The 70,129-nt window shown below is 47.6% G+C and overlaps 2 protein-coding genes and 1 non-coding gene across 3 annotated transcripts; all 3 read left to right on the top strand.

The window, feature by feature from the left end:
• The first annotated feature begins 13,428 nt into the window (after positions 1-13,428).
• Positions 13,429-57,788, top strand: FAM117A (family with sequence similarity 117 member A). Its single transcript, XM_061176775.1, has 8 exons — positions 13,429-13,657; positions 39,813-39,982; positions 48,426-48,521; positions 49,790-49,900; positions 50,318-50,452; positions 51,630-51,831; positions 53,220-53,370; positions 56,552-57,788. The coding sequence occupies exons 1-8, from the start codon at positions 13,462-13,464 to the stop codon at positions 56,850-56,852; spliced, it is 1,362 nt and encodes a 453-aa protein (XP_061032758.1). The 5' UTR covers positions 13,429-13,461; the 3' UTR covers positions 56,853-57,788.
• On the top strand, positions 22,379-22,485 carry LOC133081030 (U6 spliceosomal RNA). The gene has a single exon (XR_009698702.1). It is a non-coding gene; the product is annotated as a U6 spliceosomal RNA (small nuclear RNA).
• Positions 57,789-60,162: 2,374 nt separating the features above from the next.
• On the top strand, positions 60,163-66,464 carry SLC35B1 (solute carrier family 35 member B1). Its single transcript, XM_061176225.1, has 9 exons — positions 60,163-60,406; positions 61,088-61,191; positions 61,776-61,906; positions 62,199-62,229; positions 62,813-62,970; positions 64,311-64,437; positions 65,182-65,288; positions 65,456-65,609; positions 66,301-66,464. The coding sequence occupies exons 1-9, from the start codon at positions 60,204-60,206 to the stop codon at positions 66,351-66,353; spliced, it is 1,068 nt and encodes a 355-aa protein (XP_061032208.1). The 5' UTR covers positions 60,163-60,203; the 3' UTR covers positions 66,354-66,464.
• The last annotated feature ends 3,665 nt before the right edge of the window (positions 66,465-70,129 follow it).

The following is a 70,129-nucleotide window of genomic DNA, read 5'->3' as shown; positions in this document are numbered from 1 at the left end:
CTCAGGTTTTCACCAAAGAAGGGAAAATCCCAGAAGGTGGTGCCCTTCAATCAGAAGTAAAAATGGCTGCATCTCTCAGGGCAACCAGAGCCTGGGGCTGGTATTCCTGAGCCCACAGCAGGGAGGCCAATAGCCCTGGTTCCAAGAATCCCTGCAACCAGCCTCCCTGGCATTTAGCCTTCCATCCCTGGCACTTACCCGCCCCCCCACCCGGCCCCTTAAGCAGGGACATTTCAAATAGTTTTTCTTAGAGCCATGGAGGGTTCAAAAGAATTCTCGTACATTAAAAAAATAAATCCTCCAAAAACAACTACTGAGCTGCTCATCCTCACTTATTTCTTCCCTCTCCCAGCAGTGTGTGGCTTAAAGTAAAGGTTGAGGATTTGGTTGTATGTTCATTTCCCAGCCAGCTCTGCTGGTCTCATCCTACCTGGTACCAAAGGGGTAAGGGCTGTATCGTCTCTCAAAGATGGGCCTGAAGGCACAGGCATCAGGAAAATACTTAGACTCTTGTCAATGGTGTGCTGATGCATCATGGAAACTAGTCCCAGGGGCTTCCCCTGTCTGACATCCCCCCCTCCCCTTCCAGCAGCCTATAAATCACTAAGGATTAAATACTGTCTGGAGGACCCTTCTCTCCCACCCCTATTCTGGGGCTCCCTGCCAGGCAGAAGGCTGCAAACTAAGCAGGGAGAAAAAAAGAGAATGGGCAGCAGGCAGGGGTGCCCATCATTTATCAACCAAATGCAGTGGTCAGTGGCTCTTTCCAGCAGCTCTCTGGCAGGCTGGGCAGGCAGTACAGCCAGTGTTTTGTGTCAAAATGAAGAGCACAGTCCGGCAAGAGTTCCCCTTATTTGGCTGTCCCACCCCGGACATAGGGAGTCAAGGGGTGAGCCCCTTTCTCTTTTTTGGTTTTGGTGGGTTCAGAATTAAACCACACTTTTGGTCCTGGATAGAGTCTGACTTCCTTCCCACCCTTTTCTGCCAAGTCTTCCCTAGGGCCTCCTCTTGTAGCTCCTCTTTTGACCCCAAGAAGAGCTTTCTCACTTTACTTGGCACATTACAGAAGTTTCTTAAGAGTCCAAGTTCCAGAGCTCTGGCAGTCTTTCTTAAAGGGCAGCACCACCCTCCTACCTCCTTTGATCGTCTCTGGTTTCTCCTAAATGGAAATCCCTCAGCTTCCCCATCTCTCTCCTTCCCCAAGGTAGGAAGCTTGGAGAAAGGAAGTGCATTTAGTCCATGCTTTTGTCAAGGAGAAGTTCCAAAAAATGTTCAACTCCCTCACCAAGAACAGCTGGAACCTGCCAGACTCACCTCCATAATTTCTGAGCACTGCTTCTCTGCACTGTAAACAGAGTTCTAGAGAGTTTAGGGCTAGGGGAGGTGACAGGGAGGCAGGGAAGTGGGTTATAGGGTCTGGTCTGTATTCCTAACTCTGACCTTCAACTTCTGGGTAAGGAGTGGACCTCTAGGTCTGCATCCCTCTGACCTAGTCCACTGAACCCCCCAGTAGTGGTTGTACACAGTCTTTGAAAGCAGATGAACCTGTCTTCTCTAGCTAGATAACCTACAATACATTTCCTAACCTTTCTGAGCCTCAGTTTTCTCACCTGTGAATTGGGGATAGTTACACCAACTGAATAGGATATAATAACTAAGACTGAGGGTTAAATAATATTATGTGTGCAAATTACTTAGCCTATAGGAAGCTCCCAGTAAGCAGAAGTATTCTTCTATGCTGTGTAGTTGGGGCACATGGTCTATAGCATCCTAATTATACTACCTTCTTTCTGGGGCCCTGATGTTAGTGTCTCCACAGGTGGCACAAGCTTCTTGGGCATTCTGAGGAATGCAGACCCACCACAGATTCAGAGATCCCAGGAAGAATTTTTGGGGAAGAATTCAAAATTGGGTGTATATGGCCAAAAAATTAACAGGGTTGAGATCTAGACCCTGACTTGACATTCTGGGCAAACACCCAGTAGGTCAGAGAATTGGATGGAGCTTCTGGGTGGGACTTCCAAGAAAGGTGCCAACTTGTATGATACTATCAGAGTGGCATGGAAGAAGTAAGACTAAGCTGCTTCCTACCCCAGCAGAATACACGCTACTTTGTAGATTACCAGGACTTTGCCCAAGTTGAATAGAAGCAGGGGTCACAGAGGCCACTGGTGGAATGTACTGGAACATTCCAGGCCCTTCTGCTGCATAACAACACAACTCCTCGAGGCTTTGAGCCATCAGGGTCTTCCAGGAAGAATTGGATACAAGGTCCTCACCCTCCACCATGCATAGCAAGAAATCACCTGCTCTGAAAGGAACATTATTCTAAGTGCCTCCAAGTTACTAAGTGGGAGGAGTGTTAATCCAGCCCTTTGGGACTTTTTCACTAAATAGAGAGACTTGGCTCCCAAGGCCATTTTGTTGAGCCAGAGCCTTCTTGTGGAATAGATGTGCTGGGTACAGGATATCCACAGGAAAAGCCAGGAATAGGCGCCTGATCAATCAGGGCTGAAGAGTTGGATGGGATGTAACCAGGCTTCATTTTTTTCACTCAGAAACAGATTTACAATGAAGCTAATGAAACTTAAGAGTCAGAGCCCCTCACTTGCACAGAACCCTTCCAAGTCCTTCTCCCTAATTCTATAATTATTTTACTATTTAACCTAAAGAGGAACCCCCAAATTATATAAGTATTAGACCTCACAGAACCTGGAGCCTTCCCTACTTTTAGTCTGCAGGGCTTTTATTATTTTTTTTATAGTGTTGCTTTATTTATTATTTATTTATGTATTTGGCTGCGCTGGGTCTTAGTTGTGGCACACGGGATCTTTGAGTTGTGGCATGCGGGATCTAGTTCCCTGACCAGGGATCGAACCCCGGCCCCGTGCATTGGGAGCATGGAGTCTTAACCACTGGACCACCAGGGAAGTTCCTGCAGGGCTTTTAGCCTCAGCCTTCAGGAGTGATCAGAAACATTAGTTGGAAAAACAACCAACATTGCCTCAACATGGCCGGACGCAGTGGCTTGCACTAGTAGCTGACAAATAACAGAGCAAATGGGTCCCTTTGCTCAGAATTGGGGAGAAAGGACAAACATATATAAAATGACTGAAGAGGAATTATGAAGCTACCCATAAGGTAGCACAAAATAATGGGCTAAAAACCGAACACTTAAGTCCTGGGGGCATCATTAGTGCCTCACAGGGTCAGTTGAGGAATGCTAGAAGGAACTGAGGTCTGATTAGAAGTTGAAGCTGGTGATGAAGATGGTGGAATTGCAGGGAGGGAGGGGGAATAGCATATCCAAGCTCAGAAGATAAAACTGAGGATGCATCTGTGGTGATATTTTGCAGTTGTCTATTACAAAAGCCCTTTAGATAATATTCTTGGCTCTGAAAACAAGTTCTGAGCCTATGCCCTAGGACTGAAGGAAATTAAACTACAGACCAACTTTCACATCACTTGTCCCTTCTGTTATATTTATAATATATTTGAACTGGATTTCATGGTACTTGATTCCTGATTTGGTGCATGGTGTGAGGGGAAGGGAAAAGGATTAGGTGTGGAATTAGATGAAGAATGTTTAGGGTATTGTAGCTTCTTTGCTCCAGGGGTCATTGTATTTTTGAGGCTGACCTGGAGAAGGTAAATGGGAACAATAGCAGAGAAAGGAGAGGTCTAAAGGGGGTGAAACGAATAGGCCTTTTGGTTTATATACAGTCTCCTGGGAATGTATGCAACCAGCATCTCCTCTCCAGAGACTTTACTCTCTGAGGGGCCTGGGAGTGTGTAGGGGATGCAAACTCTTCCCACCGAGGTATTGCTCTAGAAACCAGATGGTCCCTCGAGGTACCCATAATCACATGACACAGCAGAACTGAAGTTTATTTTAATTCATTTTTTGTGAAGCACCATCTGCATGCTGGTCACAATGCTAGGTGTAGTAATTAGCCTGAGGACAAAGACACGCCTGTTCTCCTCAGGAAACTTACACATTTTAGTGAGGAGGACACTTTTTAAAAATGAAGAATGCTAACCTGGGTATTTCATAGGTCAAAGAACCAAATCTTATGTCTTTCACAGTGAACTTTTATGGATATCATGGGGGTAGGTATATCTTTTTCATTAGATGTTCCCTTAAAAGATTAGCAGGGTCTGACATACATCATAGATCTCTCATCCATAAACATACCTAAATCCTTTTTTTTTAAACATTTTTTTAAAAAATTTTATTTATTTATTTATTTATTATTTATTTATTTATTTTTGGCTATGTTGGGTCTTCGTTTCTGTGCGAGGGCTTTCTCCAGTTGCAGCAAGCGGGGGCCACTCTTCTTCGCGGTGCGCGGGCCTCTCACTATCGCGGCGTCTCCTGTTGCGGAGCACAGGCTCCAGACGCGCAGGCTCAGTAATTGTGGCTCACGGGCCCAGTTGCTCCGCGGCATGTGGGATCTTCCCAGACCAGGGCTCGAACCCGTGTCCCCTGCATTGGCAGGCAGATTCTCAACCACTGCGCCACCAGGGAAGCCCCTTTTTTTTTTAAACAGATTGATTGAGGCATAAATTATATACCATAAAATTCACTTTATTATACATGTATAATTCTATGATTTTTATTAAGTTTATAGAGTTGTACAACCATCACCACATTCCAGTTTTAGATCATTTCCATCACCCCAAAAAGTTCCATTGTGCCTGTTTGCAGGTCATCCCTGCTTCTACTCCTAGCCCTAGGCAACCACTGATCTGCTTTCTGTCTCTATAAATTTGCCTTTTCCGGATAGTTCATATAAATGGAATCATACAATATGTAGTCTTTTGCATTTGGCTTCTTTTTACTTAGTATAATGTTTTTTAAGGTCCATCCACATTGTAGCATATATCAGTAGTTTATTCCTTTTTATTGCTGAATAGTATGCCATATAAATTCTTTTGGAAGTTATTTATTTATGTTTTGAGGCAACACTGACCAGGATGCAGGAGCCCTGGTCTCCTGTCCTGCCTCTGATTTGCCAAGTGGCCTCTGGCAATTCATTCCCTTGTCTCGGCACCCACTTCTCCATTTGTAAAATGAAGGGACTGGATCATATACAGTCTCTAATGTCTCTTCCAGTTCTTCCAAAAAGATCTACTTTGTATTTTTCATGGAGCGCCACTAGGTCCTGTATTCCAAAATTTTGATGTCTCTGATCCCACATTTACCCTTTACCTATTTTAAAACATCCAGCAAATCCTTTATTGTTAAAGACGAGGAAGGTTCAGTTTTAAAAGGCTGCAGTTTAACAGGAAAATTTGATTCCCACCGAGAGGAAAAGAAGAGTTAAGGAGTGAACATCACCCAGTCTGAAAGAAGGAGAATGAACAAGTGAGATAACTAAGCAGAGGATAGAAAGTGGTGGGCTGCAGCAAGGGACAAAGTGTGTCAGAGTACCGAAGGTCAAAATCCAGGCCACGGTTACCTCGGGAGTGATAGGGCAGGGATGTAGGGAGAGGGAGGCCACCAGAGTGGGAGAGAGGTTGAGGGCTAGGCCCCCCTCCCTACTCTGTTCCCATAACCTCATTCGTTCCCTCAACACTCCTTCCCAATCCCTCTCAGGCTGCTCTGCTCCTTTAGCTCTGACCCCATTTCCTCAGGATCTCGTTCCCTGAGGAACTGGGCCTGACATTTCAGACAGAGGCTGAGGGAAGGAGGTAGGTCAGAAACAGACACTGTGTGTCTGTGTCATTTTATTTTTCATTTTTATCATTTTGGAACCCAGGGGCCAAAGATGTAAGTACTTAGACATTTACCAGGAAGTTCAGAGATAGTCCCCCAGGTACCAAGGAATGTCAAGACTTCTCTAGTCCCTGCTGAACAAGTGCTACTGAGTATCAGATTCTGAAGGGTAAAAATGGCGGTTTAGAATTTCCATTCTTGTTGGTTATCATGGCATAAATGCACAGGGTGAGGGTCAAGGTGCCCTGGAAGTAGGGCCGGACAGCGCCTTCGGAACTGGGAAGCTGCTCTTGGCTATGACAGCCCCAGCCTTCTCTTAATTCAGTAGCCAGCAGGATAAGGCCTCCTTGTGGATCCTCTGATCTTCCAGAATTCTCCACAGCCTTTCATCCTTGGTAGCCCCCTCAGACTTCTGCAGCTTTGAAGACCCCAGGCCTTATAGGGACTGTTTGGGGAGGGGCTGTATCTCTGACTCACACTTGTAGGAAAAATAACTCCAGTTCCTTGAGTCCTCATTTATTTGTGACAGCTATGGACATCCCAAGATCAGGCTGGGATCAAGGGACTAAGCATTTGCTGTTGGAACCCTCTAAGGCAAGTAATTCTCCCATAGATGAAAAACAATTTATTGATATACTTGGTGTAGGTAATCTTCCACTTTTGATGTTTTTGAGTGCTTGCCTCTGACCTCCCTGAAAGCAGGACCCAGCTCATGTCTCAGTCAGAACAGCATCTAGTCCACTTCTGCTTACAGGCTTCAAGGCCTGCTGGGCTGTGAACTCCAGAATAGGAAGTATGTCTCCGAACATTATTGTCATTCCTTAGTGCCTAGCTCTATGTCTGGCACATTGTGGTCATTTCAATAAATTTGTGACAAGTGAATTAATTAGTGACAATTATGTTGATAAAGATGATAGGGGGACAGTGACAAAGGTTTTCTTGCAAGCTAGAAGATGCTTTGTAAGGCAAGACATCTCTCCTTAGCAGCATGCAGCCTCCTCAAAGCCATGGCTTTTTTAATTGGAGGAAACAGACAGGGGTTAATTTTCAGATGAGGACTTTATCCTCCCATCATACCCATGCCAGGAGAAGCTATCAGTGATAGAGAAGGGAATAAGAGACAGCTGGTTGGGCATGATACCTGGGTAAGGAGAGGACAGGGATCTCCTCTACATGCCTGCCTTTGCATTCCTCCAGCTAGGTCAACTTAGTGTCTTTTGCCAGCTTATCAAGAAGGACCACGACTCTCTGGATTCAGAAGATCCAATTCTTCAGCTGTGCCACCTCCACCAACTCTTCTTCAACTGTCCAGGCTCTCTACTCCTGGTACTTCGGCTTTAGAATAAAATTTAAACTCCATATCCTTGAGACTACCCACATTACCCTTCTCTCCAAGGGAAGACTGCCTCTGTCCAATAATATGCCATTTTATCTTTTTTTTAAAAAATAAATTTATTTATTTATTTATATTTGGCTGCATTGGGTCTTCGTTGCTGCGCGCGGGCTTTTTCTATTTGTGGAGAGCAGGGGCTACTCTTCATTGCAGTGTGCGGGCTTTTCATTGTGGTGTGCGGGCTTCTCATTACGGTGGCTTCTCTTGTGGAGCACGGGCTCTAGGCGCGTGGGCTTCAATAGTTGCGGCACTCAGGCTCAGTAGTTGTGGCTCGTGGGCTGTAGAGCACAGGCTCAGTAGTTGTGGTGCACGGGCTTAGTTGCTCCGTGGCACGTGCGATCTTCCCAGACTGGGGCTCGAACCCATGTCCCCTGCGTTGGCAGGTGGACTTTTTTTTTTTTTTTTACTTATTTATTTATTTATTTATTTATGGCTGAGTTGGGTCTTTGTTGCTGCGCGCAGGCTTTCTCTAGTTGTGGCGAGTGGGGGCTACTCTTCGTTGCAGTGCGCGGGCTTCTCATTGCAGTGGCTTCTCTTGTTGTGGAGCACGGGCTCTAGGCATGTGGGCTTCAGTAGTTGTGGCTCAGGGGCTCAGTAGTTGTGGCTTGCAGGCTCTAGAGCGCAGGCTCAGTAGTCGTGGCGCACAGGCTTAGTTGCTCCGCGGCATGTGGGATCTTCCTGGACCAGGGCTCGAACCCGTGTCCCCTGCATTGGCAGGCAGATTCTTAACCACTGCACCACCAGGGAAGCCCGGCAGGCGGATTCTTAATCACTGTGCCACCAGGGAAGTCCCGCCATTTTATCTTTAGAACAGCTCTGTGAGGTTGATGAAGCACAGTTGATTCTGGCATAGAGAAAGGAAGCCATTTGTCCAAAGTATTTCAAGATTCCTCACTCCAGGCCTTTTACCTCTAACACACACTGTATGGCCCAACCAATAAAAATCACACATCATCTTCTAAGACTGCCTGAGAATTTACATGTTGGGTCCTAAAATGCACAAAGTTGTCAGGTAAGAACAGATTTCAAGAGACTAGCTGGCTCACACTTTGGCTCTCAGGCAGGTTAGTGGTCTAGAAATTGAGTGTTTGTTGGGAAAGCACTTGAATCTGAAGTCAAAAGACCTAGGATGTTAGTCCTGGGTCTGCCATTTACTAAGTGGAAAATCAAGTCATCTAGCCTCTGTGACTTAGCCTTCTGTAAAATAAGGACAATAATATCTGCATTTTCTACCTATTGTACATGTAATATTCTACCTATTTTTTTTTGAATTTTATTTTAGTTATTTTTTTATACAGCAGGTTCTTATTAGTCATCAATTTTATACACATCAGTGTATACATGTCAATCCCAATCGCCCAATTCATCACAGCACCACCCCCACCCCCCCGCGGCTTTCCCCCCTTGGTGTCCATATGTTTGTTCTCTACCTCTGTGTCTCAGTTTCTGCCCTGCAAACCGGTTCATCTGTACCATTTTTCTAGGTTCCACATACATGCGTTAATATACGATATTTGTTTTTCTCTTTCTGACTTCACTCTGTATGACAGTCTCTAGATCCATCCATGTCTCAACAAATGACCCAATTTTGTTCCTTTTTATGGCTGAGTAATATTCCATTGTATATATGTACCACATCTTCTTTATCCATTTGTCTGTCGATGGGCATTTAGGTTGCTTCCATGACCTGGCTATTGTAAATAGTGCTGCAATGAACATTGGGGTGCATGTGTCATTTTGAATTGTGGTTTTCTCTGGGTATATGCCCAGTAGTGGGATTGCTGGATCATATGGTAATTCTATTTTTAGTTGTTTTTTTTTTTTTTTTTTAATTTATTTATTTATTTATTTTTGGCTGTGTTGGGTCTTCGTTTCTGTGCGAGGGCTTTCTTTGGTTGTGGCGAGCGGGGGCCACTCTTCATTGCGGTGCGCGGGCCTCTCACTGTCGCGGCCTCTCTTGTTGCGGAGCACAGGCTCCAGACGCGCAGGCTCAGTAGTTGTGGCTCACGGGCCCAGTTGCTCCGCGGCATGTGGGATCTTCCCAGACCAGGGCTCGAACCCGTGTCCCCTGCATTGGCAGGCAGATTCTCAACCACTGCGCCACCAGGGAAGCCCTATTTTTAGTTTTTTAAGGAACTTCCATGCTGTTCTCCATAGTGGCTGTATCAGTTTATATTCTCACCAACAGTGCAAGAGGGTTCCCTTTCTCCACACCCTCTCCAGCATTTGTTGTTTGTAGATTTTCTGATGAAGCCCATTCTAACTGGTGTGAGGTGATACCTCATTTGTAGTTTTGATTTGCATTTCTCTAATAATTAGTGATGTTGAGCAGCTTTTCATGTGCTTCTTGCCCATCTGTATGTCTTCTTTGGAGAAATGTCTATTTAGGTCTTCTGCCCATTTTTGGATTGGGTTGTTTGTTTTTCTAATATTGAGCTGCATGAGCTGTTTATATATTTTGGAGATTAATCCTTTGTCCGTTGATTCGTTTGCAAATATTTTCTCCCATTCTGAGGGTTGTCTTTTCGTCTTATTTATGGTTTCCTTTGCTGTGCAAAAGCTTTGAAGTTTCATTAGGTCCCATTTGTTTATTTTTGTTTTTATTTCCATTACTCTAGGAGGTGGGTCAAAAAAGATCTTGCTGTGATTTATGTCAGAGAGTGTTCTGCCTATGTTTTCCTGTAAGAGTTTTATAGTGTCTGGTCTTACATTTAGGTCTCTAATCCATGAGTTTATTTTTGTGTATGGTGTTAGGGAGTGTTCTAATTTCATTCTTTTACATGTAGCTGTCCAGTTTTCCCAGCACCACTTATTGAAGAGACTGTCTTTTCTCCTATGTATATCCTTGCCTCCTTTGTCATAGATTAGTTGACCATAGGTGCGTGGGTTTACCTCTGGGCTTTCTATCTTGTTCCATTGATGTATGTTTCTGTTTTTGTGCCAGTACCATATTGTCTTGATGACTGTAGCTTTGTAGTATAGTTTGAAGTCAGGGAGTCTGATTCCTCCAGCTCCGTTTTTTTCCCTCAAGACTGCTTTGGCTATTCAGCATCTTTTTTGTCTCCATACAAATTTTAAGATTTTTTTGTTCTAGTTCCGTAAAAAATGCCATTATTAATTTGATAGGGATTGCATTGAATCTGTAGATTGCTTTGGGTAGTATAGTCATTTTCACAATATTGATTCTTCCAATCCAAGAACATGGTATATCTCTCCATCTGTTGGTATCATCTTTAATTTCTTTCATCAGTGTCTTATAGTTTTCTGCATACAAGTCTTTTGTCTCCCTAGGTAGGTTTATTCCTAGGTATTTTATTCTTTTTGTTGCAGTGGTAAATGGGAGTGTTTCCTTAATTTCTCTTTCAGATTTTTCATCATTAGTGTATAGGAATGCAAGAGATTTCTGTGCATTAATTTTGTATCCTGCAACTTCACCAAAATCATTGATTAGCTCTAGTAGTTTTCTGGTGGCATCTTTAGGATTCTCTATGTATAGTATCATGTCATCTGCAAACAGTGACAGTTTTACTTCTTCTTTTCCAATCTGTATTCCTTTTATTTCTTTTTCTTCTCTGATTGCCGTGGCTAGGACTTCCAAAACTATGTTGAATAATAACGGTGAGAGTGGACATCCTCGTCTTGTTCCTGATCTTAGAAGAAATGCTTTCAGTTTTTCACCATTGAGAATGATGTTTGCTGTGGGTTTGTCGTATATGGCCTTTATGATGTTGAGGTAGTTTCCCTCTATGCCCACTTTCTGGAGAGTTTTTATCATAAATGGGTGTTGAATTTTGTCAAAAGCTTTTTCTGCATCTATTGAGATGATCATATGGTTTTTCTACTTCAATTTGTTAATATGGTGTATCACATTGATTGATTTGCATATATTGAAGAATCCTTGCATCCCTGGGATAAATCCCACTTGATCATGGTGTATGATCCTTTTAATGTGTTATTGGATTCTGTTTGCTGTATTTTGTTGAGGATTTTTGCATCCATATTCATCAGTGATATTGGTCTGTAATTTTCTTTTTTTGTAGTATCTTTGTCTGGTAATATTCTACCTATTACATGCCTATTGTGAAAATTAAATGAGATGATGTACGTGAAAGCTGTGGAGTACTAGACAAGAGTTAATTTTAACATCTCAGCCATATTGCATCTTTGGAAACTCTTTATGTAAAATATACATAGTAATCCTTCTATGTTCATAAGAAAGTTTTAAAAGAATAGAGATTAGGAGTTCATCTCTGGAGTCAGGCTGCCTGAGTAACCTTGTGCAGTAAGTAATCTTGCTTCTTTCTGAAGCCTCAATGAAGAGGAGATAATACCCATCTCATAGGTATCATGATGAGAATCAAATGAGATAATGTATGCACGATGCTTAATATATACCTGGCATGGAGAAAGGAACTCACTGAATGTTATCAGCTACTGTTACTGATTTTATTAATGAAGATGTGAGGCAGGGTGGTGCAATAAGATCTGATAGAGATCTGAGCTAGGAATCAAAAATATTCACCTTTTTGGGCCTCAGTTTCTCTACTTGCACCATAATAAGAATCCATGGTTTTCTTTTTCCAGATTGTCTTGGGGATTTAAAAAAAAAAAAAGTATATGAAGACTTTGAACTAATTGGAATTGAGGAATGTTATAAATTGCAAGATATTTTTTTAAAAACTGAGTTAAGTTTATAAAGACTGATTTTTATCAGTTCATCAATTTTTGTTCATTCCTATCTGCCTTTGGTAAAGTTGTCCTCTTCATGGAAAAGGAGTACAGCATCTCCCTGTCAGTAAAAAAAATTTCAAATGTCAGACCTCGAAGTAAATTTTTCAAATCTGCAAGGATATACTCTTTGCAAAGAAAACCTTTCTTTAGGACGTTCCATTGCCTCAATTTGTTCTCTGTACATAGGCTGATTTTAATATTCATCCAGTTCATGAATTTCCACTTTGGGTATTTTCTGCTTTCAATATTTAATCCCAAGAATGACCTCTCCTTGCCTTGCAGCACGCTCCCAGATTACCTCCTTTTCTCTGATTAGTTAGTATGGCTTCAGGGAATACCTTCATTTTAACATTAAGCCGGGCAAAAACAGAAATAGAAAGATAAATCTGTAGCAAGATCAAAAATAGATATCATGGCTAAATATAAACCTGGAGGGAATTATCTAATTATTTGGATGGTCCCTTATCACAGACAATCCAGGGTTGATTGCCTTTCACTTTTTCCATATAAGAGAACAAAATGGTTAATGAATACCACGAGTACCAATTTTTTCTTTTGAAGAGTAATAATTTTAAATAGTAAATTAAGTGCTCTTTTCTTCCCCAAATCTCGTCATGTATATTATAGCATATGATTTTCACAACTGCGTGCATTCTTTTTGGGGACCGTCCAGTCTCATTTTGACTTGTAGGTCAGAGAGCATTGAACTGGGAAGACCAGGATTTGCTTATGGAGTCACTGTGCAAATTTGGTCAACTTTCTCAGTCACTTTGTTCCTTCCACTCTGCTGAGCTAGACTTGGAATGGACGACTCTGCTCCTTTTCAGTCTCAATTTAATTTACAGGCTAGCAGCTGCTTTTTTTTAGGTTGGACCAACACCAAGTAAGGACTTGGAAATGTGAAGAAAGACAAATGTGGTGTCACGTGAGGCACAGTAGCCATTAAGTTCACGGATATAATGCAAATCGCATGCAAATGTTATGCAAACTTTGCATTAATTTATAGAAACTTACTTTGGAGCTTGCAAGCAGCGTTGAGATCCTATGAGGATTCAAAACTAATGTTTTTAGGTTAAACCAAAAGTAATGATTTTTGAAGTTATTGGTTTCTCCGTACTTGCCGGGACTCAACTGCTGAAAGTCTGACACTCCTCCCTGCCCCCCATAATGATTTCACTACTGCTTGATTCCATTTTACACCCGGCCCCGCCCCCGCTTAGCCTGACGTCACGTGATATCGTATTTGCATACTACCTGGGACTGGGTGTGACGCTCCCCTTTTCTGCGTCTTCTCATTGGCGGCGCCGGAAAACCAGCCCTCTTCCAGACGGACCAATCAGCGGACCCTCGGACGTGGGACAGCAGGCAGGGGTGGGGTGGAGGTGGGGTCTTGGGTTGGATCGCTAGGCATATCGACCAATCATCCTCTGGTATGGGAAGAGCAAGCCGAGGATTGGTTAGGAGGAGGGGTCTGGGGATCCGTAGGCCAATGAGGGCTCTGGGCTGAGGGGGGCCGGTCTCCGCCTCCTAGGGCAGATAAGCAGCAGCAGCGGGGGTTGGGGGGCTGTGTGGGGCTCGCTGTGGGGCTGAGGCAAGCCGGCCGTTGGGCGGGCGTGCGATGGCGGGGGCCGCAGTGGGCGGCAGAGGCGGAGGTGCCTGGGGGCCGGGGCGCGGAGGGGCCGGGGGGCTCCGGCGGGGCTGCTCTCCCCCAGCCCCCGCCGGCTCCCCCCGGGCTGGGCTGCAGCCGCTCAGGGCCACCGTCCCCTTCCAGCTGCAGCAACCGCACCAGCGCCGGGACGGGGGTGGCCGCGCAGGTGAGTCGGGCCTGGAGTGGGTGCGGGGGGGCGGGGGGAGCCGTTGGGGGAGGGGGGCGCGTGACGGGGGGAGGGGTATGGGGAGAAGTGTGAGGGGGAAGTGGATGGGGCGAAGGAAGAGCAAGGGGGTCGCGCAAAGTCTGCGAGGACGGAAGGAGCGAGAGCGAGGAGTCGTGAACGCGGAGTGCACCGCCGGGACAGACTGTGCAAGGAGTCGGGGCCGAGAGGTGAGGGAAGGAACCTGGCAGATGGAGGCTGGCTTTGGGGGCGTAACCGAAAAGTGGGCAGAGGTGTCGTGTGGGGGTGAGTGGGAGATGCAGGGGTGGCAGCGAGGTGTGAGGAAGGAGTGAGTGGCGCGTGATGGGGGCGCCCTATGCAGCGTTTGAGCTGGAGCGAGGAGCCGGTGGGCGCTGGATGTCTGCACGGGAAGGGGGAGGGGCATGGAGGAGAGCCCCGTGGAGCTATGTGTTAGTTCTCCAACTTGAGTTTGGCACCAGCATCCCGTTCTGCAGCTCTAGAGTTCCTTTTCCCACCACTTCACGTGGGCTTCCCTTTCTGCCACCTCCTGGAGCTGATTTCTTCTGAGCCGTTGGAATAAGTTAGTTTAACGGCTTTTACTACCGTACAAACGCTCCGCTCCTATTCCCTACATTCCTCTTGGTTGGCCCAGAAGTTGTATGTTCCCAGATCACTGACCTGCTTAATATGGCTTCCAACCATTGTGTGTGTGTGTGTGTGTGTGTGTGTGTGTGTGTGTGTGTATAGAACCTGAGTAGTTTGCCCCCTGCCTTTCCCTCCTCCCCCCATCAAGGCTGTTTTGTCCTGGGCATGTCAGTCAACGTGGCAGTGGGGTGAGGGCTGCAATCGAGTACATTGTGGCAAATACCCCCACTTTCTGAACAGCACCAAAAAGATGTCTTAATAGCAGCTTAATAATGTGGTGGATATGGGGAAACTAGGGAAGAGCAAGCTTAATCTTGCTTTCACACTCAAAGTTGTAATGGATCCCCTGCAAATGCAGGCAGTTAGGAATGGGAAAAGGAACCTACTTGCATGAGGAGGTTGGCAAGAAGTAGAAAGTGAGATTTGCATTTGATTCACACCAAATGTGAAAAGATCGCTGCACACTTCCAAAGCCTCAGGGTCTACCAAATGTACAAAAGTCATGGTCCCTGCCATCTGATGGTTAATGACATTCTCTAAACCAGAGTTTCTTGAGCTTTTTGTGATTACTAAACTTAGTTTCAGCACACCCCCTCCTAAAAGTATAGCTACTACGGTGCCTTCCTAGGTAGGAATGGGATTAAGAGGGTCTCTGAAGTAGAAAATCCAAGTCTGTCTGGACTTCATTGTAAATGTTAGCATTGCATCTTGGAACTCAGAAACTTGGTCAAATCTGGTAGCAAGATGGTAACCAACTAGTAAAAGTATGCCTAGAATCTGTAGAGCAGGGCAATGCCCAGATAAACTCATGCCTATCGTGAACTGCTGTAAAGCAAACCAGAAGACTACAAACCTGTTGGTTTTGTTTGTGCTTCCTTGGAGTCCAGGGAAGTTAGTAGAACAGCAAGCACCTGAACCTTAGTTGCTTTTAGTAGAAATCAACAGAAAGCCTGCCTGTGTATTAGCTGGAAATCTATTAGCAGTCATATTTTAAGAGCAGTTATTTTGTGTCTACTATAGAACTAATATTTAAAGGACAAACACTGGTGGACGCTGTGGAAAGAAGAGTGTAGCTTTGGATGACTGGGTTCTTCACATGGCCTGTTCCTTTTTTAGGGCCAGGGACCCTAAGATACTGGTAAAAACATAGGAAGCTAGAGCTCTGCACAATTTGTTGGGTGATTTAAGGCAGATTGGGTGATCTCTTGCTTATGGATTGGGCTGATGGATTGTTTCTCCACCTATTAGTATCCCAGAGGCACTAATAAGGCACTTACCTGGTCTGCAGTGGGATTATCTATAGTTTTCAGTGAGGCAGGAGAGAGGAAAGACAGGCGGAGGAAAGAGTGGCCTGAGCCTGTGGAGTTCTTTGTGGCCAGACATTAAGGAAGTGTTCCTGGCCTTTGGTTTGGGAGCACATCAAGTCTTCTGAATGTTAACTTTTACCTTTATGTGTGTTCAGATTGTTTCCATTCCTCGGCCTTGAGAAGTGGCAGAAGTGGTTTCCTCTGGGCCCGTAGGATATATGTGATAGAAGTAAAAGCCTTGCAGTCATAAACCCTTAAGAGAATGGCTTTGCGTGCCAGAGTTACCTGGGTGTCGAATCCAGGTTCTACCTTTTACTAGCTGTGTGGCTTGGAGGAAGTTAAGTAACTTCTGTGCCTCAATATCCTCATCTGTAAAGTGTGAATAATAATATCTACATCATAAGAATCAAATGAGTCAGTAGCTATAAAGTGCTTAGAACAGTGCCTGGCAAGTAGAAGGTGCTCTGAAGTGTTTGCTGCTGCTTATATTGTTGTTATTCTCTCCACCCAGCCAAGGTGAGAGCACTGTTGGCCAGAGCCCATTGCCTTTTCAGGCTTCAAAGAGCAAACCCATATTGGTCTGAAACCAGTACTGCAGGTTTCAGAATTTCAGGGCCTCCCCTTGCACTTTTATTCGCTCATCTTTTAAAATGAGCTTTCTAAACAGGGCTCTGAAACCCAACTGTTTAAAAAAGCATGTGAGCTGAGACAGAGTTTTAGGAACAATTAAGTGTCGTCACTGTTTCTGTTTCCCATCTCAAAGTGACGTAGTGCTCAGGGCTGTGCAGTTATCTCTCCACCACACACCCTGTTGTGTTCTTGACTAGGTATATTAGATGTTGTTTAAAAAAAAGAAGGGTTATGGTGTAAAGAGCAGGATTTACCTTCTGTGGCCATTCATCCGTAAGGGATGTCTTCACAAAGTGAGGAATGGCTTCATTTTTACGAGCCTGGGCGAGGGGTGTGGAAGGTAGAAGAGAGTGGAGAGAAAAATGGTCAACTCTAAGAAGCTAAGAGCTACTAGTGGGGGTAACAGAAACCCAGGATAAATTTCTTACTGCAATTTCCCCTTTAATTAAATTGTCGTTTATGTCTTTAGTCAATTGGAGGCTGCTGACTTTTATGTTCTTCCAGGACCACTGATGATGGACAAAACGGAGCTAGGAGGTGAATTGTTCTGGGTTCCAGTCTTACCTATTCTGTTCAGTGTCTCCATATCCATGTCCAGAAGCTAATGTTCAATACAGCTTTGCAAATTCTTCTCTAGTGGACCAGCCCCACTGGCCAGCTGGGTGCTGGGGGAGCCCAGTGCTGCCTCTGAACCTCCGCTGCCCACCAGACTCTTCTTTTTTTTTTTTTTTTTTTTTATTTATTTATGGCTGTGTTGGGTCTTCGTTTCTGTGCGAGGGCTTTCTCCAGTTGTGGCGAGCGGGGGCCACTCTTCATCGCGGTGCATGGGCCTCTCACTATCGCGGCCTCTCTTCTTGCGGAGCACAGGCTCCAAACGCGCAGGCTCAGTAATTGTGGCTCACGGGCCCAGTTGCTCCGCGGCATGTGGGATCTTCCCAGACCAGGGCTCAAACCCGTGCCCGCTGCATTGGCAGGCAGATTCTCAACCACTGCACCACCAGGGAAGCCCCAGACTCTTCTTAAACCGGGGTTTGGCATTATGGCCTGCAGACCAAATCCAAGCCTCTGCCTGTTTTCGTAAATAAAGGTTTATTGGAACGCATGGAGCCATGCTCCTTCATTTAGGTATTGACTGTGGCTGCTTTTGCACACTGACAGAATTTGAGTAGTTGTGCACAATGACAGAGTTGAGTAGTTGTGATAGAGACGGAATAGCCCACAAAACCTAAAATATTTACTACATGACACTTTTCAGAAAAAAATTGGCCTACTCCTTGTCTTCAACAATGTTCCTGACCAATATTCCTATTAAAAAGATGAGTTTCAAATGTGTGTAGTATACACCTCTGCAGAAAATCCTAAGGGGGTAAAGAAAACTAAGAAGCCTGTATCCCTACTCATATTTTAGGGAAAAAGAAAGGGGGATCATCAGCTTCCAGTCAGTTCTCAATCTTTATAGAAGATCAGCACATGTGAATCCATGCTGCCCACCCCCACCCTTGTCAGGTGACATGTGTTCGGTAGATATAAACTAGTTTGGATTTACATAAAAGCTTAACTGTTAGGCAAATTTGCATCTCCTCCCCTCTTACCCTCCTTCCAAATCTAACAACCCACAACTGCAGTGAACACATTTCAAAATCAGATGGAAATTACTTTAGGCTTATCTCTGGTTTTGGATTTTTCTCCTTTTATTTTTCTGAACAGATCATTGAGAGCTGGTGGTAGTCATGGCTGCCCTCAAATACTGACTTCCTCACAGGGACATAGGAAGGGTTTATTTCAAATGTCCATTAGGTTCTCCAGGAGAGTTGTCTCAGTGAATGTAAAGCAGCATTGTTATTAAATGCTATTGGTAATTATTAAACTCCTTTCCTTGCAGTGCTTTTGTAAACTTAGTCCTTAGGGGATGGGTGTTTAGAGGGGGATGGATGTTTAGAGAGGTATGGAACCACATAAAGGAGGTTGCTTATTAGAAGCCCTGAGACGAATCCCTCATCAAACCATGGTCCTTGGTTTGAAACAGCCTGGAGGTTAGAATAGAGTGTAACTTTTCTATGCCACGGAGCCATCTTGCTATAATGAAGCTTGGGGCTGCAGTTAAAATCCTTTAAGAGCTACAACTGTGCTTTGACAACCTGTGATTGAGGCAGCTTCTGTTTGGGAGGCATTAAACACCAGGCACTTGCCAGCCTGACACTGCTAGCTTGCTTTTGACAGCTTTGCTAGCACTAGGCACGTGGTCAGCAAAATGCACTGCTGAAATATCTGACTCTTAAATGTTATCACCAATGATGGCACCCTTGAAACTGGGGGCTAAGGTGCCTAACTACTTTATCCTTTTGGTACCCAAAGGAGAGTGCATCCATGTGTTCTTCAGTATTTTGGACAGTAAAGGATTATACATATGGAAGCTCTCCACTTAGGTCACATAGAGCGAGGATTTTTTAAACCATTTGAGGTCAGTGAAGAAGGGCTGAGAACAACAGTGGAGTGTGGCGGTAAGACGGCATTGTTCTCTCTGGTTCCAGATATAGATTGTCCTCTAGAAAATTTGAGGCAGGATTGCAAAATTTTCATAGTTGTGGTGGCAATATGAGCGATGCCAAAGTGGTTGGTGGGCTTTAATAGCCAGAGAACACTTTACCTGCATTTTCTGCTAGTTTATAATGAATGATGTGATGGGCACCAAGGCCACACTATTCCTTGGCTCTTTTTTTTTTAATTTATTTATTTTATTTATTTTATTTTTGGCTGTGTTGGGTCTTCCTTGCTGCACGCAGGCTTTTCTCTAGTGGCGAGCTACTCTTCGTTGCAGTGCGCAGGCTTTTCATTGCGGTGGCTTCTCGTTACGGAGCATGGGCTCTAGGCATGCGGGCTTCAGTAGTTGTGGCACACGGGCTCAGTAGTTGTGGCATGCGGGCTCAGTAGTTGTGGCACGTGGGCTCAGTAGTTGTGGCTCGTGAGCTCTAGAGCACAGGCTCAGTAGTTGTGGCACACAGGCTTAGTTGCTCCGTGGCATGTGGATCTTCCCGGACCAGGGCTCGAACCCGTGTCCCCTGCATTGGCAGGTGGATTCTTAACCACTGTGCCACCAGGGAATCCCTGTTCCTTGGATCTTAATGGAGCATCATCCTCTGGATTCTTACAGCTCTCACATAGAGCCTTGGTGCCAAAGGATTCAGACTTTAGGGTGTGACATATTCTGGGGGCAGGTCTGGTTTTTGAGTTCTTACTGACACTATCATATATATCAAATGCTATATGACACTAGCTCAAATGCTTTACTAGACTTACCTGGGCTTACTCTTATTCCACAGGCAGCTTGGAGCCCTTTGAAAGGACTGGAAGGGAAAACCTTGTGTTTCCTTCCCGTTTCAGAGTGAAGGTGGGTGACCACCAGCAAGTTAGTTTAGTGAGACTGGACTGTCTCTTCGTGAGTCAGTAAGTTTTATCTCCCTCTGAGATGGATAGAAGAGGGAGCAGGGAAGAGTGGAAGCAAAGAAAAGATGAGTGGGGAATCTGGTCAACTTTCCACCTCTGCCTGAGTTGAGTCTTCACAGAGGGCTCCATTATTTGGTTTGCTGGTTTATGAATTAACCAAACATTAGCCAAATCTAGTCACATTGTTGGGTCCAAAACAAATCCTGATCTCAGAGAGAAAAGAGTTTTGGATTATATTTGAAGCTGTAAATTATCTGTTTTCCAGTTCCTCTCCAGTTGTGTGGAGCTTGTGAAGGGGCTCTTGTTCTTGGGAACAGCTGTCTGGTGGGAAGCTCTGCACAGCTGGCTGCTCTCACCCAGGCTTCAAGCTCATGGTCCTCAGTGAACCTCCTGGTTTTGAAAACTCTTCCTGGCACTTTGTTTTCTCCTCCACGCTTTTCCTCAGGGTCACTACAAAGCTGAATGCCCAGCTTGGAGTTATTTAAATGTTTATTCTTAGGCCCCGAGTACGCCTCAATCGACTTTTACTGTGTGGGAGCACCACAGCTAATCAAGGGTGGCTTCAACGAACTTAAAAGAATGCTATCAAAGTATTTCATAATAGAAAAACTTACAACTCCAGCCCCTGGGGAACCTGGAACTGAAGTCTGGACTGTGTGCAGACACTTAACCTGCCCTGCTCTTGAGCCCCAGACAGCTGACACCAGGGGTGGCGAGTGCCTTGGGCTCAGCTCTGCCTGCACATTCTAAAAGGGGGGAGGTTGGGGGAGGCCTGGGAAGACTCCTCCGGGGGCTTTGGTCGATCTGAAGCGGCAGGCTTCAGGGGTGGGGGAGTTTTCTCTCAGAGCCTGCCTGAATGTGGCTTCTTAGAGTTGGGCAGTATTTGGCAGGCAGAGTGATGTTTGGGGTGCCTCTTCTCTGACCCTGTACTCCCTATCTTGCAAATGGTGGGTGGCTTTTCCGGGGGGAGCTTTGTTAACGAGCGTAGGTCTAGATTACCACCTGCTCTGCCGCTTGCATCCCTCATCATCTGATCCTAAATGAAAACATGCAGGAGAGCGTGGAGGTCTAACCTCCTCAAGAGGCAAAGGTAGGATTAAACATACAACTCTAAAAGCAAATTACTAACACGTGCACCAGTGAATAAAAGATAAATTCAAGCTGGAGGAGGTATAGAATGAAGGAATATTCAGTGTTAGTTAGGGTTAATTAGAGAATTACTGAGATGTCTCTAGTAGGCTTTTTTTTTTAATTGGCCGGTATATTATTCTCCCTACCATTAAATTAAATTTTTACTCTCTCCCTTCCCTTTTTTTTTTTTTTAATTAATTAATTAATTTATTTTTAGCTGTGTTGGGTCTTCGTTTCTGTGCGAGGGCTTTCTCTAGTTGTGGCGAGCGGGGGCCACTCTTCATTGCGGTGCGCGGGCCTCTCACTATCAGGGCCTCTCTTGCTGCGGAGCACAGGCTCCAGACTCGCAGGCTCAGTAGTTGTGGCTCACGGGCCCAGTTGCTCCACGGCATGTGGGATCTTCCCAGACCAGGGCTCGAACCCGTGTCCCCTGCATTGGCAGGCAGATTCTCAACCACTGCGCCACCAGGGAAGCCCTCTCCCTTCCCTTTTGAAAGTGGCACTGGTGTGTCCTTGTTTGGTCAGCTGTGTTCTTTAACTTTCTCAAATCTCTTTAGTCCCTTCTGCCCCATGCTGGAAATTGTGTGCCTGCCTTTTTAAAAGGTAGGCACCTCATGTTTCAAGTTCAAGTGCAATGGAACTCACCCTGCAGCTTGAACAGATTTGAGTGTTTTTGCAGAGGGAGGGCCAGGGCAGATGGGGATTGTTGTGCTCAATAAATGCTTGTTGGATGGAGTTGCTGGAAAGGCAGCAGGGGTGGGGAGTGTGAACCACGCTTCCCCAGGCTCATTTGAAATGGTTTTTTCCACTTGTGGCCCCCACACTCTGTGCCCCCTTTATAATACCTCTCTTTAGCTACTTACAAGGCCCCCCACACCCCGCCCGAAGTGTTAGTGTTCTTTCTTCAAATCACTGGTCTCCCATTCATCCTGGTCATTGGGCTTGAAGCCCAGCTGGTGGCGAAGACGTGGCATTTCCATGGATGTCTTCGCTAGGCCTGTAGGTTCTGTTCCCCACACACTTAAAGCCAGAGGGTGAGCTTGGGCCGTTAGTTACCAGGTTGATCCATGGAAACAGCCAATGTTTAGGATTTTGTTGTGATTTTGTAAAAGAGCCAGAAGACCTGGCTTTAGGCTTATATGTGGATATGGGTGAGAGGCCAAGGAGACAGATGAATGCGGGATGTTCTTTCACTCCAGGTAGATTTGCACCAAATTCCTAGTAGTGCTATAATGTATAGCAAAGGAAAGCAGGAAAACAAAATCTGAATTCGCAGCTTTTCTGGGCTAGGGAGCAGAATTGCCTATTGGCTTTAGGGTGGTTTTAGAGGTATGATCAGGCAGGAAGCCCCCCCTCCCAAGCCAGGCACCATCCTTTATATGAAGCACTGCTGATTCTCCTTCTCTTTTCCCCACCAAATGGGGGAAATGCTGGAAAGAGATGCTCACTGTCATTCCCCAAGCCCTGATACCTACACTGTCATCCAATGGAGCCTGTGTTCCCCTGCCAACCACGGGCCTGGTGGCTTAGTCAAAATGGTTTTATAGTGCTCGCTTCGGCAGCACATATACTAAAATTGGAACGATACAGAGAAGATTAGCATGGCCCCTGTGCAAGGATGACACGCAAATTCGTGAAGCGTTCCATATTTTTAGAGTGAAGTAAGTCAGAAAGAGAAAAACAAATATCGTATATTAACGCATGTATGTGGAACCTAGAAAAATGGTACAGATGAACCGGGTTGCAGGGCAGAAGTTGAGACACAGATGTAGAGAACAAACGTATGGACACCAAGGGGGGAAAACTGCGGTGGGGTGGGGATGATGGTGTGCTGAATTGGGCAATTGGGATTGACATGTATAAAGTGATGTGTATAAAATTGATGACTGATTAAAAAAAAATGGTTTTATAAACCTGCTCAGCTGTGGGTAACTTTGAACAGAATGAAAATGTGATTGCAAGGAAAGAAAGGCAGCTTCTCTTCCCTCCTCCCCCCTTCTCTCCCCCACCTGCCACACTGCCTTCCCTTTAAGAGTTTTCTGTGCTCTATGTGTGTTTGATCGCCCACACGGCTTTGAGAGAACCGCGGCTGATAACACGTGCGCTCCCTGCCCTACACCTGCAAGCTGGCTGAGAACCTGACGCCCAGCCCCTATTTGGGGATTGTCTTTGTAACTCATGCCCATCAGATATGACACACAAATTGGAGTTGAGGGTGGAGTGGATAGCATTTGGCATGACAGAGGGGATGCAACCAGAGAGCTTTCACAGTATCATGTCGTCTGGATTTCGAAGTTGGGGAGAGGAGGCCCGTGTGAGGCTATCCATGTGGTATGTGCACATCTTAATGCTGAAGGCAGCACCTGGACTCTTTCTCATTAGAACCGTAATTCTGGGGAGTTTTGTGTTCACAGGAGAAGGCTAAAGCAGCTGCTTCTGTGGAAAGAAAGAGTCTGTGGATCCCAACCCTGGAAGACCCCAAAATTCATCTGCATGTTTCAGGGAAGCTGAGAGTATGGATAGTGTTAGTTTTGACAACACGTTCTGCATGTTTAGCTCTTTGTTGCTCGCAGTCCGTACCCTGGAACGTTTCTCATTCAACCTTGCCACAGTCCTGCAAGTGCAGGTGGCATTTGCTTGTTTTTGCAGATAAGGAAACTGAGGCCCCGAGAGGAAGTGACTTGCCCAAGACCATGTGACTAATAAAGCCCTTTTGCTCCTGATGCAGGGCTCTTCCCACATATGTGTGGAGAGTCCGTGGGGAATTTCCCCCCAGGCTGGCATCCTCTGCTGCCTGCCCAGCACACACCCGGCCTATTTCCCTTCTGCTTATATACCTGTATTCCAGGAGCAAAACTTCGTTTGTTTAACTGAGCAGAAGAGAATTGGAGAGGAAAATGGGCTGCAGAGAAGTCTGTTCCTTCAGCACCCCATAAGTAACTATCCACTTGGTGCAGCTGACTGGAGGGTGATGGTTATTACATTATATGTGTGATGTGGTGGCAGCTTTTGAGTGTTTCCAACTGGTTGGAGATATGCAATTTCCACATGGAATGAGAAGCTAACCAGGGACAGCTAGGGCCCAGGAGGCAGGGTTTTCCTGCCTCGGTGGGGTCATGGTCATGGTTACTGAGCTTGGGGCCATGTCAGGGAGATACTCTTAAGATGGAGCTTACAGGAAAGGGTGTCTTTCTTATGTGTGACTATGTGGAACCCCCCAAAAGCACTCAGGAGTAAATGTGGGTGGTGCATTTCTGTGGTGGGGGGGCTAGGTGCAGGTGGCATTGTGTCATAGGTGACACTTTAGTCCTCCATGTAGGGGACGGCTGGTGCAGACCTCCCCCACGCCTGCCATTCTCTGCCTGGGCGTGTCTCCCTCTCCTAGCTTTAGGTTAACTGGGAGTGGAGTCGTTGTGATACGTGATAGTGTCTTTATGAGACAAGTGTGTGCCCACTAAGGGGACCAGAAGGGACTTGAACTCAGGAGAAAACTCCAACTAGGGACGTGGTGTCATGGAGAACTGCCTGACCTGTTTCATAGAGAGGGTTATGGGCGCTTTTACCTCATTTCTCTCTTTTTTAATTTATTTATTTAATTTATTTATTATTTTTGGCTGTGTTGGGTCTTCGTTGTTGTGCACAGGGTTTCTCTAGTTGTGAGCAGGGGCTACTCTTTGTTGCGGTGCACGGGCTTCTCATTGCAGTGGCTTCTCTTGTCGTGGAGCACGGGCTCTAGGCGCGCGGGCTTCAGTAGTTGTGGCACGCAGGCTCAGTAGTTGTGGCTTGCAGGCCCTAGAGCGCAGGCTCAGTAGTTGTGGCGCACGGGCTTAGCTGCTCTGTGGCATGTGGGATCTTCCCAGACCAGGGCTCGAACCGTGTCCCCTGCATTGGCAGGCGGACTCTTAACCACTGCGCCACCAGGGAAGCCCTCCTTATTTCTCTTACAAAACCAGATTTCATATAGAATTCTTGAATGTTCTAATAACCATATGCTTATGTGGAACCTTCCTTTCCCAGTTATTTCCCAACTGCGTAAGGTAAAGCCCCATTATAACAAATATTATAAAAATGATTCTACATAATAAAGCTATTTCCATGCTTTATATAAATGCTTTTGTTGTTGTTTTTTGTGGTTTTTCTCGTTCGGAGGAAAAGAGTGACCAACTACCTTATGTAACAAGTACTTCTCCTGGTCCCTGTCTGTGTACTCGTTCATCTCTAAACCAGAACACTCGAGGGCTTGCTGTTTGCATTGGAGGCAGGGAGCGGGGAGCAGGGCTGTGGACCCATCACCAAGTAGCACGGCCCCCTTGCTTTCTTTTCGCCTCGAACCTCCCACTCTCCTGTCCCTCCTGGTTGTTTACAGACAGACCACCACACAAAACCCAACAAAGGACAGTATGTGTGTGTATCTGGATGTGAGTGTCTGTGTGTGTGTCTTGAGTGTGAATGTGTGGGTGCCGGGTGTGAATGTAGGGGAGAGCATGTGTATGAGTGTGTATGTGAGGAAAAGTGCATGTGAAAGAAAGCAAATGATAAAGCAAACGGAGCAAATGTTTAACAATAGGCAAATCTGGGTAGAGGGCATATGGATGTTCTGTGTACTGGTCTTATTCTTACATCTATATGTTTGAAATTATTTCCAAATAAAAAGTTTTAAAAATGAATATATGCTAGACTAATTTGACTGTACCAGGAGTTCTTTAAAGTTTTCTTCTATCATCCTTATAACATCTCTTATTCTCCCCATTTAACAGAAAGAACAACCGAAGCCCAGAGAAGTTAAGTGACTCGTCTTGAGTTCATGTAGCACACTGAGGCGGAGGCAGGATTTGGGCCCAGGTATTGACTGTTATGGTAGGAGACTGTAGCTTGTCCCTGCTGCTCGAGCTGCACAAGGTTGGCATCAGATTCTGAGAACCATTGGGCACCTGCGGCCGTGTGTCTGAGCCCAGTGCATGCCCCACATTGACCCGGCAGAGGGGTCAGCAGGGTTGCAGCAGGCTGCTGGTCCACACTGAGCATGTTCAGGATGTCCAGGTACCTTCTAGGGAAAACTGCTTCCTCCTTCTGAAAAACACTCTCACTCTGCTCTTCACTCAACTCTCTTCATTTCTTAAAATACATGAAATCGGAAGGCTCTCATGTGCCAGAGCCATAGAGTAATACTACTTCGCATTTTTATGGTAGAGATCCAAGGGGAAAAGGAGTTGAGTTTTGTCTAGAAAGCAATGCCAGGTTATGGGCCAGGCCAGACAGCTTTTTTGGCTGCGTACCAGTCGGTCTGTTGTGCCCACCGCCTTGTGAATGTACAGGAGCCTATGGCCTAGTGCGGCATGTCTCACCAAGTGGACAGGAGTTACAACTTCATACACAAAGGGAGGGCTTCACTCTTTGTCAATGAAAACTTTCCACTAACCGCAGGGCCCCAGAAGGGGTGGATCTGGTAATCACCGCTAAGCAGAGTTAGGGGTTCAGACACTACTGTTTGTTCCCAGCCCCTATTCTCTCCCTCCAAACCGCATGCTCTGCATCTATCTGTGCTCCTTGAAGGCACTTGAATTATTCCTGACATTTTTGCTTACTGACATTTTCCGCCAGCTTCCAGAATTGGGGTAAGTGAATGAGTCTGACTCTACTTCTTTTTTTTTTTTTTTTTTTTTTTTTTTTTTACAGACTCTACTTCTTAACATAGAAAAAACTGTTTTTGGAGAATCTTTACTATGTGTCCTTTATCTAATAATGCCTCCCTGCAGCCGCTCTAGAGTGTGAGACTGTGGTTAAGTTAGCATCAAAGGAATTTTTCATGGATTCCAGCCAGTTCTGTGAAATAGACCCATGAGCATTTACTATATTATTACACCAGTTTATACAGTTAGATTGTTTGTCCTTAGGCAGTTATCAAGCTATATAGGCTGTCTCCAGTATTCTCTTGGCTCTGTCCCACTCCAAAATCAGCGCCCGGTGGATGGCATCTGGAATCCGGACAAGTTGCAGGAGGATGAGAAAGGCTGCCCCCACGTCTTACTGGGTTGGCTGCAGTGTAGAGGTCTGTGTTAGAGCTGTCATGCAAATGGCCAGAGCTGTCTGTTTGGAGGGGACTGGGACCACTGCGCTTTCCCTTCCAGTTCTTAGAGGCATGGATGGGGCATCTTGGTAATTAACACCCCAGACTGTTTCCCTGGATCATATTCTCCTCTTGCTTCAGGAGGATAAGCCTTTTCTTTACCTGACTTATAAAAGAAGGTGTCATTACTGTTAAGCAGCTTTTGATTTAAGAGCAGATACAAAGCCCATTGTATATGGGGGAGATGGTGTAACTCACCATCCAGTGGTATGTGTTGCCATGTCCTCCCTTGTGCCTGGAAGCACATGTGGAGAGGTGACCTGACAAACATCCTTCTGCTATGAAGTTATCATTGGTCTCAGGCAGACATTGAGGGTAGGAAAAATCTTCCCAAGGTCATACCTTTCAAGGCTCTTTCTAGAGGGACCATCTAATTTGTGTTTCAGACAAGGTTTACCCTGGAGGCACTATATAACCTTTGAGCCTCCCTTAGGAGATCTGAGCAACCAGCAAGACCAGGGCTTTAGAGCAGGGGCTGACCTGGAATGTTGCCCAGCACACACTGGGGTTTTTCCACCAGGCCCAGCCTGGGAATTTGCCTGGGATTTGGGGTCAGGGTGGATCAGTTCCAGAATGCCAGAGGCCAGGTAGGGAATCACTAGGTGGGATGTAGTGGTCTCTCAGGTATTTCCTTTTTGAAACTGGGGACGCAGTAGAACTTAAGTAAAGAGATGGACATAACCAGAGAAGATTTTGCAAGTGGGACAAAATGATCCACGCAGGTTTTCAAAGCTTTGAGGGTTGAGCAGAGTTAACCCTAATAAGATTTTAGACCCTGAAGGCAAAGCAAGTTCTGTGACTGTACCTTCATGGCTCTGAGGGACATAACTGTGTAACTGCTCCTTTAAGCCCCCCTCCCTACCCCCCAGCCCAGAGCAAAATGAACCAGAGCAGAGGTCCTGACAGACCTACTGAGGTGTAGCAAGTGAGCAAACCTGCCCTCTGAGCTCTGATGTCTACTCGGCAGTTACCACGTGACCAGCCATTTTGCCTGTGGCGAGCCACAGGTAAATTGAGCGCTATTTATACTCTCCTGCTTGGGGGAGGAAGTGGGAGAGATGGTCTGGGAGCCCACAACACAGCTGTCTGATCAGCCTAGGTAAGGCATACCTCCTTTTGACTTTTGCCTTTTTTCCCCCCTTAACTAATTTTGCCCCGGATAACAGCATGGGCTCTGGGGCTTTCAATTTAGCTGAATCGGTCAGTAGCCATCTCTTATTTACACTTTAATAGTTGGGGAATTCTAGAACTAGAGGAGGCTCAAACTCTCTAGGTACAACCTCCTGCGTTCTGGGGGGGTGAATATTGAGACCTCTGGGGGCATGTAATAATCTCTCCCTGGAGCTGTTCAGGGGCAGACTCTACAATCTCCCTCATTCATTCTGATGAGCAGGAAGTTCTTCCTTTTATCTAGCTGGAATCTCTCCTATTCTAACTAAAGTCTTTTTTGCCCTTTTTACACTCATGCAGAAGAAGACATAAATTCTAATTCACTTCATCTTCCTCTTGGGATCTAGCTACCTTCACTTTAGCTATTTTTACCCATCTTCCCTGGGATCTCACTGGTTTCTACGTTCCTGTAATGAATGAGCGAATGGATGCCCAGGGTAACTTGGCGGGGCATATCTGAGGTTATATCCAACTCCAACTGTGTTTCTGGATCATAGGAACTCTTTAATTCTGCGCACAATCTGGGTCTGTCTCCTGGGATGACATACCACTTCTTTTTTTTTTTTTTTAATATTTTTGGCTGCATTGGGTCTTCATTGCCGCGCGCAGCCTTTCTCTAGTTGTGCCGAGTGGGGGCTACTCTTTGTTGCAGTGCGCGGGCATCTCATTGCGATGACTTCTGTTGCTGCAGAGCACGGGCTCTAGGCGCACGGGCTTCAGCGGTTGTGGCACGCGGGCTCAGTAGTTGTGGCTCACGGGCTCTAGAGCGCAGGCTCAGTAGTTGTGGCGCACGAGCTTAGTTGCTCCGTGGCTTGTGGGATCTTCCTGGACCAGGGCTCAAACCCGTGTCCCCTGCATTGGCAGGCAGATTCTTAACCACGGTGCCACCACGGAAGCCTGACATGCCACTTCTTAATTTAAAGTCTCCTTCCCTTAGTATCTTTATTCTACCTTGTACTGATTTACATCCTTCAATTCATTGCCTCCTAGTAAGCCTCATTGACTGTTTCATTTCTTCTTGCCCACCTTCTCTTTCCCCAAATTAGAAGACCAGAGCAGTGACCCAATTGAATTTGACTACAACCTGCCAAGATTGAACTGCTAAACAGTTTAGATCCTTGCTAAGGAGTGAAGTTAATTCTGTCTTCCCAAATTCCAAATTAAGCCAGTTCTTTTTTTTTCCCTCACAGCTTTATCTTGGAAAATTTTAAACCTGCAGAAAAGTTGTAAGCCCAGTACACATCCATTTATCTTTCACCTTAGACTCATTGATAACTTTTGGCCACAATTGTCTAATCTCTCTTCCCTCCTTGTGTGTATTATGTATATGTGTGTCTAGACATACACATATGTGCATCCATAGGCACTTTTTCTGGTGAACTGTTTGAAAACAAGTTGTGAATATCTTGACACTTTGCCCGTTACTTCAAGGGCATCTCCTGAGAATAAGACCATTCTTCTACATAATGATAATATCATTATTACACATAAGGAAACTATAATTCCATATTATCTAATATCCAGTTCATTTTCAGATTTCCTCTTTGTGGCTCTTTTGTTTTTACTTTTGATCCAGGGTCCAGTCAAGGTTCTCGTTTGGTTATATCTTTAAAAAAATCTGTTTAAAATTCTCCTCCCATCCCTGTCTTTTTGTTTTTAGGTTTTTTCATTACTGACTTATTGAAAGTGTGGACAGCCTTCTAGCTGTCCCATATTCTGGAGTTTTCTGACTGTTTCCTCTTAATGGCATTTGACTTGTTCCTCCATCTCCTGTATTTCCTGTAAGTGGGAAGTTAGGTGTGGGGCCCAATTCGATTCAGGTAAAACATCTTGGGCATGAACATTTCATGGGTGAAGCTGTGTACTTCATAATACATCGCTTCAGGAGGTACACAGTGTCAGAATGTCCATCACTAGTAATGCTAAGTTTGATCACTTGAGGTGGTGACGACCAGATTTCCCTTTGTAAAAGTACATTATTCTCTTATATGTGGTACATTATGTAAGTGTTCTGTTCCCCTCAGTGTTTCTCCCAGTTGTTTTGGCATCCATTGCTGACTCCTCCTGACTGAGCTGTTACTTTGGGAGCTGTATAAAGCCAGTTCTAAACTAACACTGAAGGACATGAGTATTGATGTGAGTTGTTCTAAAGAGGAGTAAAAAAATTTTCTTTGGGCTTTTAGAATCATTGGCGGGAAGGCAACAAAATGAGGCCATCAAATTCTGTCAAACTCTAGGTATTTTGTGTGACTTGGGCCGATAGTAAATTGAGTATCAGCTGTTCACACATATGTTGCTGTCTGGAAGTTTGCGTCTGGGAGGTCAGGGAGAAGGCAGGCTGGATGAAGCTAAAAATAAGTCATGGTTTGTTCACAAAGCAGAAATTATTTTGACTATTTGAACATTATCTATAATTCTATTCTTATTTCCTTTTTATCTTTCACTCGATTTCCACTGTCCTCACTAGAAAAGGGATCCCTCCTTTTTAACTGTCTTCCTCCATTTGCCCTACATGCCCAGTGGGTAAAACAGTGTCCCCGAGACCCAGGTCTGATTGTGCTGGTTCCTAGCAGGGAAAATAATAGAACTCTTCCAGTCCGTGGGGAAGTTCCTGAACCAAGGCAGCCAGGCAGTCATGACAGTTGAGTCTGACAATGAAACACAAGGGGGGAAATGCACTTTGAAAGTCTTCTGTGGGGGAAGAAAGGCCTGTGTCTCAAGTTGCTCTGTGGCGTTGGAGAAATCAGTTCCCCTGTCTACACGAGGGTGTTCCTGGGCCCCCACCCAGAGAATTCCTGAGAGTGTGTGGGGCACACACATTCAGAACAAAAATCAGAGTAGGGTTTCAATCACAGTTGTCCTCTCACAGGATTTACTGTAGGTGAACCTCCGCAATCTCTGGTTCTTCCTTCACCTCTTTTATCTTTAAAGAGCTGAGCGGACATCATGATTTCTCCTCTACTTGATAAGAATCAGATTGTCATCTGAAGTGAAGATACTGAAGGGTTTATGCCCGTCCTCTGAGTTTATAGCCACCCAGAAATTCATCACTCCCAAATAGCCAGGCGGTGAGGATTGTTTTTAGGGGGAGAAGGCTAGGCTATGACTATTTATGCTATTCTTAACAAAGGCCAAATAGATCCCAAAGGAAAGCATGCTCCAATCAGTAACTGCTAGTATTTTGTCCTGTTTTAAGAATGTTGAAATCCTTCAGAACTCCTCTTCATAGAATTCAGATAAAAGGTGAAAAGTTCACACCACTTCCTTTTTTTCTAACTGCAGCTTCTTGAGAATTGAACAAATGTCTAAGTAACTGCTGTCTACTCTTCATACACGCACGCGCACACACACACACGCACACACGTACGCTTTGGGATCACCCTTTCCCTCCTTGCTGATAAGAAGAGTTAGGGTATTCCTCATTTTTTCCCCATAGTGACACCTCCAAATGGGTTTCTCCTGACCCTTCTCTCCAGCTGCCCATGGATGTGGTCTGCATCCTGGGGAGTCAGACACACAGCAAGAAAAGGTTTCACCTGAGCTACACACTTAAATATGGAGACAGTATTAAATACAGAGTTAATATTAAATATGGAGTTAGTATTAAATATGGAGTTAGTATTGAGGTCCTGGCTGAGAAGTTTTTCATGTGTATACAAATATCACTCTTTTTTTTTTTTTCTTTAGGTAAGCCTTCTTGGTAAGGGAAATGTGCTGTTACTCTTTTTTTCTTCCTTTTTAATCTCATTTCTTTAGTTTCTTCTCTCTGTTATGATTGAAATGAGCTATTGCTTGGGGTTGAAAGAAGTGTTTAAAGCCCCATGTTTAATTTTCCCAGCTGGGATGGATGGGGTCTCCTTGGGCTTTCCAAGGAGGGCTTCTAACTCTTGTACAGTCATGTTGAGGATTTCGGTTTGACCACAGCTTCCCTCCAAAACCCACATGTCCCTGAGTTAAGCAGTTAAGCGGCGCAGGACCGCAAGCAGCTCAGAAGACTGCCTGCACTGTTTAATCCCAACACACATACTGAAATGGAAAAGTAATCCCTGTGAAGCTGTGAGGAGGAACTTCCCCTACTTACTGCAACTCTGGTATTGGGGAATATTTAGAAATTCTGCATCCCTGTTTTACTTTGCTCCCCTCCAGGTTATCATTCCCCCCGCCTCCCCCATCCCCAACAAAAGTGCTGCATCACAGCTAGGAGACGGGACAGGACAGGGCCTGCTCCCTCAGTGTCTTAACCGTCTGCCCTGCCTCAGCCTCCTGGGTGGCCCTTTCCCTGCCTGCTTCTTCTGAAGTGAAGATCAGTGGCTGAAAAAAGCATATTGTTAGAAAAACGTGTAATAAGATCTCATTTTATTAAAAATACATATGCATACATAGGTGCACAGGGAGAGATCAGGAAGGATGTGCAGAGTGGTGATTTCTGAGTGGCGGCATGCCTCGTTTTTATTTTTCAGTTTTTGCTAATCTGCATTTTTAAAATTTCCTTTAATTTCCTCCTATATATGTACAGCTTCTGTTATAATGAGAGTTATTTTAAAGAGGGAAGGCAAGAAGATTAGTGCTAATAATGGCTCAAACCCCAGCGACATGAGAAAGTGACTGATAACTTGTTTGTTGAACCTGCCAGTTGCTGAGTTTTTGCCACCTGTGAAATCTCATTGGCTGTCTCTCTTCTTCCTTCTGTAGTCCTTCTTGGGTATTTTGGGGTCACTCAGCCTCAGGCTAATGGAGGATGGGTGGAGAGTAGCCTTGTCTTGTTTCCCAGGTTTCTCTCTCCTGCATTGCCCCAAAGATAGTAAAATAAGTGAAGTAGCCCCCCTAGATACCCAGCCAGGACCCTCTGGTCAGGGGCTGGTCTCTCCTCATAAGCTGCTAAGCCTCCACCCCACAGTCTATCTCTGGCCAAGTTGAGAAGGGCAGCCACAGATGCCTCACTTCCTGCGTCGTCTGCTGCCTTCCTCCTTTCCCTGACCCCTCCTTCTAAGAGCTGTCGCCCTCCTCCTTCGGGTTCCCGCAGTGGGGGTTTGCTGGTGTGGTCAGGCCTGAGCTGATTTCCAGCCAGGAATATGAGGGAACAGGAGAGACCAAATGGGGGTCCTTCTGAAGAGTCAGTGGCTGGAGGAACCCCCAGAGGTTGAGCTGGCAGCCTGGCCCTTGGGGAGCGTATCGGCCTGCCCCACTTCAGCCTGGTCAGCAGCTTCTTGTCCTGCTCCTCCCGTGTCACCAGGGCCTGTCACAGGGCTGGTTTGTGGTGGGCACTCAGAATCTGCTACTGAAGGAATCAGTCAGTCTACTGTGGTGTGCCAGGCCCCTCGTCAGCCGTTTGTGTGTTTCTGCCCTATTCACTGTCCCCCAAGGTGCAGCAGACACTTGACCGGTGGTCCTCTCCACTCAGAGCCCCCTCTCCCCAAAGCCATACAAATGTAGCAGTTGGGAGACAGGGCCAAGTGGCTCCGGAAGATAGCACCTAAGGCTTCTTATCTCTGGTGTGTGCTGTTTTGTTTTGTTTTTTTCCATTTGCCGTTGCCCAAGAACCAAAGCATCCGCCACTGCTCAGCTGCATGGTGAAATGGCCTGGCCCTGTGCCAGGGAGCTTCGCCAGGTGGTTGGGCTGTGGAGGCTGCTGCATGCGATGGGCCGATAATACCCCACAGCGCTGTAAACAGGACACCCCACCCTCCCGCAGCCACCCAGCCAGGGCCCCGCAACTTGCTGCTTTGTCTTGGCCTGTCATCATAGGGGCGTCTCTTCTCAGACAGGGCAGCCAATTGTCCTGTTTCCCAAATCTGAGAGGGGTACTTTCCAGAAATGAAACCAGTTCATCTTCCGACCACAAGCAACCGTTGTGACTTCTCAACACTTCTCCTTTAACCATAATCACACAATTGCAGGGCAGAACCCCATCCCCAGATCTTTCCGGTGTGCCCGTAAGGGAGGGATAAGCCCAGGAGCCCCTATTTCAACTGCACTCACTTGTGAGATTTCTTAGAGGATGTTCCCGGCTGACGGAGGTCTCAGTGCTGACAGCGCTGCTGCTGCCCACGCCTCCCAGTGGCTCTCTTTCGCCTGCATCATTCACTCCGGGTGCTGTCCTGGCTGGGTTAGACCAACACTAGGAAAGGAAAGGGCTCTGACACTGAAGCTGTGGGCCTTCCCAGGGGACAGTGGTGGCTGGAACTCACCCTGCATGTCTCCTCTTCCTTCCCCACCCACACCTTCAGTCCTAAAAGATTGTGGTGTGGGGAGGGGCTAACTGACAGTAATTGGTTTCACATGATCTATCTAATGAAGACTTTAAAGCCTTTTTGCATCTCATCTTCTGTTCTTTACAGCGTCCCTGAGAGGTAACTGAGGCTGGGACTGTGCTCCTGCATGCCGGATGGGAGAGCAGGCCCGGTGAGGGGGGAGGGCATGAGGTGTGGGCTGCAGTCACGCCACAGTGAGGGCAGCGCTGCAGTCAGAACGAGATCGCTCGCACCTGAGCCCCTCCCAGATATTCGGGGGCCACACCGCTCCAGCCTGTGGCCCCTTCGAGGATGGCACAGAACATGTCAATGTCTGGTTTTGGCTTCGGTTTGTGTTGCGTTTGGGGGGAACCTGACACCTTGGTTTGGCCCTTAATCAGTTCTGGTGCCCAAATTAGCAGGTCATCACCAAACCATTTGGGGTGGGGTTTTTAAAATAAGTGGTAGATTTGTTTTCCTGTCAAAATCTCATCTTTTTAAAGTGCCCCCCTCCTTATTTTCTGGGTGTGAAGGAAACATGGCACTTTCGTCTCCTCAAAGGGTCTAAGAACGTGGGGGTTTGGGAGGGGAGCTGCGGCTTTGCTGAGGGCTTTGAGACAGAAGGGAATTCTGTCACCTTGCGGCTGGTCAGGAGCTGGGCCGGCACACTGTGCTAGGATGTGGTCACTGTAGAAATAAGTCTGAGGCCCAGCGGTCTCATTTAAGGAAAAGAAACTGAGGCGAGTCCTCCAGTTTGTCTTAGATGCAGCGACATCCTTGCAGGCCTAGCAGAGAGGAGGGGGCTGGGTCAGAGGCAGCTGGTTCTGGATTGGGGTACTTGGTTTCTCCCCCTCCGCCGTTCCTTCCCTTTTTTTTTTTTTTTTTTTTTTAGTATTCGTGTTTTTGTTTTGTTTTGTTTTTGTATATGGAGGAGCAAGTCAGAACCGACGAAGCCCTCAGAGTCTTTATGAATAACTTTGGTCAGATTTGGATGTAGAGTTGATCAAAATGGGTGGTTGGATTCTTATACCAAATTCCAGGATCCTGAGTCCTCCCCAACCCTGGGGGTGCTGGGGAGTAAAATGTCATCTCTGATTACTGCCCTTGAAATTGGACTCCTCCTGTAACTCACGAATGAGGTGGGCTGTGAAGGGTATCAATGGGAAGATGTAAAATGGGCATGGTTTACTAGAATCCTTCCCCCTAGGTTTCAAAGGCTTCTCCAAAAAACCAACCAACCAACACCCCAAACAAAAAATTGCTATGGACACCCGGGTCAGGCCTGTGGTCTCCTTCCTTACTCCCCTCCCTGAAGGAGCTGCCAAGCATTTCTTCCTTCAGGTATGTAGGCAGGTGTCCCGCACCCTTGGAGGTGTTCCTGATGCAAAAGGGCCAAGAGCCCCGTGAACTGATGTAGGAAGAAGGAGGCTTGGATTTGGATGTAGGACTGCTCCTGACTTTCTGGGCGACCAAGTCCAGTCTGAGACTGGACTTCTCTGTGCCTTGGTCTCCTTATCAGTCTTTCTGGAGCCCCTTTAGGAGAACAAAAGACTGTACACACACAAGTACTTTATGAGGAGGGGGCAAAACTTGAAAGTATTACACAAACAGAAGAGCATACTTAGGGTCTCAGGATGGAAAAAATTCTAAAGGAGGTTTTTGCAGCGATTTCTGCTGAGGGGCTGGGAGAGGTGGCTCCAAGAAATCTTTCTCCCCAGTGCTTTTTTCTCAGCCCTGGAGTCACAGCCCTCTTCCTTCCGACAGCGGTGAAGGAGCTGTTAGAATCATGGTGTTCTGGCCTCTCTGCCAGTCTCTGGCTCATCTGCTTCCCACCTGCCTCATTGCTTCTCTGTCATGTAATCTTGTAAACTTGCCTTCAAGGGCCCCCGCCTCATCAGTGGGCTCTTAGAGACAGTTTGGGAAAACCACAGGACAGCATTTTGGTGTCTGGCCAGGCTGCCAGCATGGGTCAGGAGCTCCCAGAAGTATCCAGATTGCCACCTTTTGATCTTAAGCCCAGGATAGAAAAACGAGTGGTTGAAATGCCAGTGTAGGGGATGCAGTTGGGGCTTGAACCCAGCGTGCCTGTCACTAACTTTCTGGGTGACAGGTGCAGGGAGGGGAAGAAAGAGCTTGGGCCTCCCTGAGCCTCAGAGAGAGGAAAGGGGGCAAGCAGCTCAGGGGGATTTACTCACAGGGAGCAGGTGAGCATGGATGTGCAATGCACACAAACCTAGAATCCAGGTGTAATTAGAGCAGGCTCTCCCTTATAGTAACAGGTTAGGCGTCTGCCAATCTCCAACGCTATGCTCTAGATGCTGTGTGGGGTTCAAAGATAAATTAGACAGCCCTTGGCCACAGGTTGTTTATTAGCTGGGAGTTACAAATACTTGTAATCCAATAGAGGCTGGGAAGTACTAGAAGAGTACAAAGTACTGGGGAAAATCAGAAAGTCCTGAGACATTCCTTCCAGGGGACTCAGGAAGCTCCGTGGAGGTGGAGATGTTTAGGCTGGCCCTGATGGATGGATCAGATTTCAGCCCTGAGCACATGTGCAAAACCTCAGAGGAGGGCAGACCCAAGACATGGGTGGGAAATGGTGCATAGTGTAGTTTGTCCAGGACATAGAGCTCTTGAAGAGGAGTGACGTGTAAAGGAAAGGTAAGTGGGACCAGAACACGAGGCCTATGAGTACTGTCTTTGAAAGAAAGCCTTTGAAGAGTTTAAAGAGTGTTAAGGTCATTTAAAAGGGTGTGTTGTAGGTCAGTATATATTGATTTGGAAAGGTGTTTATGATATAAGGTGAAGACTCATTGCAAAATAATATGTACAGTATAATCCCATTTTTCATTTTAAAGCATACACGCACACGCACACACATACATGCATGCACATAGAAGGCAAGGCCCCCAAGGATACATATCTCATAGTATTATCCATGATTATCTCTGGGTGTTGAGATTTGAAGTTTTTTCTGTTTGTTTGCATATTTCTTGAATTTTCCACAATTCACACTACTTTTTGTTTTTGTTTTTTTTTTTTTTTTGGCCGCAACACATGGCTTGCGGGATCTTAGTTCCCTGACCAGGAATCAAAACTGGGCCCACGATAGTGAAAGCGTGGAGTCCTAACCACTGGACTGCCAGGGAATTCCCCACACTACTTTTATAAGTCATTTTTAATTTGTTTTTTTTTTAAATTAATTAATTTATTTTTTAAAATAAATTTATTTATTTTTATTTATTTATTTTTTGGCTGTGTTGGGTCTTTGTTGTTGTGCATGGGCTTTGTTGCGGCGAGCAGGGACCACTCTTCGTTGCAGTGCACAGGCTTCTCATTGCCGTGGCTTCTCGTTGCAGGGCACGGGCTCTAGGCGCATGGGCTTCAGTAGTTGTGGTGCACGGGCTTAGTTGCTCTGCGGCATGTGGGATCTTCCCGGACCAGGGATCGAACCCGTGTCCCCTGTGTTGGCAGGAGGATTCTTAACCACTGCACCACCAGGGAAGTCCCTTTAGTTTGTTTTAAATGAGCACATACTATATGATGGCTGAGGAAAATGACCTAGAAATATGTAAGGAATTAGATAAAACCTGAGACTAAAAGTTATCCACGCAATAACATTTATGATATCCAAATTGGGGTGGGGGAAACCTCTCAAACGTCCAATAATATGGGAGTGGCTAAGCAATCTACTGTATATCAACCTGGTGGAATATTATGTAGTCTTTAAAAATGACAGATATGTAGATTGTCGATACTTGGAAATGGGTAGAACAAAGCAGAATATCATGTAATATGTTTTGTATTGATTATACTATGTCAAAATGTGTGTAAATATTTAAATGGATTTAGAGAATGTAGATAGTATTATTAGTGTTTCTCTCTTTTTTTTTTTATTGTGGTAAAACACACATAACATAAAATTTACCATTTAACCATTATAAGTTTATGATTCTGTGACATTAAGTACACTTACAATGTTGTGTAACCATCACCACTGTCCATTTCCATAACATTTTCATCACCCCAAGCAGAAACTCTGTGCCCATTAAATAATAATGCCCCATTCCCTTCTCCCCCTAAGCCCCTGGTAACCTCTGTTCTACTTTCTGTCCCTATGAATTTGCCTGTTCTAGGTACCTCATATAAGTGGAATCATACAATATTTGTCCTTTTGCGTCGGTTTTATTTCATGTAGCATAATGTTTTGAAGTTTCATCCATGGTGTAACATGTATCAGAACTTCATCCCTTTTTGAGACTCCATTGTATGTGTAGAACACATTTTGTTGATCCATTCATCTGTCAGTGAACACTTGGGTTGTTTCTACCTCTTGGCTATTGTGAATAGTGCTGCTATGAACATGGGTATACAAATATCTCTTTGAGACCCTCCTTTCAATTCTTTTGTATATATACCGAGAAGCAGAATTGCTGGATGGTATGGTAATTCTATATTTAACTTCTTGAGGAACCTGCCAACCTGTCAGTGTCTTTTTAATATAAAGCTCTTCAAGTTTATTTATATCTACAGTCCCCAGTTCTTTTGCTGTGCTTAATGCACACATGAATTATCAAGAGGTTAGTACAGATGTGAAAGCATTTTGCTCTGTTTAAAGGAAAGAGCCTTACAGACCTTAAGATTATAGTGTGTTTTGAATGTGGCTGCGGAAAACATGGTCAACCCAGATGACTGAAACTTACAGATGATTCCAGAACGCTTAGATTTTAGCAACACTTTCAACTTTTACCTTCCCCCAGAAAGCTTTAATCAAGGTAAAAATAAAACGAGTGGATTTGTAACTGCTTTATTTTTGTTCTATTTAGCCAGAAGTCAGAGATAGAGGAGAGAACCAAAAGACTTGGATATTCTCCTGGATCCTGGATGGTTGAAAGTAGTTATGTCATTCTCTTTGTCTCAGTCACCTAGGTTCCCTGGAGCTAATGGTCTTGAAGGAAATAGGAAGAGTCCTTCAGTTAACTGGGTTGAATTTGTACATAGGAGCCTTGCAATCAGTGCTGGAAGAAGGCAGGAGATAAAAGGAAATAAAAGGCAGGATAAAAGATGGAGGAAAACTTGGTTTTTGTCCACTTCCAGTTACTTCTTTAATGATGGGAAACAGTCTTGCTCTCAGGAAACTCAGTGCGGAGACCTGGGAGTTCACAGTCTGTAGTCCATTAGGAACAGGAGAAAGAAGACATGTGTAAAGTAACCCCTCGTCCAGAGTGAAATGGTGTAAATTGTTTCCAGTGAGAAAGACCAGCTGGATAAGTCAGGAGAGCTTTCATCACGCTGTATGTGCTTTTATGGGCTGCTTCAAATTCTGTCGGAGGGAGGTAAATATAAGTGAAGATGCGGCAGTCCGGTGAGGCTTCCTAAAAGAGGGAAGGTTGGTTACTGTGTCTGCTGCCTCCTTGCTGATGTCCAGGTGTGCGGGCTGTGCTCTCTTCCAGCCAGCGTCCCGTGTTCCGTGGCCCCAGAAAAGCCAGTGTGGAGGCCTCAGCCACCCCAGGTCCGACGTACATTCTCCCTGGACACCATCCTCAGCTCCTACCTTCTGGGCCAGTGGCCACGAGATGCTGATGGGGCCTTCACCTGCTGTACCAATGACAAGGCCACCCAGGTAATGAAGCTCTCTGCTAATGGGATAAGGGATAAAGGTGGGGTGGTGGGCTGGCCGAGGAGGCCTTGGGTCGACTTACCAATACTCAGTCATTGACGTGACTTGTCCTGGGTTTTGGCTGTACATATGCACCATGTAGCTTTTCATCATCTCATGTTAACCTACTTGGTTCTCTTCGTAAATTTACCTGAAAATGAGTTTGCATTCCACCTGACTGGTGGGAGAGAGAAGGCAATCTGGGTTTATCAGTTTGGCTTTGAGTATTCATGTGTGGGTATACAAGAGTTGATTTTGGAATTTATTCTAGGTTTTAATAAATGAGATTTACGTTGCTAAAACAGACCAACATTCAACTGAGTATGCACTCCCCAGACAACTGGAAGAGGTGGCCCGAAAGTGTGTTGAGCCAGGATAGATCCCACTAGAGCAACAGGAGTGGAAAGTTCTCAGATAATGGAGAGTTGATCCCTAATCAGTAGCCCTGCCTGGGATTTCGGTGGACCCATTTGAGTCTGATGGAGCCCAGGTCCCCTCTTCAGGGTTTTTCTCTTCATTAAGAATCCTAAACTTAGAAGGGATCTCTGTAATCATCCAGTCCATTGGTCAGTTTTTGAGTAAGGTAGTGTTAGCCTGAGCAAGAAGTCATCTCATATGTGAAATTATATGAAGCTATTTCTTCATCTGACTCAGGACTTCAACATTTTCAGCAGTTAAGTTTTTAAGAGTCAGATCTTCTCCCTTTTGATGCAGTTTAAGCCCATTCCTGTTCAACTTCAGAACAAATGAGTTGTTCTCAGGAAAGAGGAAACAGGGTGGGGAGAACACAGGCTCAGAGGAGAGGCAGCCCACGTCCTGGGGGATGCTGGGCCAGTCACTCTTCCTTTGCACGTCGCTGGAGCGTGCCCGCCCCGCCTGATTGGAGGTGGGGTGCCGGCCAAATGGGAAAGGGTTTTGTGCGCTCGCTTCCCCTGTCCTCCTCTGCGGAGCACATCTCCCAGTCCCTTTTATTTATTTTTTAAATGAGATCCATTTTCAAATGTTATTAGTGAATGTTTGAATGCCCAGTACTGTTCTTGGCATGTCAGAGTAGAGAACAAGGAAATGAGAACAAGATTTGACCTTGGTGAGTCTGGATGCCAGTTCCATGAAGGCCAGTGAACAGGGAGCCAAAGGATGAGATGGGGCCAAATGTCTGGCACAGTTTACAGGAGGGGAATTCTCATAGGAATATGCCACCTTGGACCAACAAGAGTTGCTGCAGTTAAAATTGATGGCACTCTTTTTTTTTTTTAATTAATTAATTAATTTATTTTTGGCTGTGTTGAGTCTTCGTTGCTCCGTGTGTGCTTTCCCTAGTTGCGGCGAGCGGCAGCTACTCTTCATTGCGGTGCGCGGGCTTCTCATTGCGGTGGCTTCTCTTGTTGTGGAGCACAGGCTCTAGGTGTGCGGGTTTCAGTAGTTGTGGCACGTGGGCTCAGTAGTTGTGGCTCACAGGCTCTAGAGCGCAGGCTCAATAGTTGTGGCACACGGGTTTAGCTGCTCCGCGGCATGTGGGATCTTCCCTGACCAGGGCTCGAACCTGTGTCCCCTGCATTGGCAGGTGGATTCTTAACCACTGCGCCACCAGAGAAGTCCAGTGGCATTCTTTAGATCTAGGAACAGACTGTGAAGGGAGAGCACGCTCCAGGTAGCACACCGACTTCCCGGAAGCCCCAGACAGTGTTGTTCCTTGTGTCCCCTGAAAAGGGCAAGTAGGATAGGTTATACTTCCCCTTCACATGCCTGGAGCACACACCCCTTTCTCTTTTGAGAGAGTGTTTAGTCCAAATAATGCGTCTAGTCAAGGAGGGCTTCCTGGAGGAGCAGGACTTGAGGTTGCTTTGGTTGTGTAAGCTCATGATTACATCCCCCTTCGTCAGATGGCAGGCTTCCATGCAGCCCACCTACCTATCCCCGTATCCTCGTCACTGTCATTTCCTGCTACCAGCCTTCTAGGAAGCCTCCATCCCACTCCTCAGATGGCGTTCTCTTTGTCAACTCAAGGCAGGGTTGGCCTCAGATGTTCCCTGGCCGGATTTAGAGGCATGGGCTCTAGGCTGTGTGTTTTGCTCAGGCTCCAGCTGCAGGCCAGATCTTTTATATAACAAGTCCGGGCTTCTTGCCACAGCAAGACAGAGGCCAGCGATGCGCCTCCGCGGGTCTGGCAAGGCCGAGCTGTGCAGCTTTCCTCTTTCCCTGGGCTGGGCTCCAGCCCTCGAGGAACCCTTAGCAACCTGTCAATATTGTGGCTGCAGTCAGGAGGTGGGAGAATTCTGATCAACGTGGGCATCCAAACCCAAGTATGTGCTCTGCCCATCTTTCATTCCTGGCCTTCTGGGAATTTTCTGCTTCTAGGTTTTGGGCTCCATTCAAATTCTTGCTTGAGCACCCTGGTCTGGCACAAGCTGCCTTCTTCAACATCTCCCAAAGAAATTGGTGCTCCTTCCCTACTGAGCACGGCTACATCACCCAGAAGGGACTGGAGATGAGGGAGAGGTTTTATGGGGGAGACACAAGGGGGTGCAGAGAAGAGTGGAGGGAAGGTAGGGAGGCAGGATCTACCAAAGTCCTTGAAAGCTTTTAAGTCACTAAAAATAGATGATGCCAGCACGTTTCCTTAATTCCTTTGAGCTCGAGGGGGGCTGTTCCCCCCCCTACCCCCACCTTCTGCGCTTTCTCTTCTAGCCACACCAGTGAAGTACCTCCACCGCACCTGGCAGGCCCTCACTTCTCTCTTACCTGTGCCCCCGACCCAGCCCCACACACACCCCAGCCAGCCGCCAGAGTGTGTGTTTGGAGACCTCATCAGCCTGGCACTCCCAGGGGCAGGACTTGCAGTAAGGACAGCAGCCATAGTCATGGTGTAGGCGGAGCAGCTCGGCTCCCCTCTCTGAACCCCCTAGAGCAGGCAAGAGCCCTGCAAGTTTCATATCAGAACACCTGCCATTTAGATAGCCCAGCACACTGCGTCCTCAAGGCTTCTCCCAAGGCAGAAGATGGGTTAAAAGCTCTCGGTTCTGGAATTGCAGCAGGTTGCCAACAGTCCCAGTATTCCCTCCCTGGGCTTAGCTGTGTCTTAAGCCCTTAGGCAGGCGCAAAGGATAGCACGGGTGGTTCCCAAGCAACTTGCAGTCTGACATGGAGAGCGGGCTTACCCAAATATTTGGGGCAAGTGAGGAAGAGAGGTGGATGGATCTTATTTGGGAAATTGGTTCTCCTAAGGAGGTGTGAATGTGGTCATCGGGAAAGGAGGGCTTTGGAGCTGCTACATGTTCTGAGCCAGGATGGGTGATGGGAGCGGGATGACCAGGTCTCCCAGAGGTCAGCTTGGTAGGTGTAAGGAACAGCTTGGGTGCAGTGGGTGCTGGACGCAGAGGGGCCAGTCAACGAGGACTAGGAAGGCTCTTGTGTGGTTTCACCATCATCTGGAGGTTTCTTTGTGTCTCGGAGGACTTTGTCAGGATTGTCCAGGTAAATCTGAATCTGTTTTCCCCTCTCCTGACTGCCCTCCCCCAGGTTAGCTGGTCACTCAGAGCTGGCCGTCAAGTGCTGTGGGCCGGCCGCTTCTGGCACTGGGCCCGGGGCCGGGACGGGAGATGGCAGCACATGCTGGTGGTTGCAGTCACCCCTCCCTTCTTGCTGGGAGTCTTCTCGCACTCTTCTGGAGGGAGGAAGTGGTCTCACCACAGCTGGAATGACTGTTGGAGCCAAGTTCCCCCGCTGGTGTTCTCATCCTGGAGACAGACGGGACCCTGGGTGCCTGCTCTGCCTGGCCCCCCGTTCTGCTCATCCCCAGCCCCATTTCCTCTGCAGGGTCCAGGTGAGGTAGGGATGCCCTTATGAGAGACTTTTTTTTCTTTAGGACTGAGTTACCCTTTGGGAAAAAAAATTAGCTTAAGTCCTTGACAAACTTCATGGAGTGTCCTGAAGGGCAGAGGCAGAGGTGGCATGCTTTGTTTGGGAAGATTTCCCTTTCTGTGACTTTCCCTACCTGTGTGCTGTCCTCCTCTTTTTCCCAGTCCAGTGCCTCAGCATTTGGTGATGACACACGATTCAGTCTGCTTATGATGGGCCTTTCTTTGCGGCTGTGAGGGCCTGGGCACAGTGCCTATTTCCCAAACCGGTGAGCAGGACCAGTTGTTCAGTATATGGTTTGACATCAGCACAGAATATTTGAAAATGGGTCCATGATGGAAAATCTGAGGGTTGCACAGTCACCGTAGGGCCACAGATGGTGGCCTTGGCCACCTGCTGCTAGAGTTCTCGGCGCTGGCCGGCAGACCACCCTCAGAGCCTTTCCTGCCTCTTTTTCTGGCCAGAGTCCCAAGAGGCTGATTCCCTGCTGAATTTCAGTTCAGCAAGTAGTTACTGAGCATATATACTAGGCCAGGCACCACGCTGCTCTACACATCCGCATAGGTACACTGGGTTATGTTCCCAGGGCCCAGCCAAGGTCACTGGAGACAGCAAGGACCAGGACTCTTCCTGTCTCAGAATCTGGGTAGAGGCTTAGTTGAGTGGGGGGCAGAGAAAGAGGTTCCAGTTTGGAGGGTTTGGGCTCCATCTCACCCCTGCCTTCTTGTTATAAAGCTGTCCTCGCCCTCACCCAGTTATCCCACATGTTGCTCTGGGACTTCAGAATCCCAGGCAAAGCTTCCGTGGTCTAACCCACATCCAGTTTTACATAATCCGAGCATCATCTGCATAGTTGGCTGACGCCACTCGTGGCCAGTAAGTAGCCCTGCTTCTCCCTTAGCTGCTCCCCCTGGGCCAGGGTGTTAAAATAAATCTGTTCCAGTGTGTGAGTCCCTTTGACAAACATGACTGGCCTGCTGAGCTCAAGCTTTATCCTGCTTCCAGAGGACTGTCTGGAACAACTACTTAACGGTGCTGTCACACAGCCCGGCTTGACCCCCATTGTGCCATGAAGGGTCACTCTTTGAAGGGTAACCTTCCTTAGCTGTGACTCTTCTGTGCTCCAAGGAGACCTTGGCCCAGATACCTGTGGTGAGACCCAGGAGGAGGGGCCTGTCCACCCAGGGGCACTGGAAATAAGGGGCCGGCATGGTCCCTTTCTTGATGCTCCTAGGTCACCTTGGAGGGGCCAAAGCCCATACCTGTGCATGTGCCTGCCTGAAGAATACTCAAGGCCAGCATGTAAACAGCTTCAAACACAGGAAAACCTACTGTATTTGGTTCCTGAGGCTGGTGTAACAAATTACCTCAGACTTAGTGGCTTAAAACAATGGAAAGTTATTCTGTCATAATTCTGGAGGCCAGAAGTCTGAATTCATTCCGCTAGGCCAAGATCAAGGTGTTGGCAGGGCTATACTCTCTCTGGAGGCTCTCTGAGAGACCCATTCCTTGCATCTTCCAGCTTCTGGTGGTTGCCAGCATTCCTTGGCTTGTGGCCACATCACTCCAGTCTCTGCCTCCATGGTCACATTGCCTTACCTTCTTCTGTGAGTGTCTAACCTCCCTCTGTCTCTCTCTCTCATAAGGACACTTTTAATGGCATTAGGGCCCACCAGGATAATCTTTGCATCTCAAGATCCTTAACTTAATCGCATCTGCAAAAACTTTACCATATAAGGTAACATTTACAGGTTCCAGGGACTAGGACCTGATTTCTTTGGGGGGCCATTTTCAACCTGTCACACCTACAGACCTCGTCTCCTACTACTCTGCCCCTCACCCACTCTGCCCCAGCCACACTGGCCTCCTTATCATTCTCAAACCCACCAGACTGGCTCCTGCTTGGGGGCCTTTGCACTTGCTATTTCCTCCATCTGGGTCACTCTCACCTCTGATATCCACATGTCTCACTCCTCATCTCCTTCATGTTTTCAGCAGATGTTCCCTTTTCACTGAGGACTTCCCTGACATTTTAAATCATGTTCCCCAGCCCAGCATTCCTATTCCCTTTCTTTGCTGTATTTCTCTTTCAGTACTTATCACTGTTTAAACTGTGCCTCCAGCTAGAACGTAAACTCAAAGGGGATGAGGATTTTTGTCATTTTGTGCCTTGTTATGTCCCCGGCACCTGGAACAGCATGTGACACACAGTTTGCATTCAGTAACTCTTTGTCGAGTGCATGAGTGATGTGTACCCTGAACCCATCTGATCAGAGAAGATGCAGAGTGAGGCAGCAGGCCGCATGAGGTGGACAGCTAGGAAGGGCTCCCTGATGGGAAGGCTGGGAAGAGCTGGTACGGCGGGCCGTCTTAGGTGGGGAGACCAGGCTTAGAGGTCAAGGGATAAGGAAAGAAAAAGGAGATGGAGCTACATTTGCCTGTGGGACAGAGAGCCCATGGATGGAGGGTAAGATGGTGATGTCTATGGCCAGGGGTGGGTGTTGAGGCAAAGCGATGGCCTTAGTAGCACAGTTTACAGAGTAGGCAGTAGTTGCTGGGAGATGCTGCTGAGCAGATTGAGGTGAGATGGACTGAGAGAGGAGATGATCCCAGCTGCCATGAGTTTTCACATGCATTCCAGCCTCCAGCGCTAGCCTACACTTCTCCTTCCACCCCCTCACGTATCTCAGAAGAAAGAGGCAGTTGAAGAGTTTGCAAGAGATATTAGTAGAACTGGTGGCAACCTGAATGTGGCGGCTTTTACCTCCTTCTCACCACCCACCTGTGAGTGCAGTATCTTCCCGGAGGAGGAGAAACAGGCATCAACAGCTTAGCCTTTGTCACCCTTCCTCTGTAGTCTCTGCCACCTTTCCAGGGACAACGAGCTTGCGTGGAACGCAGCTTTGATGAGCAGACCTAGTTATCTATAGGTTTGGCTTGGAGCCCTGGGAGGGGAGGAGTGTTCGTGCATCTGCTCCGCTCAGGGCGCTGTGGGCTTCTCCTCTCTTTTCAGTATCTGCAGCAGCCTTTTCTGAGGCTCTGTCTGCCAACACCCTGATAGGCATTTGGAAGTAGACCAGCTGCTTGGTTTCCACTGTCAGAGCCAGCTCCACCTCGAGGCTTTGGGGTATAGGCCTGAGGATATGCTCTCTGCCCTTTTGCTAAAGAAGGAATAGTGGGGACACATCTCTGGAGGGTCTCCCTTGTGGTGCTGGCCTCAGGGAAGGGAGTCTGGCAGTTGTCTCACCCTGGCTGTGTCGCACGGCCGGATAAAGGCCCTGATTGGTGGGCAGCTGGGAGAAGGAAGAGGCAGGAAGGCTCGGCATCCCCGTGGACCCTCTCCCCTGCAGCTGTTGCGCAGGGCAGCCTACTCCCACAGCCCCACTCAGACTGCCATCACCGAGCTCTTCTTAACAGCTGTTGGGTGGTGAGTTGTTGGGCTTTTTCCCTCTTATCCTCCCCCTTTTCTGTTTGTAACAACCTCTCGGGGGAGGTCAGCGGATCTGTTGGAGGAGACAGTTCCCAGGCCCTCATGGTTTTGGCAGCTTGTGCAAAGAAGTTAGAGAGGAACTGGTTCCACCAGAGCCTTCCCCCTTGGGCCCCTCCCTTGGAATGGAAGTAGGGATGCTGGTGGGGGGGGAGGGACTGTGTCCTCCTCTGCCTCGTGCTTAGAGCCAACCACTTCCTCCCTCTGGTAGGGGCTCAGGAAGTGGGTCTACAACTCCCCCTGCCTCCATCCTGGGTCCTCTGTCTTCTGTGCAGTGGGGGAGGGAGGATGGCAGACTGAGAGTCACGTTCTCACAGGGACAGAGCAGGGCCCAGGAGAAGGAGCTGTGATAAAGCCGAGAGGGGTCAGGAGTCAGGACTGAGTTCAGAATTCTGGCTCCCTCCTTTGCAAAAATGTCCCCTCCCTATGTATTCAGCAGGACTTTGGGGACCCTAACCCTCTGTGGACAGGGAAAAATCACGGAACAAGCTTGGGGTGCTGCACTGCACAGAAGTCTTCTGCTTTGGTTCAGGATGGCGCACGGGGCATCTCTGTTGAGCTTTTTCCTGTCTTACCAATTAATGATTCCTTAATGGAGTCCCGTCTGGTAACTTGTTTTCATTAGGCTCCCAGGAACCTGGGCCCGTGCTGGGCACATAGACGGGGAGGGAATCGAGGAGGCCAGTGTTTCCCTGAGCCTCCAAAAAGTGCTCTTTTGGAGCTGGTCGGGATAGGGAGGGACAGTTCTGGTCCTCGCTGCTGGGGAGGAGCACTTGGAATAGCTGGGGCTGTAATCCATGTGTAAAAGTCATAAGAGAGTAAAGAGCAGGTTGGCCTTATTGGCTCGTCAGGGAAGGTTTCCTGGAGGATGTGGCCTGGGAAAGAGGCAGTGCAGGTGGAGAAGCCTGCAAGAATAAAAGGGGCTGGCAGTGTCCAGGAGGTTGATGAGCAGATGAGAGGAGACTTCAGAGAGCCAGCACCTCTGTCTGGGGAATGGTGTGTCTGCTTCCCCAGAGGCAGCCTGAGAAGCTGCTCTGGCTCACTGGGTTTCTCTCCCTGCAGACTCCCCTGTCCTGGCAAGAGCTTGAAGGCGAGCGGGCCAGCTTGAGTACACACAAGCGCTCAGCGTCCTGGGGCAGCACAGACCACCGAAAAGAGGTAACTGCCCCCTTTGACTCTCTGGCCCGGGAAACTGCCTCTCGTCTACCCCCAGCACCATGGACACATCCGCTCCAAAGTGGACCCACATTTCCAGTCTCACCTGCCTCGACCTAGTCTTTTCCTAATGAGATGGCGCCTTCATAGCTGCCTCCCAGCCTCCTGGTGGCCTGGCTTCATGAGCCCAGACCCTCCTGCAGGCAGGGGCTTGGCCCTCCAGCAGCCTAGCTCAGGGTGGGGGTGGCCATTGTTCTCACTTCACTTTGAGGTTGGATCCAGATAAGCGTTTCAGAGACTGGAGAAAGAGAGCGAGTTTCTGGGAGTTGGAAGCCCCCAACCTCATTTACTACTTAACTACTCATCCAGCCTTATTTTTAAAAGTAGAGATAAATAATGATGTGTCCTCAAACACTTCTTCCTGGCCCTCGCTCCCTCTCATGAGGGCCGCAGGGGTTGAGGGTGAGAAGAGAAAGCCATAGACTGGATTCCAGGGCTCGCAACCCAGCTCTGCTTGGCATGCTGTGGGGAGCCCCCAGGAGGGCCAACTCACCAGGGGTCACCCTTTACAGGGCAGTAGCTTCTGCCCTCTTGGTTGCAAGAACAGAGAGAGAATATGAAGTATTTAAGGCTAGTGGGAAATACAAAGTATTTACAGTTTGTAATTATCAGAGTATTTACACTAAGGACCAGTAGGTCCAGAATTACAAATGCGACTGGGACAATATTTAAAATTGTTGATGATACTCCATAATTGTTACAGGACGTGAAGTTGGGACAGAAGCTGATACTCCTTCTGGAGAGGCTGCTCCTTGCTCAGTGCAGTCTACTTCAAAATGGGGGGGAATCCTTCCATCCTTCTTGGTCCCAGGGCCTTTGAGATAGCTGTGAATGTATTTTGAGGAGTGGATTCAAAAACATCATTTTCCATTTCTATTAATAGAGTAGTATTCCATGCCTTTGGAATCTGCGAAAGACAAAAATGGTTTCAGTGTTGTATATTTTTAATTTTTCGGAACGTGAGCCATCTGTGGAATACATGGTAATTCAAAAAATCCAATAATCTGGTTACTATGGTGTCCAGCTTGCCTGATGAGCCTATCCTTACAGTTTTGAACACCACTGAGGTATTTTGAGATGGAAGATTAACTTCCATCTTCCTTTTACGTATTTTCATGGGCTTCTGGCAAGAGCCACGCCTGGGAGGGAGGACCCAGTGCGCTTTTGCTTTGCTTCACCTGCCTGTCCTCTCCCCCTCTCCCTGCCGCCAGATTACCAAGTTGAAGCAACAGCTGCAGAGGACAAAGCTTAGCCGCAGTGGGAAAGAGAAGGAGCGGGGCTCCCCCCTCCAAGGGGACCATGCTGTGCGGGGAGCACTGAGGGTACGTCTCTTCCCCAGCCCTCACCCCTCTGTCATCCTCTGTGGCGGGCCCCCTGGGGTGGGTGGGTCCTCTGAGCCCTCCTGCACTGCAGAGCCTGTGGCCACGTGGGTGCCGGGTGAAGTTTTGGTGCAACTTTGGAAAGGGTTTCTTGCTGTGCTGCATGTCTCTGTCCTCCATCCCCACCCCCTGCACAACTGAGGCCATGATGCAGACTCTAAAAGCACACTCTGGACCCCTCAAAGCTCTGCCTTCTGGAGAAAACCCCACTGAATGGACCAATTGCAATTGGTAACTGTCCCCGAATTCTCCTCTACTCACTTGGTTCTGCTGTGTAGACATGACTGTTACCCCCTAGTCAGAACTGATAACTGCACGGGGCTTGGTGGGGTTCAGTGATGGCTTCATTTACCTCCTCAGGCGTCCCCTCCCAGCTTCCCCTCAGGGTCCCCTGTCCTGCGACTGAGCCCCTGCCTGCACCGGAGCCTGGAAGGGCTCAACCAAGAGCTGGAGGAGGTGTTTGTGAAAGAGCAGGGTGAGGAGGAGCTGCTACGGGTGAGTGGGGGCCGCACCCCGGATGCACAGATAGGCAGCGTCTTGCTGAGTCTGGATACAGGGAGTTGGGACTCGTGCTGTCCGGGGGCTCACAGGCTGTGCACATGTCAACAGAGCAACATGCCAAAACCACCCCATGGGAGGAACACAAATTGAGTTTATTAGACTCAGATGGACTTGACCACAGGAACAGCAGAGCTGGGTGGGTGAAGTTGGGGAAGACGTTGGGGCATTGAGTGGAAAGAGAAGGAGCAGGGGTCAGCAGGGGGGAAGGCACCTGGCTGGGAGGAAGGGACTAGGCATCACTTCAGCCAAAGCCCCAGCTCAGTGTTCCTGGCATACTCATCACTGTCACTGTCACCGTCACCGTCACCCAGCTGTGCCTCAGTTCAAGTGGCCCCAGTACTAGAGTTACTGCTTCCCTTCCCTCCATCTCTACCTGCTGACATGCATTCATCCTTCATGCCCAGTTGCCTTTGTGCAGCCTTCTCCCCCGCTCCACTCCCAGGCAGAGTTATTTGCTCCCTTTTCTGCAGTCTCAGGCACATTTTTATACTGACACAGGACAATTGGGGAATGCCAGTTGGGCAACATTAATATAATTCTAATGGGCACACTCCTCAGTTTATGATTTACTTGCTGGTTGATTTTTAATGTGCGTATATGTAGGATTTTACACGTGCACACAGACTGGTGAGCTGTGGACACAAGTACCATTGAATGTTAAAAAAAATGAGGGGGGGTGTATTTAATACATGATAATAATCTGCACGTTCATCCTGCAACGGCCTGTAGCTGTTACAGTGTCCTGGTGGTTTGCCCCCTCTTGTGCCCCCACGTGTTATTCACCTTTGTGTTCCCAGAGCCTGACACACAGGAGGCCCCTGCCCTCGTGAGGCTTACAGCCTTGTGGGGGCAACACCTTGATGAAACCAAAATATGTAGTCATAAAGTTCTATCTATGAGGGGAAAGAATGAAGCGCTCTGGGAGAAGCAGGAGGAGGTGTCTCTTGTATTGGGGGTTGTTGGGAAAGTCAGTGACGTGAGGAAATGGTGTCCTGCTGTCACTGTGTGTTGTGAATAGAGGACAAGGACAATGGCAAGGGGATGACCCTAAGGGTCACCGCAGCCCTGCCAGCCTGCAGAGACAGGCCTGACCCCCACTCTTCCTTGGCAGATCCTTGACATCCCTGACGGGCACCGTGCCCCAGCTCCCCCCCAGAGCGGCAGCTGTGATCATCCCCTCCTCCTCCTGGATCCTGGAAACCTTGCCAGCTCTCCCTCCATGCCCATGGCATCCCCCCAGCCTTCTGGCCAGACTAGCCTTGAGGAACACCAGGGTGCAGCCGAGGAGCTGACGTCCATCCCCAGTGACAAAGGTAAGCTGGGGAGGCCCAGGCTGCGGGGCCCACATGGAGTATGGGGTCATCTCTGTGCCCTTTTCCAACTCTCATCAATTTCTGGCCAGGCATTTTTTACTTACTAACCAACTAGAATATCTTTGGGAGTCATCTATATTCCATACGTTATAGTGGTCCTTGATACAGATTCTAATTTGTAATTTATATGAAGCTTCTGCACTTACAATTTTATTTCATCCTCACTGTAATCCAAAGAAGCAATCCCTCCCACCCCCAGTTTTTGGCTGAGGTTCAGCATGCCATCGTGGAGAGCCCATGAGCCCGTTCAGGTGTCCACTGTACCCATTACCAGCAATACATCTCAAGGCGGGTGTGAATGCTGTAAATAAAAGAATGTGGTCTTTTGCCCAGGGTCACACAGTTTGACCCAAATCAAAACCCAAGCTTTCTGATTCCAAATCTCCACTTTCTATTCTGCCGTGGCTGCGTCACTGAGAGGACAAGATAAGAGTCCCTTCTCCCCATCATAATGATCCTGACATTCTAAAGCACTGTTGCCTGCATCACCTAACTTGATCCTCACAGCAACCCCATGAGGTAGGCTGGTCAAAGGCATGATCTAACAATACAGAGGTAAACAGAGCATAGAAAATAAAGAATAAATGTGAGATAAATACAGATAAAGTCAATATTTGCAACCTAGGCAAAGTACATTTGCTGTGTGGAAGGTGAGAGGAATCTTATCCCACAAGTTGGGTTGAGTAAAGATTGCTTGTCTGAGTCAGTACAAGAGCTCTTCCTGGAAGAAGGGATAGATTTTCAAGACCATGGAAAGGAAGAAGCTGTGGTATGCTGGCAGGCAGGGCGGTGCAGTCTTGGAAGAAGGCAGAGATAGAGATGTTAGGATTCCTTCAAGTCTGAGACTTGAAGTTCCAGTCGCAGTCTGCTCCGGGGAATATGGAATTGGTATTAGACCCAACTTTTCCCTCAGTTCAACTGTAATTTTTTATCCTGTATAACAAGGTCTGTATTTTTTTTTTCCCTTACAATTCTGGTTTTATTTTCTCTTTTTTAAAAAATTTTATTTTATTTATCATCATTATTTTATTGGGCCTCTTTTTATGGTATCTAATTTTTTTTATTGGAGTATAACTGCTTTACAATGTTGTGTTAGTTTCTGCTGTACAGCAAAGTGAATCAGCCACACATATACAAGGTTTGTTTTCTTGTAAGGCTGCCTCAAAGATGTTTTAAGGTAGAGTGTAGACAAACAACCTGGATTAACATAACCACTGCCACCCACCATACCATATCTCCCAGTCCTGCCCCTTTACACCAAGGCCTGAGTCCGGGAAAGCGGAGACCTTCCTTTAGCACCATGGAACTCAGCCTTACTCTGTTTGCAGCTTCCCCTCCAGGCCACCCAGCCTTCCTTGAAGAGGGCAGCCCATCTCCAGTCCTTGCCTTTGCCGCCTCCCCTCGGCCCAATCACAGCTACGTCTTCAAACGGGAACCCCCGGAAGGCTGTGAGAGAGTGCGAGTGTTTGAAGAGGCCACGTGAGTACCTCAGCGGGTCGGTGGGGGTCAGGATGTGCGAGGGAGGAACAGGGATGCGGACTGAGCCCTGTGGCATCCCACCTGATAGGCCTCTCTTTAGTCTGACTCCCTCTTGTCCTGGAGGCATTGTCAGCTGTAGATGATCAGTATTGCAGTCTTTCCATGACCAAACTTGTTGACATTACCTCCTCTGAGCACCTAAGTCTTTGCTTATCATGATCTCCATAGAAACCTGCTCTCTGCCCACATGCCAGCCACAAGCGCAGCAGGAGCTGGAAAGGAAAGAGATCTGAAACCTAAATCCTTTGTTTCTTCTATTTTTTTCCATCCCCGGGGAAGGTGTGAGAATTTGCTAGACCATAATCAGAGAGAGAACATACTAGTAATTCTCTTCAGGCAGAGCTTAGAAGCGCCTCATGCCCACCGGTGTGGCAGGGGGAGCCTAAAAAGCTTTCTGATTGCTTCTGAGTCAAATCTTCACCCTGCAGCTGCAGTGGTTCAAGTGTCATGAACCTCCCAGACAGAAATTTCCAGTCCTTGCAAGTAAGGACTATGGAATATTCCCAAACCAGACTGGACAATTCAGAAGTCATTCTTAAGTTGATTTCTTTACTACAGTTCCCTCCCATTAGCAGAGAGAATCAAGAGCCAAAACTTTCCAAATGCCCCACAGTCCCCCTTAGCAGGAGCTAAGAAGAGAGTTCATCATATTCCCACTGCCACTGTAATATTCATCAGGGCCGATTCACATTGGAAGCTGTGGATTCGATGGCAGTGAGGAAGTTTAGTTATGGTATGTGAGTGGAGATTTAGCTAGGACAGGGTGTGGGGCCTTGATGGCTCCATCTGTATATCAGATAAGGGAGAGGACAACCCATGGTAGTAGCAGGAGGTACATATATAACCCAGAGTGGGAATTATGGAGAAAACCAGGGGCACTGAGGGTTTGCTCCCATCATCACTGTTGCCTGGCATCTCTCCAAGAACCCTCGATCCTCTGGGGTCATGTGGGGGGAAGAGGCCAGATCTCGTAGCTTAAGCAGACTCTGGGCGCTTGTACCCTTCCCCAGTCCACAGTATAGTTGAGTAATTACAACCTGGAATTGGTTGTGGCAATTAGGCTGTTGCTTGTCTTTATTCTTTTGTAGGCTCATAAGGCCAGAAGAGGTTTAAAGTCATCTCATCCAGCTTCCTGCCCCTATGTTAACCCTTTGAGAGGGGTAGTGATCCATCAGTTACTTTCTTAGATATCCTGGGATAGAAATTCTCAGCTCATTGGTGTCTCTTCATTGTATGAACGTTCCTACTGGGAAGTTCTTGTGTTTAGTGGTTCCTCTGCCACATTTTCCTCTTCCTGGCTGTCCATCGTGTAAGATTCCCAGGGAGGGAATCAAGCCGTTCAGGGTCACGCTGGTTGCCCTCACATCCTTCGAGTGTTACTTGGTCTCCCCTGGGTCACCCTCCTCATGCATGCATGCACACACTGAGAGCATTCCCTCTCCTGCCCATCCCCCACCTCTTCCTAAAGTGGGATTCTTTTTTTTTTTTTTTTTAATGAGGAGTCTTTTTTTTTTTTTAATTGATTGATTGATTGCTGTGTTGGGTCTTCGTTTCTGTGCTAGGGCTTTCTCTAGTTGCAGCAAGCGGGGGCCACTCTTCATCGCGGTGTGCGGGCCTCTCACTATCGTGGCCTCTCTTGTTGCGGAGCACAGGCTCCAGACGCGCAGGCTCAGTAGTTGTGGCTCACGGGCTCAGTTGCTCCGCGGCATGTGGGATCTTCCCAGACCAGGGCTCGAACCCGTGTCCCCTGCATTAGCAGGCAGATTCTCAACCACTGCGCCACCAGGGAAGCCCCTAAAGTGGAATTCTTTTAAGCCCTTCTCAGTCAGTGGGCACCTTGCCGCTGCGGAGTCCTCTGGGACCCCAGGCTTCCAAACACACCCTGCACACGGGCCTTCGCTTCCCTCTACCTCTCCTCCCATCTCTCACGCTGGGCCAACATCTGCCCTCCTCTGCGTGCCTCGCTCTTCTTCCTGCATTTGGAATGATTAGAATTCTACAATTAAAATAGTAATCAATTTGTCAAGCTGTACACTAAGTGCATTCTTCTGTATGTATACATTACGCTTCAAGAAAAAGTTAGGCGATGGGAAGCATTGGTGCAGAGCTTGACTATCTTCCCACACTTTTGTCTTCTTGCCCGGAATCCTCATAACCAGCAGCTTCTCAGGGCTCTTCACCCTTGAAGCATGGCCAGACATTCTTCTTCCTTTTTTATCATAAGGATTCCTTGCTCTAGAACTCTCTGACCTGACCTCTTTTAATCCTTTCATTTCCCCTACATTATCAGAAGGGCAGGGATTCTTTCCACGTTAGAGGTGAGGCAGGTTAGGCCAAGAGCACATGGTGAATCAGAACCTAGATCTCCTGATAAGGTCTAGCTGATGTCCTTTCCTCCCAGCAAGGGTTTTGAAAATCACGCCTTTCAAATCTGCTCAAGAATTAGATTCTTGAGGTCAGTAGATTTCAATGGGGGATACTTTTCCCCCCAGGGGACATCTGGCAATGGTTGTCGCAACTTGGGGTGGGGTGCTACTGGCGTATGGTGGGTAGGGGCCAGGGATGCTGCTAAACATCCTACGATGCACACGCTAGCCCCCACAACCAAGAATTATCCAGCCCCAAATGCCAATAGTGCTGAGGCTGAGAAACCCTGCTTTAGGCTATAAAAAGTCACTCTGCTTGGATCTCTGCTTTCAGGCAAGTGGTCTGCCCCTAAAACACTGTTCACTGATGAAATCTCTCAAATTAAAAGATCTCTCGGTCTCCTCTTCTAGAATCACACTGTGAGGAAGTTCTCCTTCCTGTCTAGCTTTAATCCCTCCTGTTGGGATTAAAGTAGATTTCTAAATCTGCTTTAGATTAGATCTAAATCTAAAGTAAAATCTAAAGTAGATTTCCTGTTGTTTAGCCATATTTCTAAAACATGGAGAGCTGAGGGGCCTACTGAGCACTGGTTGTTGCTCAGTAGCCTGTCGTTTTTTTGGTCAAGTTACCAACATGTTTGAACAGAGACCTAGCTCCCTTGCTCCCCTGACGCTGTGACACCTCTCATCCCTTCTCACTGGCTGTTTGTGTGCATGCACACACGTATGTCTGTGTTTCTCTCTCCGTCCTCCAGGTCCCCAGGTCCTGACCTGGCCTTCCTGACTTCCTGTCCTGACAAGAACAAAGTCCATTTCAACCCGACCGGCTCAGCCTTCTGCCCTGTCAGCTTGATGAAGCCCCTCTTCCCCAGCATGGGCTTCATCTTCCGTAACTGCCCCTCAAGCCCGGGGTCCCCCCTTCCCCCAGCCAGCCCCAGGCCACCGCCTCGGAAGGATCCAGAGGCCCCCAAGGCCTCCTCGCTGCCATTCGAGCCTTGGCAGCGCCCCCCACCGTCAGAAGAGCCCGTGCTTTTCCAGAGCTCCCTGGTGGTCTGAGGGCCCCACCCCCACTTCACCATGGAGACCAGTGCCTTGGTGGCAGGCCCCTCCCGAGCTCTCCTGAGTTGGGGGATGAAGGAGCCCTTCCCTCCTGGCCTTTGAGCACTTTCATTTATTGTGTCAAAGCCCTGGGTCCTCTTTCCGATGGACCCCTGCCCCTTCGAATGTGAGAGGACCTGCCTTCTCCACTAGCAGCTGGGCAGCTCACAAGTCACACCCGTGTTCTTGTCACCTCTCTCACTTGGTGGAAAACTCACCCAGAAGGTCTTGGGTCCCCCACCCCTGGGTGTGAGTCCAAAGGACTGTGTACGGGGCCCTTGTCTTTATCATGGAGCAAGCTGGCCATGATTAAAGGAGAGGGGACACCACAGATTTCCTTACCTCTCCTCCCCAGACACAGACGAGGAGACCCGAATAGGTTCCCCCATCCTCTCAGTCCCATCCCCATACCTCCCTCTCATTGGAGGAGCTGACCAAAGCAGCCCGAAAGGGCCATAACACTTGACCAATCCAGCTGCTGGCAGAGGGGGAACCAAGCGTTTTCCTAAGTGGCATTTTCATCTCGCTTTCACCCTAAGATTGTCTTAAGCAGCAGCCCAGCCTGCCCAGCCCCAGGTGGGTAGTAGGGGAGAGGGAGAGCTGGCATTCCTCCAGGTGGCAAGTGGTGACTCTCCACCCTCCACCTGCCCCAGGACTGGGTTGGATTAGAAAAATGCCTATTTTTCTTGTATCGATGTAGAAACTCTATTTTCTCCCAAAGACACTATTTTTGCAGCTGTTTGAAGTTTGTATATTTTCCATACTGCAGAGCTTACACAAAATCGAAGAATGTTAATGTTCAAGTTTTATTATCCTGTGTTTAGAAGTTGTGTTTTTTTGTTTGTTTTTTGTTTTTTGCAGATCTTGGTGTTAATAGACCAAATAAATAAGTATTCCCAGCAGCTTGAGGTTCTGTTAAATATTTTTGGGGGGAGGGAACGGGATGGAGATTGAGGGTATCATATTAATCGCTTCATCCTTGTCTTTAAGAGGAGCCTTTACTTAACACATAATGTTGGGTGGATGGATCCAGAGTCTGTGTCCTCAGGACAGCAGGCTTGCATTCTCTACTTGGACATAGAAACAGTGGGGCCAGGGAGAGTCTGTCCAGAATGAAGAGTGTGGTGGAGGTGGGGTGAAGGAGTCAGAGGGGAAGTCATCCTTTCTCGGGTGAGTCTGGAAAAACACCCTAAGGGAGAGCGGATTTTAGCAGGGACATAAGGGTGACCAAGGGGAGACAGTTTGACATTGTGGGTACTCCTTGCACCAGCAAGGAAAACAAGATGAGGGAATGGCATTCAGATCGAATCTCTGGGCACAGTTTTGGGGAAGCTTTAGCTCCTTGTGAGTGTTCTTTTCACATCAGTGAGTACCCACAACACAGAGGGTAGAAGAAACTGTTCCTCAGCTTTATAGTGCCCCCCCTGTAAGAGCTCTTAGGCTTTTGGGGAAAATGAGAATAACCATCCGAACATTCTGATAGTGCTTTGCAATTTACAAAGCATTTTCACAAAAGACACATTACCCCCACTGTATGGGTAAAAAGTTGACTACTCCAAGGGTAGTCATAAGAACTACAATTATATCTATCTATCTCATAAAACCTCAAAACAAACTCTTAAGCCAGGCTATCCCAACTACCATGTATTGGCTAGGTAAGCATCAGATACACTGTAAAATGCTTTACATAAAACGTCATTGAAATATCACAAACCATCTGCTGTGATAAATCCCACTGTACTAATGAAGGAAGGACAAAAAAAAATTGATAAACTTTGCCCCCAAAACACAGGTACAAAGCCGGGAAGCTAGGACTGGGAACCAGATCTTTTGAATCCAACGCCTGTGCTTCTAACCACAGTACTCTACCGCTTGTTATTATATTTCCATTAATTTCTGATGAGGAAACTTGACTCAGAGGTCAAGTGAATTGTTTGAAGTCCCAGCTGGTAAAGAGGTAGAGCTGGGACTGGAACCCCAGCTCCGTGCCCTGGAATCGTCGGCTAATACAGTAAAGTAAGCCACTGGGCAAGAGAGCAAATGTGTGGGGGTCCCCTTCCCCAACTTATATAAAGGACACAGGGGGTTGCAGACAGACCCCATCTTCTACCTCTTACCCCTCCCCTGAAAGATGTTTGGCCTACCCCCAAAGTCTTAGTGAGTCAGGCCCGGAGGGATGGGTGTGGTGCTGCCCCGAGTTTCCTTCCTTTGCCTGAGGCTGTGCCAAAGGAGCAGGCTGCTAGAAGGGGAGAAGGAGCCTCTACCCAAAGAGCAACCCAGAGTCCAGTGATTACGGTGGGGCTTGAGGCCGGTAGTGGCAAGCCCTGGGGTCAGTCCGGCCCTAGCTCTTGGTGTCAGCAGGTGGAGGTCCAACACTGGGATGAGGGAGGGCCTCCAACAAGGAGCTCATCAATGCAGGAGGGTTTGCTCCCTTGTTGGTGAGTGGTAAGACCCTGAAGAAAATCCACTTCGGCAAGCTTCCATTTCCACCTGGAGGATGTGAGGAAATAAGATTAGAGTTGAGAAAGAGTAATGACTAATAAATACCTTAAACTTGCACAGCACACTTTACAGTTTATAAAACCGTTTCACCAACCTCAGCTCAACTGATCCTCAGAACAGTCAAGAGGCGACAAGGTGGCTATTATTAGTAATAATATAGACTAGGAAAACTGTAGCTCGGAATTTAGGTGACATGCGTAGGTTACCCTGCCTTTAAGTGACAGAACTGAAACAAGAGCCCTGCCGCCCTTGGGAGCCTAGTGATGTGCCCTAGGAGGAGGACGGCTCCCCAAAAGCCAGGCCTTGAGCAACGCTCTTCTGGTAGAGGGGTTAGAGTCGGGGACGCTGGGCAGCAGCTAGGGGGCGCTAAGGCTGCATTGCGATTTCCGGACGTTAGGACCCAGCAGAAGCCTGACAGCCGACCGGGAAAAAGACTCTCCGATTTGCCGGGCCGGCGCACTCCTCCTTCCCGCCCACCTGTCTGCCTTTGCACAGCGCAGCCAATTGATTACCTCCACATCCTTATACGTCATCATTCCACGTCCGCCTATCTCCTAGGCCAGCCGTCGAGCTCCGGGTCTCAGTTGTCCTCGGAGTTGCCTGGTCGGAAAGTCTCGAGGGTAAGGCGTTACCATCGGGACGGCGGGCTCCCCTGGCCACCAGGGACGAGGCCAAGTCCCCAGGGTGGGTGTCCTTTCCTTGGAAGCGGGTTCAGGGTTCTGAAGAGTTTCCCCTCGGCGGTTCTGAGCTGGCAGTTCTGGCGGTGGCTGCTGAGGCCCTGCTCAGCAGCGGTCGCATGCAGCTCCTATGAGGCCCCTGTCGCCGGTCGGCGATGTCCGGCTGGACTTGTCGCCGCCGCCGCTGCCGGCTGTGAGCGGGTCTCCGGTCGGGTCGTCCGGGCGTCTCATGGCCGCTAGCAGCTCCCTGGTGCCCGACCGGCTGCGCCTGCCGCTCTGCTTCCTCGGCGTCTTTGTCTGCTATTTCTACTATGGGATTCTGCAGGAAAAGATGTGAGCGGATCCCCGGGGTTGGAATGCAGACCTCTGCCCCCCTGCCCAGTCCGCCTTGTCTCCACAGCCTGTGGTCAGGTTCGCGGTCCTCCCGCCCCTGGCCCCAGTGTTCCCTTTTGCACCCCCACGCCGCCCCGCCCTCCCGGCATCCTGACCGCCTTTGCCGCTGAACCTTCCTAGGTTTCCAAAACGCGAAAGTTGGTCTCTGGATTCTCGGGAGCTGGTTATTTTTCTTCCCTTGGTTGCTGTTTTTTCCTGTTGGTTCTAAGGAGCTAGGTTTATACAGGCTTAGGTTTCCATGACCTGTGCCGGCCCCTTTTTGGAACTCCCAGATGCTTGCAGGTAGTGGATTCCTTTGCCCTCGGCCCTTCTGCTGTAGCCCAAATCCCTTCTTCTGCCCGGGGTACCTCGTTTCACCAACTAACTTTTAACGTTTCCTTTAGCTCCATCCTGTACGGATATTTTTTTCCTTCGGCTACGGGATTAGCAGCCTGGAATGTCTAGTTTCTAGATCCAATAAAATCAGCTCCTGATGTCAATGAGCCCGGTGATCCTTACCAAACTCTCCCTACGTCTAGAGAGGCAAGAAAATTTCAAGGCGTTCAGTGGCTCTGGATTAGTAGATGGTACTGAGGGAAGTATACTAATTCCTCCCCTCTTTCTCATGCATTTCATTCTTAGAACAAGAGGAAAGTATGGGGAGGGAGCCAAGCAGGAGACGTTCACTTTTGCCTTAACTTTGGTCTTCATCCAGTGCGTGATCAATGCTGTGTTTGCCAAGATCTGTGAGTACTTAGATAGTAATCTGTTGTGTGTCCCCTCCCCTTTGTATCCTAGGCATTAGGTCTAACTCTCAACACCCTCAGCCCCTTTAGTGCTTGCAACAGCCTCTCTGTTCGATTGATAAAACTAGTGGCTTTGGAAAAGGGTGAAACCCCATTTCCTTAGATTAAATCAACTTCTCAGTCAGAAACGTGCAGGGAATGGGTCTTCTGTGTTCCAGATCCCCATGAGAATACTTAAAGCTTTTTCCTTTGTCCTTTTGATTTTCCTTTATGTGTCAGCTTCAAGCATGTTTTGAGCATTCTCTCTTTGTTCCCTGGGGGCTAACAGCAGGGCTAACTAGTCCCTTGAACTGAATGGACACCCCACCCCTACCCCTGCCCTCCATGAGGTCTTGTGTTAGGGTTAGGTGGGACTGGAGAGTTGGAGAATCTTCAGAGATTTCCCAGTCTAAGAGGACAGAAATAGTTTGTGTTTCTCATCTTATTTGACAGGCAAATTCCTTTCATGTGGCTTCGACTTTTGCTCAATGGTCCATCCTAGGCCCACCAGCTTTCTCTTGTATGTTTCTTTTGTCTTCTCCCAGTGATCCAGTTTTTTGACACAGCCAGGGTGGATCGTACTCGGAGCTGGCTCTATGCTGCCTGTTCTGTTTCCTATCTGGGTGCCATGGTCTCTAGCAACTCAGCACTACAGTTTGTCAACTACCCAACTCAGGTGAAACCTTAGGGTGGAATGAGGGTTGGCTCAGAAGTTGCTTGAAAAGGATGAAAGACTCTTCCCTCTGGTCTGTGACTTAAATAAAAAGAGAGTGTGTTTGGGAAATTAAGAGTGTGAAGAACCATAGATCTGAGGTTTAGTGGTGGTGGGCTGGCCGTGGTAGGGCTGCTTTCTGAGGCTGCAGTCTCTGGTGCAGGCCCTACACTTAACTCATCTTATCGTAGCACCTAGTACAGTACCTGGCACATCAAAGACACTCAGAAATTATTTTTGCTGAATTTAATTTCAGGTCCTTGGTAAATCGTGCAAACCCATCCCAGGTAAGCAGAAGAAGATGGTCGCCATCTTCCTTCCTCACTCTTCCTGCAGTGAGCTTGATCCTCCTCTGCTAGAGCTCTATTCCTCTGGGCTTTGTCATCTCACCATAGCTATCTCTAGGGTTCCCTGCATCCCTTCCCCCTGCCCATCCTTTATCACTTCCTGTGGTGTTGGGTGTTCATTAGCTGGTAATCCTCACTGTGAGCCAGAGGCTGACCTAACCTGCTTCACATAGTCAATCATTTTGGTGTCCCATGTGTTTATGTTGTCATTAGACACCCTAAATCCCATTTGATCATCAGTTTCCTTTTCCTCAACCTTCCCTACTGCCCCTCCCCTGCCCTGTTCCTTCCTGGAACTTTCACCTTTGTTCTCTACCTCTTCCCTTCCTTATACTCTCTGCTCAACCTTGTTGCTCAGTCGTCTCTGTCTAGGTGCCAGCGTTGCACCCTCCTTTTGTCCTCTGTCAGCTTTCCTTCTCAGGCATTCTTTTTTTCCCATGAGTCTTTGGCTCCTAGGAGGAGAGTGTTGGGCTCGTCAATGCCTATGGGTGCCTGAATTTTCCACTCTGTTTCTTCCCTGTAGTCATGCTCCTTGGAGTGACCCTTTTGAAGAAGAAGTACCCAATGGCCAAGTACCTGTGTGTGTTGCTAATTGTGGCTGGAGTGGCCCTTTTCATGTACAAACCCAAGAAAGTAGTCGGGATAGAAGAACACACAGTTGGCTATGGAGAGCTGCTCCTGGTATGCAATCCTGTTGGGAAAGGAAGCCTTTTCCAGTAATCTTAACAAAGGAGTATCCCCACCTATGCAGGCAGAAGGCCAGTTATACGTTTTGAGGGAGGTTGTGATGTTTCTTGCCCCACATTTCTGGTCTTTGTCTCTGGCTGCAAAGCCCTTGGCTCTGCTAAGGCCATAGTGGGGAGCCTAAAATATTTCACTATAGGTCAGCTCTCCTTCTGGGGAAGGGATGACTCTGAGGCCTGTGTCTAAATGCTGGTGTGAGGTTCCAGAGACCTGAGAGCAAAGAGGAAAGGAATAGTGTGTCTCTCACTGTGGCTTTCCAAGGAACGTGGAAGCCAGGGTTAAAAATAATACTATAGGGCTTCCCTGGTGGCGCAGTGGTTAAGAATCCGCCTGCCAATGCAGGAGACACGGGTTCGAGCCCTGGTCCGGGAAGATCCCACATACTGCGGAGCAACTAAGCCCGTGCGCAAACTACTGAGCCTGCGCTCTAGAGTCCATGAGCCACAACTACTGAAGCCCACGCGCCTAGTGCCCGTGCTCTGCAACAAGAGAAGCCACCGCAATGAGAAGCCCGCACACCGCAACAAAGAGTAGCCCCTGCTCACCGCAACTAGAGAAAGCCTGTGCGCAGCAATGAAGACCCAACGCAGCCATAAATAAATAAATTAATTAATTAATTAAAAAAATACTATAGTAGCTATTACTTACTAGGTGTTAGGCACTGTTCCAAGTGTTCTACATGTAAACTAATTAATTTTTACAACAATAACCTCATAACTTAGATAGCATTATCTCCATTTTACAGGTGACGAAACTGAGGCAAAGAAAAGTTAAATCACTTGCCCATGGTCACATGGCTGTTAATTGGAAGAGTTAGTGGCTTACATTGCCCCGGATTCTAATCCAGGCAGTGTGACCGCAGAATCCAGTCTCTGGAGCACTATACTCCAAGCCAGGAGGCTAACGTGCTGGGACTAGATTTCCTCTCTCCAGCTTTAGTGGAAGAATGAGTGTGGCTCACCATGGGTCGTTCTAGGCCCCTGCACGCCAGACTTCACGGCATTGCGTTGGGAAGTGGTAGGCTTCCTGCCCTGCTCTGATCACACTACATCTATGTGGCTCAGATCACCTGTCGTTCTGGTGCCTGAGGGGAGGAGGGAACTCACATGGTCTCTCCCCACCCTCCGCCTGTGGATGAATGGCAGCATTTTGTTCTGAGGACTCTGTCTTAAGGCAGTGGCTTTCTGAGGGGTCTGAGAAAGGTGAGAGCTCTGTGTCCTGCATTAGGGAGGGTCCCGGTGGCCTTCTCACTGCAGGCTGTACTCTTTCTTTCCCAGCTCTTGTCTCTCACCTTGGATGGACTGACCGGCGTTTCCCAGGACCACATGCGGGCTCATTACCAAACGGGCTCCAACCACATGATGCTGAACATCAACCTTTGGTCGACATTGCTGCTGGGAGCTGGTAAGGAGCAGTTCTGCTATTCTTTCTACGTATCAGCAGAGGGCAGACTGCCCTCAATCCACATAATCTCTAGCTCTGGTGCCAGTTGCTAACTTTGCCCGTCGGTTCTCAGATGCTTTTATGTCCAAGCCCCTGAGAAGCCTTCTTGGAGAAACCTTCACCAGTTGGCTCTGCTTGCTACTTGTTACTGGCACAATCAGGGGTAGACCTGTGCCAGGTATCGTGGGAGGACACACAGTAGTAAAATGCTGGGGTGCCCTGGGAACTCGCCCTCTTCTGAGGGAGATGAGACATTGGTATGTGGTGAATACTGAATATTGTTCAAACACGGATGTATTTGCTTTTAAATCAGTGCTTCCTAACTTTTTTCAAATCTGGGCGCACACAGGGAGTATTTTTCATACAACACACTAGGGTTAACAGAGGAGGCTACTGATGGCTGGAATCGACCAGTGCTTGGGGCTGCCTTGAGCTAGAGATGTGTGGGTCAGTATCTTCACAGCATCTGAGGTTTGCCGCTTTCAATCACTTTGGCAGAAGTAACTCATTAACTTCCAAGTATTTCCCGGAAGAGTCTTTAGTTAGTTTCTCTAACCAGAAAAATAGGAGATGCCTGATGGGACAATACAAACTCACTCCATATGTTTTTCCATGCCCTCCTTCAGAGTGCTTTAGCAGGCCTCTGCAGGCGTGTGAATATGGGCACACAAGATGCACTGTTCATCTTTTGACGTTTCTGCCTAGGAATCCTGTTCACTGGGGAGCTCTGGGAGTTCTTGAGCTTTGCCGAAAGGTACCCTACCATCATCTATAACATCCTGCTCTTTGGCCTGACTAGTGCCCTGGGCCAGGTGAGTGCCTTGATGGAGGGTGGCTTGGATTCCCCAAAAGAGACTGGCCTGGCTGCGAGAAGAGGGGTGGCAAGATTAGCCGTGATGTCCTGTTACAGACTTGAAACCTCTTGGCAGATAGATAGCTAAGAACCAGCCTGACCTAGTCTTTCCCTGTCTTTCTCTAGAGCTTCATCTTCATGACAGTGGTGTATTTTGGTCCCCTGACCTGCTCCATCATCACCACAACTCGAAAGTTCTTCACCATTTTGGCCTCTGTGATCCTCTTCGCCAACCCCATCAGCCCCATGCAGTGGGTGGGCACTGTGCTTGTGTTCTTGGGTAAGTCCCATCCAGAGCGGGCAGCTCTGGACCACACAAAGGGACAGTGACAGAGCTTTATTCTTTTCCCTTAATATTTACTTGTATACTTGTGAAATTTATTAGCTTATTTTAGAGAAAATTTTTTATAAGAGAAAAGGAAGCGTTACCTCTACTCCAGCTTTCCTAAGGAACATTTCATTTGAGTGATTTCTTTCCAGTGATTCTGCTTTCCCCAGATACTGAGCAGGGTAAAATTATTATACTTATTCCCTCCTCTTTTATGCTGCTGTGGGTAAGCTGAGAGACGTAGCTTAGAAGTTTAATTCTTAAATTTCTTTCAGTCTTGCTGTATTTTTTTTTTTTTTTTTTGGCCGCACCACACGCGGCATGCGGGATCTTAGTTCCCCAAGCAGGGATCGAACCTGTGCCCCCTGCAGCGGAAGCGCGGAGTCTTAACCTCTGGACTGCCAGGGAAGTCCCTGCTGTATTTCATATATACATGTAATTACCAGTATCTTGGTGATTTTTTTTCATTTGATACCAATCTCTTTTCTCTGAGGAGCTTTTATAAAACCAATGTTTGAAAACTAGTTTTATTTAAAGCTCCAATTTTGGAGAACCAAGGCTCACCCCCACCCCCCTACCCCCAAATCATTTGTAGGCTTCATTTCTCCCCATAAAGTTAAGCCCGTGTTCTCTCTCTCTATAGGTCTTGGTCTCGATGCCAAGTTTGGGAAAGGAGCCAAGAAGACATCGCACTAGGAAGAGAGAGACTACCTCCACTCCAAGAATATTTTAAGTTATTTTCTCGAACAGTGACATCTTTTGGGAAAATGGACACAATAGAGATAAAGGACTAGGTTTCAGTCTGGGTATTTTTTGTTGCTGTTGTTATTTTTTTTTTAAGGAAGCAAAATCACATACTCTACAAAAAACATTTGGATTTTAACAAGACAGAGTTGGCTGTTTCTGTTTTTGATGGCCAGGAGCACAGCCTCGCACAAGTAAAGAAAGAAAGAGAGAGGGAAGAGGCAGAGCTTGGTGCTCATGGCCCAAGCTGCTCCCTCGTGGGTGTGGTTAACCTGGCTGGGTGGCCAGTTCCCCCAAGAGCTGTTGTGCTTGTGGCTTCTGTTCCCACAGGCCAAGGTCTAAATATGCCAGGACAGGTAACTGTCTGTCAGAGCCAGAGAATGTAAAAATCACTTTCTCTCTTAAAGCTCTGGTGGGCAAATATTTCTTAAAAAACTACAGATATATTCTCTCCTTGAGAAACTTGTCTCGAGGTTGAGATAAAATGAGCCCAGAGCCTCAGAATCTGCTGCGTGTTCACATTTCCCCACTGCCTCCCAAAGCTCAGCCAAAGGCCAGAGCGGAGACCCAGTGTATATGTCATGAACAGCTTTGGAAGGTCTGATTCCCTTTCTCCACCTCCGCGTCTGTTCTTGGTCCTCTCAGTCCCCTCCTGGGAAGGCTGGATTAATCCCTCCTATTCCCCTGCCCCCTTCAGCTGCTAAAACATTGCAGTCCTCTGCCATCCTGGCTGTGCCCTGGTGTCCCCATGCCAGCTCCTGCCTGTTGAAAGGGATGCTGGTGGAAGGCACGGTGGCTGAGTCCTGGCATAGAGCCGCCGCTGTCGAATTTTCTGTGTGGCAGTGGGAGGAGAAGGCGGAGCATGGAGCAGAGCCACCTGCCCACTGCTGCCTTCAGAGTTGGAAATCGAAATCCTCCGTGGACCAAACTTTACACATGAAAGTGCATTTCCACCAGCTGCAACTTTCACTCCATCTGTTCAGCAGCCCCAGCCCCTTGGCTCTCCAGATGGGAGCCCAGCCTCCTTCCTGCGCGGCTGCCTTCCCACCCCCCGCCCAGCCTTTCAAGACCTGCCTCACTTGCACTCGTCTCACTCTCTAGGGGCCCGAGTGTCACTGCAGCTCTGCCCGGAAAGGCCCCCTCTCATCTTGAACTCCTCCTTGAGAGAAGAGGTTTTAAATACAACTGGCTGAACTTCCTTCTTTTCTCCACCCCTTTGTTTTCTCTGTTTCTCATCCTGAAAGTTGCATCAATTAGCTCCTTCCCTACTGGACTGATAGTTCTTCCAAACTGTCTTCTGTGGATTGGTTAGGTGGTGAGACCACGTTACCAGGGCCAGGGGCCTATAAGCAGTCCTCACCTGGGCCTGTTGTTTTAACAAGAGACATTTTCCCAGCTATCAGGCCAGTCCCCTCCACCTCTACCCACTGCCAGCCCCAACCAGGGGTCTCAGGCATGCCTCATACCAGTTACCAAGAGCAAGAAGGATTTCCAACAGCTCAGCATGGCTCTCACCTGATACTACAGCAAGCCTGTCCTATCCTTTGTGAGCCAGGAGCCCAGTTCTGGTATATTCATTCAGTCCTGTGTCTATTCATCTAACCCTTCCTTCTGCGTGACATGTCCTGTGAACATGCGGAGTTCAAAGTTGAGTAGGACCAGTACTTACCCTCTAGGGTGTTCACAGTCTAATAGGGAGACGGGTAGATAAATCATTGCATCTCAGAAATGCAGGGCTAACAACGAAGGAAGGTGTCTGGGCAAGGTGAGGCTTGAGCTGGAGAAAGCACGTAAAGATGAAAGGAAGTGGAAAGGCAACTTTGGCTCTACTGCCAAGTGGGAAATGGGGTTTTAAACTGCCTGGCTTCTCCCCATGCTCCTGCTTCAACTCAGTTCAAGTGAGAGCACAGGAGCAGGTGAGTGGCTCTACAGTGAGGCGTCGTTTCAGCTCAATTGCAAGATATTTTAAAATGTTGTGTGAGCTGCCAGCTCGTTCGGGGTGGCGTACTCACCTACAGGATCACAGGAACTGAGAGTGCCAAGTCAGACTCGGCGTTGGTAACACTCTGCTAGGTTATAATGGTACCGATAAACGTGAAATACCAGGCAAGTTCAAACAGAAGTATTGTTGATCACTAACCCTGGGCAGCCTGATGTCTCAGGTTTCTAAGCATCAAAGGACTTTCATCTGCAGTTAATTCTCAGCTATGTATAGAAGGGAGGGCACGAGTACACACATTTCCCCAAGCACTGTGTTTTCCTTTTGGGGTGTACTGTACTTAATGTCTATTTTGGTCAAACTATCTGGCTTACTTCCTTAGGTGTTTGTGCTCAGGTTCATGGTAGAGTGGTTTTTCCATTTCCTGTACACCTCTTAGCCTAGGGCAAGGGGAGTGACGCACAAATGTGATTTGGGGTAAAACCATAGGGAAGGCTATTCTGCAATTAATCAATATAAGGAAGAAAAATTATATGTTGTTTTTCAAAGGACTTAAAGGGGCAGGAATTAAACATTCACTGTGGGTAATCTCTAAAGTGAGTTCTTTAGGATTGGGTGATGTGTTTTCTCACAGCCCTGTAACACCCCTGTGAAGAGGACTGAGCAGACATCTGCACCTTTTATAAATGGAAAAACAAGTTAGGGAAGGGGGCAACTTGCAGTAGGTCCCTGGGTAGGTCCCAGAGAGATTAACTAGAACTCAAGGTACCCCGAGTTCTAGTTGCATCTTGGACCTATGCCCTTGGAGGGGGAGAAGCCAGCCTCCTCAGGAGGCCCATTGCCTCTGCCATCTGGTCCCACTTGTCGGTGGAACAGTTTGCACACTTTCTGAGTGGTGTCGGTCACTCTCCCCAGATGTCCTGGCAGAGAAATTGTCCTGGGTCTCTGCGGGATCATTCAGCCCTTCCCACTGAAAACACACCAGCTGTCTTTAGGAACAGCAATCTCATATTTATTGAGCTCCTCCTTTCCCAAAGCTCTTTTAGTTCATGGCATTTTATCCTTACAACACTCCTGGGGAGAGCTTAGGCCAAAAACAAGTCTCCCCATATTCGGAATAGGGAGCCCAAAGTCCACCAAAGTGCATCGGCTGAAGGTCACACGACTCCGTGGCAGGGCAGGGCCCAGAGTGAGCCTCCACTTAGCACATGTCAGAGGTCAGCAAGCTAAGCCTAAGCCAGTGGTTTCCAGCTGTTTGGATTTCCTGATCCAGTAGAATTTTCAAATAATTTGGGGGGCTGATATAAGTATGCTGGCTTTTTATATTTTCAAGTAAGGACTTTAAAAAAAAAATCTAATATCATTATGGCTTACAAAAGGACACTTTAAGTCCAAAAATTTTAGGAAAGGCTCTCCACCTCAGAATAAAGAATCCTTCTTCCAAAGAAATGATAGTTGGAAATCATACCACTATATAGGTAATAAGAAAAATTGATTAACTGCAGAAAATGTTCAACATAAAATGTCATCCTATGATAATACATTGTAGGCATATCACTACGATTGCTGGCTTGAAACACCTTGGTCAATTTGGGGCTTGTATTCCATGATTCAGTCTCCTGAAGCTGAATGTCGCATAAGCATGCTGACAAAGATGGAAGCAACATGCAATGAGGTTTTACATCATTTCGAACATTCTGAGAGAATCTAAAACAACATCTGCCTGACCTTCTGCCTTCCCTCTGCAGGGTCAAGAGGCGAGCAGGCTGTGGGGCCAGAAGGCTTTCCT

This window comes from Eubalaena glacialis, chromosome 19 (genome assembly GCF_028564815.1).
Source record: "Eubalaena glacialis isolate mEubGla1 chromosome 19, mEubGla1.1.hap2.+ XY, whole genome shotgun sequence".
In the NCBI taxonomy this organism is placed as follows: Eukaryota; Metazoa; Chordata; class Mammalia; order Artiodactyla; family Balaenidae; genus Eubalaena; species Eubalaena glacialis.
Note: the sequence above shows the minus strand (reverse complement) of the source record. Positions and strands in the feature narration are given on the sequence as shown.

Excerpts from the sequence above, each read along its gene's own strand:
- FAM117A (XM_061176775.1), top strand. The coding sequence starts at position 13,462 with ATGGCGGGGGCCGCAGTGGGCGGCAGAGGCGGAGGTGCCTGGGGGCCG. Across the intron at positions 39,983-48,425 it reads CCAATGACAAGGCCACCCAG|ACTCCCCTGTCCTGGCAAGA; the intron begins GTAATGAAGCTC and ends CTCTCCCTGCAG. Across the intron at positions 49,901-50,317 it reads CTGTGCGGGGAGCACTGAGG|GCGTCCCCTCCCAGCTTCCC; the intron begins GTACGTCTCTTC and ends TTACCTCCTCAG.
- SLC35B1 (XM_061176225.1), top strand. The coding sequence starts at position 60,204 with ATGAGGCCCCTGTCGCCGGTCGGCGATGTCCGGCTGGACTTGTCGCCG. Across the intron at positions 61,192-61,775 it reads TGCTGTGTTTGCCAAGATCT|TGATCCAGTTTTTTGACACA; the intron begins GTGAGTACTTAG and ends GTCTTCTCCCAG. Across the intron at positions 65,610-66,300 it reads CACTGTGCTTGTGTTCTTGG|GTCTTGGTCTCGATGCCAAG; the intron begins GTAAGTCCCATC and ends CTCTCTCTATAG.